The 71,453-nt window shown below is 40.3% G+C and overlaps 3 protein-coding genes across 13 annotated transcripts; 1 reads left to right on the top strand and 2 right to left on the bottom strand.

Moving 5' to 3' along the window:
- Positions 1 to 7,653: 7,653 nt before the first annotated feature.
- Positions 7,654 to 11,150, bottom strand: FGF6 (fibroblast growth factor 6). Its single transcript, XM_008504441.2, has 3 exons — positions 10,811 to 11,150; positions 9,857 to 9,960; positions 7,654 to 7,830 (listed from the first exon to the last, which is right to left on the bottom strand). The coding sequence occupies exons 1-3, from the start codon at positions 11,148 to 11,150 to the stop codon at positions 7,654 to 7,656; spliced, it is 621 nt and encodes a 206-aa protein (XP_008502663.1).
- A 26,191-nt stretch (positions 11,151 to 37,341) lies between these two features.
- On the bottom strand, positions 37,342 to 60,730 carry C1H12orf4 (chromosome 1 C12orf4 homolog). 11 transcript variants are annotated; one of them, XM_030469107.1, is made up of 15 exons: positions 60,448 to 60,730; positions 60,180 to 60,263; positions 59,059 to 59,253; positions 58,647 to 58,792; positions 57,231 to 57,412; positions 55,483 to 55,582; positions 55,267 to 55,388; positions 52,947 to 53,053; positions 52,039 to 52,236; positions 47,816 to 47,923; positions 46,615 to 46,683; positions 44,867 to 45,069; positions 39,884 to 39,941; positions 38,626 to 38,693; positions 37,342 to 37,592 (listed from the first exon to the last, which is right to left on the bottom strand). In XM_030469107.1, exons 3-15 carry the CDS (start codon positions 59,234 to 59,236, stop codon positions 37,500 to 37,502), a joined length of 1,632 nt encoding a protein of 543 aa, XP_030324967.1. In that variant the 5' UTR covers positions 59,237 to 59,253; positions 60,180 to 60,263; positions 60,448 to 60,730; the 3' UTR covers positions 37,342 to 37,499. The 11 variants fall into 11 exon arrangements, with proteins under 11 accessions (XP_030324967.1, XP_030324962.1, XP_030324964.1 ...); XM_030469102.1 differs by lacking the exon at positions 60,180 to 60,263 and having other exon boundaries at positions 59,059 to 59,258; XM_030469104.1 differs by lacking the exon at positions 60,180 to 60,263.
- Positions 60,665 to 69,414, top strand: RAD51AP1 (RAD51 associated protein 1). Its single transcript, XM_030469113.1, has 9 exons — positions 60,665 to 60,747; positions 61,592 to 61,641; positions 63,392 to 63,533; positions 64,214 to 64,323; positions 64,639 to 64,713; positions 65,350 to 65,511; positions 66,698 to 66,853; positions 67,744 to 67,890; positions 68,701 to 69,414. Exons 1-9 carry the CDS (start codon positions 60,728 to 60,730, stop codon positions 68,826 to 68,828), a joined length of 990 nt encoding a protein of 329 aa, XP_030324973.1. The 5' UTR covers positions 60,665 to 60,727; the 3' UTR covers positions 68,829 to 69,414.
- Positions 69,415 to 71,453: the final 2,039 nt, after the last annotated feature.

Below are 71,453 nucleotides of genomic sequence, written 5' to 3'. Positions count from 1 at the left end.
TGGATGGATGGATGGATGGATGGATGGATGGATGGATGGATGGATGGATGGATGGATGGATGGATGGATGGATGGATGGATGGATGGAGGGGTGGATGGATGGATGGATGGATGGATGGATGGATGGATGGATGGGTGGATAGAAGGAGGGGTGGAGGGAGGGAGGGAGGGAGGGAGGGAGGAAGAGATGGAAGGAGGGAGGGAGGGATGGAGGGAGGGAAGGAGGGATAGGGATGGATGGATGGATGGATGGAGGCATGGATGGATGGATGGAGGGATGGAGGGATGGAGGGAGAGATGTAGGGAGGGAGAGATGAAGGGAGGGAGGGAGGGAGGGAGGGAGGGAGGGAGGGAGGAAGGGAGGGAGGGAAGGAGGGGTGGGGATGGATGGAGGGATGGGGATGGATGGATGGAGGCATGGATGGATGGATGGAGGGATGGAGGGATAGAAGTAGGGAGGGAGAGATGAAGGGAGGGAGGGAGGGAGGGAGGGAGGGAGGGAAGAAGGGATGGGGATGGATGGAGGGATGGATGGAGGGATAGAAGGAGGGAGGGATGGACGGACGGAGGGAGGGATGGAGGGAGGGAGAGAAGGAGGGATAAGGATGGATGGATGGATGGATGGACACAGGGATAGAAGGAGGGAGGGAGGGATGAAGGGAGGGATGGAGGGATGAAGGGATGGAGGGATAGAGGGATGGAAGGACGGAGGGAGGGAAGGAGGGGTGGAGGGACGGGTGTATGGATGTGTGGATGAGTGGGTGGATGGATGGATGGATGGGTGGCTGTAGACTGTGTTGTAGTCCCACATCTCCCCGTTTAATAATGAGACCACAGAGGTGGGAGGAAAACAAAAAGGATTTGTTAACATGCTTTACAGTCAGAGTAGTTTGGAAGAGGCTGCTGCTTGTGGCTGGCTTGCCCCAAGTGCTCCACACTGGTAGCTCGTGCCAGAGGTGTCATCAGGAGCAGCAGGAGCAGTGAGCCTTGTCATTTTATGTCCTTTAAGCTCTTCCATATGGCACTGCTTTGAAGACATAGGCTCAGGTTTTATGTTTGCAGAAACCTCAGCAAATCTTCAGGTTGAAAAAATACATAGCAAAAGCAAAGTAGTATTCGTGATCAACTTACCTGCCTAGTGTTAAGAAAATTGCTTGGCAAGAAGACACCAGAATCTCAAAGACCATGTTCTGTGGCTTCTCAGTTAGAATTGTGACTTTCCTGTATAAGTGTGCAACAGACACACATGGAGGGATCTGGAGCCTATAACCAGTCAGAGTCATGAGGTGGTGGCCTCCTGTTCCCCTTATGCCCAGGCCCAGGGTACAGAACCCATGGTCGGTGCCTTCCATCTACCTGCTAAATAACCAAATAGCCACCAGAGGGCAATAATAACACCCAATTATTAAAAAGTGCAGCAGTGCTGCTGCTCCTTTCCAGGAAATGGTCCGGGCTTGCATTGAAGCCACAGCTGTTCTGCCTGTGTCCTTTTCCCTCAAATCTTGTGCATCTTCTGCACCCCTGTAGCTGTCAGAAATCCGTTTTCTTTTTTTTCCTTCTGTACATTGAAACCTTCTGCAGTCTTTTGTGTTGGTAGGGGTGAGTTCCAGCAGGAAAGGTATTTTCTGCTCAGTGACAGACATGACAGATGTGACTTGTGCCAAGGCTCAAGAGGAGGATGCTCTAAGCCCTTAAACTGCCTTCCAGCAAAGCACAAACTCTTCTGGTGACCCCTTTGAGATGTTTTGCTGTGACTGAACACTTTCTATCCAGAGTTTCACTCGGAGCTTCATGAATCATGAGACCACCCCAGGGATTGTTGGAGGGCATGGATGGAGGGGATTCTATCTGATGCAACCTCCCCAGTGTTGAAGTTGGTCCTGCATTAAGCTAGAGGATGGACTCCAGCAGTCCCTTCCAGACTCAATATTTCTGATTCCACAATCAGTATGTTCCCAGAGTAACACCTATTCACCCCTTAACTTTTTTTGAGAAGAAAGGGTTTCCTGCTTTTTCATATATATTTACATTTATTTATGGTTGGTTTGTTTAGGTTTTTGTTTTTTTTTTCATCTTGCCACCATTGCTGAGCAGTTTTTTCTGTCTTCAGGAGGGTGTGGTGCTATCTGCTTTCACCTGAGCATCTCATACTGTAACTTCCAGCCATCTCAGGGCTGGCATCTCTATCAGGAGCTGTTGACAACCCAGGCTCATCGAGGTAATGAAAACAGCACCTGCTGCCTCATAGAGATGGTGGGGTCACCAGAGAAGCCAGAGCCTGAGTCAGTGGACAGATCATGAGTCTCTGCCAATGGCTTCAGGCCAGGGGACACAGAGGGCATCACAGCTTGGGGGAAGGGCGAGAGAAGGGACATGCTGAGATATTCCTCTGCTCTGCTCTGGGAACAGGGAGACTTTCCAGAGCAGAAGTTATATTTTCAGTGACAGGTCAGAGAGAAAGAGGAGGGATAGGATTAGTGCAGTGAGCTAGGAGAGGTCCCTTTTGAAGCCATTTGATTAATTTTTTGTTTAATTTGCATTTTTCCTATGTCTGTTAAGGCTTTTCTTTCCCTGATGAGCATCCCACAGCTATAGAGTCTTGGGAACAGAGCTTGGGGTGAGCAGCAGACAGCTGCTGAGATGGAAGCCTCAGTCAACAGGGTGAGGAGAAGGATAAAGTTGCTGTGCTACAGCTGTGTGTAACAGATACACCATTGAGTATCAGATTACCTGGAAGGAGGCAGATAATGATGTAAACCAAGCCAAGCTCAGCCAAATATTTTTTTCTTCTTTCACAGAGATTTGGGCCCTAGCCACCACTACCTCTTGTCCCCCACATTAATTCTCTAAGGATTTTTCATTCCCTGATCTGAGATCACACTGTGGGAAGAGAGCATGGGAATGGTCTATGCCCCTCAGGGCACCTGGGCACTCCCCCAGGTGTCTTTGGCCAGCATCACCTTTCAAAGGGCAAACTGCAAGAGAGGGAGCAGAAAGCAGGCTGTGTCTGAGGGGGTGTCTTGTGAGCTGACCACACGTAGCCCTTTCCCAGCCTCAGCAGATGACTCCTTACCAGCTCATTTATGTTTCTGTTTGGCTGGGGTTAGGTTGGTTTTACATCAGCTGCCTGTTTGTCCTGTTGTTTCCAGTCACTCTGTGTGGGCTGTGTATCTTCTCCTGTTCCCACTTCCCCCTCCAGCGGCCTCCAGAGCTGTAAATAAGGCACTTCTCTAGCAGCCCAAAAGCATTGCTTAACCCACCCGTGAAGTGTTCTCCTCTTTCAGGTGAAGCGTGGCAGGGATGCAGAGCAACCGCATGCAAGAATTAGGGCGCCCAGTGAGCAAAAGGAGTTACTCTGGGGGGGTGTAAGCAGCCAAAACACAGATGCAGAGCCCGGTGTTTATCCAGTGTGGTGGTGCTGATGCCCTCATACTCCTTCAGAGAAGGGCCACCAGCAATCAGAGCCCTGAAGAACCTGTCTGCTCTGTGTTATCCTGATGCTATGAACTAAGCAGCACGTTCAAACCAAAAGGTGGTGGGCAGATATTTGGCAGCTGGTTTCTAGTTTGGGTCTCCCAGAATGGGGGAGGTCTGAAACCACGTAACACAAGCCCTGCTTAAATGACAGCTTGGGAGTGGAGGGATGGAATGCAAATCTTACTAAATCACTGAAATGGAGCAAGGTTTCCAAAGTATCCAGCATGGAGGCATAGTGAGGCAAAAACCTTCCAAGATGGTTTCAAGAAGCTGCCCTCCCGAATTAGTCCAAAGCAAGAAGAAAAAGCCATTAAAAATTTAAAATAATACTAAAAAAAAATTCTTCTTTATTTATTTTTTTTTTTTAAGGTGAGAGAAATACACAGGCAGGTACACACTGAAGAGCATAACCAACAGGAGAGCAGCACTAGAACCTCCCCAGGTAAAAGACACTGGAATTTAGACAGGTGACTACGACAGCTCAGCTTTAATCAGATTGCAGTTTTATTTTCCTTCTCTTCTATGAAACTCCCAGGTTCTCTACAACAAGTACAAGTCTCTTATGACTTCCTAGGCAAGAAGTCTGAAGTACACAAAAGTAAACCACAAATTTAAGTGTACCAATACATCCCCTCTGTTTCCAGAGGTGAAGAAAAACTGTGTGTGGTAGGGATTGGGTGGTGGTAATACAGTGGCTCTGAAGAAAGGAAGGAACCAAATGTTAAGAGGGATTTGGAGTCCAACACTACCAAAAACGTATAAAAGTTTATTTTATGAATACATTAAACTATTGTGCGCAGCACATACATATAAAAATAGAAGCAATTTCACAAACAATTGGACAGTTTTGTATTTTTTGCAAATTTACACTCTCAATTGTGAGTCTATATTGAGTCAGAATATGAGGTATATTTTAGTGGAAAAAATAAAATAAGTGTGAGAACTTCAGCACCATTTTACTGTGCAAAATAAAATCATGGAATTGAAATAGTTAGTGAGGTATACAAAAATCACTCTGCTTTTCCACTGTGTGTGTCTGCATCTCTGCATGGTTGGGCAAACTTAGATTATTTAAGTACATGATTCAGTTCCAGTCAAAGCTGTTTGCTAATGGAGATGGATCAGGTCTTAAATTATTATGGGATTTGCCTGTGAAGAAGAAACCTTTAAAATAGGTATCAGCTTCACAGGACAATCTCATGTCCAAAGTATGGGCAAGACAGACAATGCTTTCAAACTTGTAGACCATTTCATGAGTCTGTGTTAATGCACACCAAAATGAGAGAGACTTTGAAAGAGACCACCACAAGAACTGTCATTAAAATGCTCCTAATTTGGCTCTGATTTGGAAATCTTCACTTTCATGAGTTTCATTTGTGTATTCATGTATCCCTGGAACTATTCTCTCAAAGAAATTTTTGCTTGAGAATTTGCCAGACTGTGCCCATCTTCTCTCCATAGACTCTGTATCACGTACATTCAGCTTACAGATGGTTTGTTGTTTGGTTTTCTTTTTTCCTCTGTGCCACCTCAACAAATTTATCCTGATTTGTGTAAAATGAGTGGTGGTCTTTCTAGTTCAGGAGTAAAGAAAAAGCTTGCTCTTAAGAACCAGCTCAACCCAGCAGATCATGTCCAAACACTTCTTGTAACCTGGTCTATGGTTTGTTCTCAGTCTTCTCAGTCTCAATATGTGCAAAATGGATCAGGAAGTCTGATTCTCCCTGTTTATGCCAGCTATCCCATTATTTATCTGTACTGGCAGTAATTCTGCTTTAAGAGGGAACAGATTTTATCCTATCCTAAGGACACTGGATTAAGCTCTAATCAGAAACAAACTTGTGCACCAGCATTCAAACTATGCCTTCTCCTATGTTCATGTAATCCTCCATCCTTCTTCAAACTTCATTTCAAAGACAATTAGGAATATAACACAAGGATACAGGTTGCCAGCTGATGTACTTCAGCACAGCTGTAGTCTTCCTATCTGAACCTTCTAGAACTGCAGGCCAATGGTGTTGCCTGATATCCTCCAAACTTCTCTCTGAACCACTCCCTCTGCTCAAAACATCCTGCTTTTTTCTCTTAAAATGCACATTTTTTTTTCAAATTCCGGCACACGTTGTGGATGAACAAAGTGTCCCAGCTTGGCTTCTCTCTACATACTGCAAGACCAGAGAATGCAGAGTATCTCCTTTCCTTTGCCATATCCAAAGTGTCCCATTCATGTACTGTAAGCAGTATTCCATTCTTTTTCTCTGAATTTACACCATGGTCGTTACTTACATTGAAACAAAATAAATTCAAGTAGAAATTACACAAAAGGAGATGGAAAACTGTATCTTGTTCACAAAACAATTGTCTCGACAATTTTTCAGAAAGGATTAACTGTATATTCACCCTTGTAGGTGTGCTCTTTGGGTGAAATCTTCTGCAGCTATAAAAGCATAGTTTTACTAGTCTGGTTTAGTCCAAGTAAGGACCAAGCCCTTACAGTGTTTCTCATGCATGTCAGAAGGCAATTCATCATGAATAGACATCTCCTGCAAATAGAATGGCATGTCAAGGCTGGACAAAGCCACATTTTGGCTGGACGTGGGAGATTATCTTGCACTCAGATGTTCACTTCTGCATCAGCACGGTCCATCTATGCTGAAAATGCTCATGCTCTGACATTGCCTTGAATCTAGTTTCAAATTTAGGAGCACAACATCAATTCAGGAATCCCAAGGCTTCTGCTAACTGACATTTATAGTGACTATTGACTTAGGGCCTCTCAAAATACTCTTTCAAAGGCACAGAGAATGTAGCTTCATTGGTGATCTGTAAAAAGGTTGTCAAAATAGTAAGGCAAGGTTATAGACCATTTGAAAGGCTTCTAGGAGAGCTTTGGAGAGTATTCTATTCAGACTTGCTGTGTTGCCTTTGAAAATGATGCTTTGCAAATGACTGAAATTGGGATTGTGGCACAAATTCCTCTGCTTCAACCCAGAAAGGCACGCCTGTAAAACTTTACTCCTCTGTCCTTCATACCTCAGTGAGGTATGATAGAGAAGAATCAGATATTCTTACAGCAGTAAATAGAAGAAACTTCAAAATAAAGTTTTCTAAAATCTTTCCTTTGCTGGAAGATTTCATGAATTTCAAACATTTGATAAAATGCATCCTGCAGAGCAGTTCTAGTTCTTAGGAGGTGAACAAGGTTTGGCCTGAATGAAATACAGTACCTTTAAATATTTACATTCTTTTACACGTGTAGGCATGTAAAGGCACCTGGACATCTAGAGATTGGGATGCCTGATTGATTAAAAGTGTGCAATTACATGGCTACACACTCATACATCCCATGCCTATATATACAGACACATGTATTTATATTAAAGATGTACACATCTATATTTGAGGCGAGTCTAAACTAAGCTCACAAAATGCCAAGGGGGCGGCACTCAAAATCCTAAGCTCCAAAAAGGTTTTGCTTTTGGGGTGGGATCCATCTGTGATTTAACCTGAGACCCTTCCTAAGGGAAACTGATTCAGTTTTCGTTTTGTCAGCAAGTCCATGTGGGGAGACCCTGGAGAATACATTCAGAGACAGAGGGGCTCTAGGGGAAGGGAAAGAGTTTTCTTCTGTAGAAATGGTTGTGGAATCAGCACCCTAGGGATCAAAATAGATTGAGGACTTTACAAGACAAGACACAGCGTGTAGAAGGGGATGTGCAGGCAGATATTCAGATGGAGTGAACTGCTTGAAGATCTGGTGAAGCAAAGTTATCTGATGATTTGGCCCATGATATGTAAACAGCTCACTGTGAAATATTATTATCTGAGGTAATTAATATCAATTAGTAAATAGCCTATGATCGAGTCAATTATTATCTACAGCCATTCTGTATCTTCCCAATACTTTTTTTCATTGCACTGCAGCTTGAATTTTGTCTCTGTTCAGCACCAAAGGAGGCACACAGCCATGTAAAATTTGTACAGAGTAGAAGAGAAGCAGCATCATATTACATATGCTAAGTGATGAATCTAGTACAAATCCTTTTATCCAAATATACACATACATATATAGATACTTTTTTCAATGAACAATATAAATACTTTACCTGGGAGATTATTCCCATGTGCAAAATGAAACAGTCTTTCCTGGGATTTAATCTTCTGCTTTGCTCGTGTTCATATCCTTGGTAAAAAGTGGGTCACTGTCATAGCAGGAGAAACCTTGTTTCCTCTCTTCACTCTCCCATGTTTACTGAGTGCTATGTAAGCACCAGGGTAAGCATTTGATTCATATGCATTGTAGTTGTTGGGCAGCAAAGTTTCTTTGAATTTGCACTCATCTTGGAAGACAGCCTAAAGAATGGGAAGGGGAGGGGGGGAGGACAAAGGAGGTACAGTAAGTATTTTGTGAAGACACAAGTCGTTTTTCTCACTCCTGCTTTTACAGAAGAACTTGCTGCAGTCTGCAACAGGTGCTGTCAGGGTGACTGCATCCAACAATAAATCTCCCTCCTCAGTGCTAAGTTGGTGTCAGATGAACTCAGATGCCACCTGTCCAGATAATGGACTGTGTGCTTCCTGTGACAGATCAAGTTAATTCATCATAAATCATGGATTTCTTAATTTTATTTGCAAGAATGGTTTCTGTCAGCATCATGCCCTTTCACCCAAATGATGTAGCTTTATTTTACACCTCTCCTCTGCAGGAGGTCCCGTAATTTATAAAGAAATTATATGCTGGCTGTCAAAACCTTCAGTTCTCTTACAAGCAGCTATGTCCAAGGAGGAGTATTTTGTTGAATAAAACATTTGAAAAAGACTTCGGATCAGAAGTAAATCTTTTTTTTTCTTTTTAATAATTACTGATATTATATTTAACTGTCAGTGAAGTTTGCTACAGGAAAGGTTATATTTCTTCCTATTGAATTAAATAAATCAAACGTGAGAGAGGTATCTGGGAGAGAGGGTGCAAGGAAAAGCAGGAGACAAAGAGCACTGACGAAATTAAGAGAGAAAGCAGAATAATTCCCTGATATCTGGCATAAAAAACACCATCACTGCTGTTCCATTTGGACATCTTTGTAATAACACCATTCAAAATTTGTAAGAGTTTTACTTAGGGCAACATCTTGTGCAAGGGAAAATGTACATCTCTTACAGCTTTTAAACATGTCTTTGAAAGTAAGCAGGACTGAACACCATAAAAATAAGCAAAGGGAGCTCTGAAGTCAGACCCTGTGTTTCTTTAGAGAGACCTGGTCAAGCAAAGCAGTTTGCCTTGTGGCTCTTTTTAAGTGCTTGAAGTCAGATGTGAACCCTAAAATGCCACACTCATTATGTGCGTGATAAGGAATCTGTCAGATTAGTAACAGCTATGGGTCCTTCATAACATTTGCTATGTTATTAAGCAACTGAAATGCTTTGTTGAAATTGCAGCTGTTTCGAAGTAAATTGTTTTGTTTTTTCTTAATAACAACAACAAAATAATAAAAAAAATTAATGCAATCAGCACCGTTCACTACTTTGCTATTGCTTATTGCTCAGGGCCAGCCCGTTTCAAACATGCTTCCTATCAAGCACCTTTTCTGCTGAATGTTGAGACTGGAGATGCCTTGCTCTTACCTCAGAAATTGCATTGCAATTAGATGGCATAACTAACACTTTCTAGAGGAGGAGGATATTGGAGTGTGTCTGTATGACTTGCATATCATTGTTCAGAGCAATTATTTTTTTTCTCACCCTTTCAGGACTGATCACACAAAACTGGTCCTTAAAATAATCCTGGGCACATATGCTGACTTTGTAGGGTAAGACTTCCTATTTATTCTTCATGGTGGGGTTGTTTTTGGTAGGGGGAGGCATGTGGTCATAATTTTATTAATGGTAGCTAGTATAGCTGGCTCTAATTGCACCTCTCCTACATAGACCTATACACACACACATACATGCAGTCACACACACACACTCGTGGACATACACACACCTTACATCCCAGGGTTTTCTCTAAAAGGTTTTTTTCCCTAAGTGCAATGCAAAAGGGAACCAACAGGGTTCAGTCTTCCTAGAACATATGTGCAGCCCTTAGTAGAAGCCATTTAATTAAATCCCTAATATTTGCAGAATAGATGCATTTCCATTTCATTTTCCTAGGGTTCTCTCCTAAGAAATCCTTAGAATAACAGACCTGTAACAGCCATGGTGCTTGTCACACGAATCAACTCTGGTGACACCAGGCTTGGCAGGTAGGCTCCCTGGAACCAAAAGGCTGTTTTCTCTGCTTCTAAACAGAGATTTCCAGGAGGTAAAAAACTATAAAACACCACCAAAACCATTGCAGTCTTTGCTCAAGCCTTGAAAAACTATTTGCTTTTGTACTCACCGTTCCATAGAGCTTCCCCTTGCTGTTCATTGCAATGAAGAGAGCACTTTTCACACCGAAGAGGCTGACAACACCTCTCTCGACAGTGGATATTTCAAAGAGACCTAAAATATAAGTTCAATAGAAGTGTTATCACAGAATTTATAGCTAACCAATTTATTTTAAAATCCTGATGAACATGTCGTATTTTCTTTATTATAATTATCTCCTTACTCCAGTATAACAAAAACACACAGAAAAGATCTTGTATTTTCCTACGTGCCATAGAATTTTAAAATAATTCTGGAAGCATAGTCATATGAAGATGTACAATCCTTTTGTTCTACCAGACTCTTTTGATCTGTCAGACTCTCGGGCTCTCTAATAAGTAAATTAATTTTATCTAATCTTTTATAGTTACAGAGTGTTTGTAACTGAGCCTGACAGAAGCATGGCTTGCATTTTAAAGTCCCCCCATGACACCTTAGCTGCTAAAGATTTTAGCAACTGCCCTCTACAGGAAATTCAAATCCAGAGGGATTTTCTTTTAATCTTACAGTTACAGAACAGCGAGCCCCTTCCATGACTGAGTATCCCAAAAGTACCAGCCAGTTAGGATTCAAAAATCATGCACTCTGAGCTCAGCAGCAACCTCCTGAATTCAAAAGGCAAATGACAGGGTGAGGAGTGAGCAAATGCAGCAGCGAGAGAGTTTTCAACCTGGTTTGTCTTTTCCCATCTGAGCAGTCCAGCAGAGTAAAAATAAATTGCATCTAATTTTGTCTAAGCATTTGTGACACGTTTCAGCCTGGCGGCTTCGAATGTTTATTGATCCCATCGACATTCAAAAAGGCAACAGATGTAGAACACATTAATAATATCAAGTAATAACATTTGCATTCTGCGAAGGGTAGTTACGAGAGTTCACAGCAATTAAGTGACATCTATTCTATTTCATTTCTGGATGCAACTCACTGTATTGGTTTTCATTGTGAACTCCGCTTATCCTTCCGTCTGGGAGGATCTGAAGATGAAACCCGATGCCCACGTTGCAGTAAAGCCTCCGCTGCCTCTTGATTCCTAGCAAATAGTCACTCTCCCAGTTCACATCTGCCTTGTCCCCTGACATCCCAGCAATGGACCTGGACAAGAGAGACTGCCAGCCTCTTTCCAGCAATGTGCCATTAGTTCTGCTTACAACTGGATGTGTCCAAGAGATCCCGGCCAGAAAACCCAGGAGAACGAAAGCGGGCAACGTCCGGTGAGCGCCGGCTTCGCAGGACATAGTGATGAGAAGTCTTTGTGCGGTGGCCATCCGGTTCACCTCCTGGGCACGTGGTCAGAATTAATGGCCCTAAAAATACCTCCCTTCTAGTTTTTCTCTCTTCAGCATGGTGGCAGAGGCTTATTTTTGGAAAGCAAATAGAGATGGCTGACATGAAACTGAAGCCCAATAGCAGTTGGGTTGGGAGCAGAGGCAGGCCGGCAGGACTCGAAGTGGTGGGGACCATGTTTTGCAGCTCCTGCACTCCCATGAGCAGCCTCAGTTATATTTGATTGACCCATCTTTATAGCTCAGAGGCTGTCCCTCCCCTTATCATCACTCTGTGACATCAACAGCTTGCCAAAGGTAAGCCTGCCACGGCTGTAACACTAACCTGTCTCCCTACCAGCCTGACTGAGGCTTGATGAATGCTGTCACCCAAGACTGGAGGCAGGAATGGGGTTTCATTGGCTGTTGAAAGCAAAAGAGTCAAATTGGTCAGGCAGGCAGAGACCTCACAGGCAGCTTCCTTATTTAGAGAAGAAGGTGTAAAAACAGTTCTGGACCTCATCAGTGAGCAATGAAAACTTTGCAGTCACTTCCTTGGTGGCACAATCACTGGCTCTGTGTCAGGGCAGCTCAATCTTTGGGGAGAATTGGCTTGAAGTGGCCATTGCTCTTTTATGTACATACCCAGCACCTCTTCCTATAGCTGCCCACATGCTAACAGATTGTCTGTACTCTAGAAGGAGTGCTTCTGGCTGCTTAACATGGAGGTAAGACATGTTAAAAGGAGAGGAAGCCCTGGGGCTCTTTTTCTGCAAGCACATTTCTGCTGCTTGCAGTGGTGTTTCTGCTGAGCATGGAGTGCAGGCTGGAGCATTGATCTTGCTGGGGACATTGATGTGTTATTAAGTGCCAGTGCTTTTCGCTGAGGTGACTTCCAAATGATCTCATTTATTTGGGGAGGGTGTGTGCCTCTTGCAGGGGTGCAATTTGATTTGTGTTTGCAAGACAAGGGCTTAAGTAATGCACTAAAGAAAAGGAAAAAGGAAAATGGCCATACCTCCCCAGTGTTTAACTGTCTCTTTTTCTCAAGCCCAAATTTTTTTTTTTTTCAATAGTAAGGTATGAGCATCCTAAATTTTTTCTCCTTCCATTTGCACTGGTGCAGTTTCAGCTTATTTGGAGCTGGAGAGGTTAGACTTTTATCTTAATTATTTTATTTATCAACACATTAGTGTGAGGAAAATGTCTGAGATGGATACAAGTATTTTTCACCAATATGTCTGTCAGCTTTTCACACCACAGAACGTGTTTTGTCTGTGTCATTTGAGATGCCTGCACATTAATAAGGAGAGTACCTAGAAGGGTAGCTGAACTGAGCACATCAGTATGACATACAGTGTCACATTAACAGGGGTGTAACATGAGGACTTGGATACTGCAAACACTCAAGGAGGAGCACTGGGAACCAAGGGGACACAAAGGCAGCCTTGAGACAGGTGAGTAGTTAGATTCAGTGATGTAGGAAATACTGATTAATCCCTTGAGAGAGGCTCAGATATAAAAAGTTTGGAAAGCACTAAACTAGACCCTGGCTTGTGCCAGGTAACATTCCAAAGCCTCTCTGCCTTTGTTGAAGCAGCATTCAGAGCATCTTCTGCCATTTGCTCACAATGAAAATCTTCAGACCTTCTTCTCTCATGCCTTCTGCTTCAACTCATGATTTTTCAGCTATGCAAAGTGCATGTATAATTTTTAGCAAGGAATAATACTAGTATTTTACACCTCCTCAGCGTAGCTGCAGTCTTAAGAGACTTAAGACTTAAGAGAGGACAGAGTTGGTGGAAAACAAAACCCAAGGTCCCTGTTGTAGTCTGAACACCCCCCCATTGCCAATGCATGTGGCACCTCTAAACACTGCCTAATCTCAGAGCTATCACTGCCTGTAAAATAAGCCTTGTAATATTTTTTTCCTATTGATTTCATTTTCTCCCCTGGAGAATGTTGCAAGTGTAGTTTTGCAGTTTGCTCACAATTGGTGTCCTAGGAGGGAAGCCAGGACACAGGTGCCAATCAGCAGAACAGCACTTGGGGGTTTCATGGGCTGAGGGGAGGAGGGTGCAGAGCCTTTCCATTGCTGGTTCTTGATCACCTTTGCATCTTTGTGTCTCCTTTGTCAGGTTTCTCAGAGGAAGAACATGGGCTAACAGAGCTCTAACTTGCTCTGACACACCTGCAATTGCATATTCCCACCAAGCGATTCTGATGGCCCAAGTCATCCCAGTGTGGGATGCACACTGTCTCTTCCTGGGTATTCTTGGTCCCAGAATGAAGATTCGATAATAGTGCAAAAAATGGGGGAAAATTCTGCCAGGTCTATGGGATGCATTGCTCTGGCTTTTAGTCAGGCTCAGTGTAAGGTGATTACTGAGAGCTGGGGTGCTGTGGTGGGCCAGGGTGGTTAGACCAGAGGACAGCCTCTTACCTGCAGTGTTTTGCTGAGCAGTGGCCAGATTGCTTGCTTACAAAAATCAGGACTTGTCTTTCTTGATCTGGGAACCAAAGCAAATAGCTAAATATTATGATTTGACTGAGACATCTGGTCCTCAAAAGACCAAGGGACTTGGTAACCTGGCTAAGATCAACTCGTGAGATGAAGTCTTGTACTGCTGAGCAGTTCTGCATTGGAGTTGGGATGAGTGGAACCATTCTGCAGCCTGAGCTGTGGTCAGCAGGCTGTTGAGTTTCTGAGTGCTTGCAAAGTGGACTGAAGATGAACTGCTATGTAAATTGTAAAGCTTCTGATTCAATTAGGCAAGGCGTATGTCCCCTAAAAATGGTCCCATTCTGGTTAAATTTGTCTCCTTGGTCTATGAAATAATGGTTTCCAGAAAACCTTTTGATTTTCAGGTAGTGTGTTGTCCTGGCTTCATGTAAACAGTTAGATTTGGAGGGCATCAAAATAGCATTTGTTGTAAAATAAATCCTGTGAATTCCAAAACAGTAAAAATTTTCAAAATATATTTCAGCAATCAACTTCTGCTCACTGAAAATCTTGAGACCCAGGATGACAGTGCTTACTGCCTAACTCAAGTAGCATGTTTTCAATGTCAGTATTTTAGTACAGTATTAAAATAAACTCCTTTGGGAACATGGCAATACAGATCCACTTTCAGATAGTCTAGGAAAAGCTGTGCAGCTGAGCAGTAAGATGATATGGATGCAGAGCACATCTTTCAAAAATGCATTATGACTTAGGGTCCTACATTCCAGTTGCAAATCTCTGAAAAGTCTCTCCTTATTTTAAGGCTTGGCAAGAGCAATCCTTCATTCAAACACAGAAGGGCAGACTAAAATTGTTCACCTTGCCTATGCTGAAGACCCAGCAGGCTGTTGGTAGAACAGAGGAGAAGGGAGATTTTCAGGTGACTGTTGTGGCAGAGCAAGTACCATAGGCTCTGGATAACTTGCATAGAACTCCGATAACCCAAGTGTGACCACAAAGCCCTGCCAACTATCTTTAAGCTAACTGGGTTTTTTGACCAGCATGTAGAGATTTGTAACAGAAATATTGGGACTGTTGTGAAGGAAACATGAACCACAGTGGAAAAGCAGCAGAAAAAAAATAATGGAGCAAGGGTTGCAGAGATGGCCTGTATTGATATCCAAAGACACAACTGATAATAAATAAAAATGATAAATATTCAGGAGTGTGTTGTTGGCATCAAGATTAGGTTGGATTAAGGTCACAATATAGATGACAAATCAGCAAAAAACCTGAGCTCTGGTAGCAGGAAAGTGACAAAAAGGGCTGTAGCACACTGTATTTGTTATTCCTTTTTCTGTTATCTAGCAGAGGCAGATTTGTAGCCCTACATGTACTCAAAAATGAATAAAGAAGCCAATAAAGACAGCAGCCTTGCTTAAGACTCTTGGAGGCTGAAGCATGCAAGCTTCTGAAGCAAAAGTATCACCTCATTACAACTGCTGATTCCTAAAGCATATAAAGGAGCTGCTCAAACCCAGTTTGTTATCACCAGTGAAAAGGAACCCAAGATACATAAATGAAGAATTAGCTGGGGTTCCCCCTAATTCTGTGTCCACATAGGCCACTTGGGCACATGCATCTTGGTTCACTTATATACAAGGGTAAAAGAGTGAGCAACTTAAGCAATTTGCAATTCTTCTATAAAGGCTATCACTGGCTTATCACATATTAATTTCCTACAGGCAGGCAGAAAAAACCAGAACATATTCCTGAAGAAGGTGAGGAGGGGAAAATAGTTTGCTTGGAAAAAATCTTGGTGTACTGCTTATTCATGGTAAATTCATATTCTGAAGAGAGTATGTCAAGCATAGATGTTACATCAAATGTACCCATCTATTTCTCTTGAGACCACAGAATTTAATTCATAGAGACACAGAGTTATTTTGTGGTGTTTGTGCACAGACAGAGTTATGGGCAAATCTTGCTCATAATTACATAACCACAAAGCCCTTGCAGCAGAACTGTTCAGAATGTACCACGATGTAACAGAGCAGACCTGGCATCCTTCATCTGTACCATTTTCTGCACAAGATCTGTCCTAGGCTTATGCCTGTTCAAAACCCAGAGGAAGGAAGCCTTCTGGGAAATGAAATTGAGTTTCAACTTCTATTCTAGGATGTGGGAGAAGAAGGGAGCCTGAATAGCCTACAGAAGGAGTTTGCATTGAGTGAGAAGGGGAACAGCCAGAGATGCTATTGATTGCACTGACTCCCCTATGGATCTCTCTCCAGAGGAGATGGAAGGAGATTTGGAGCTCTCTGGAACTGCAGAAAAATCCTTCAGTGGTGTCAGTGAGAGATGTACTTTAGTGCAGCTGACTTTCTGGTCCTTCTCTATTTGTGGCACAGTAAAATCCTGCCAAGAACAGTTCTGAGGTGGCCATGTCTGCCTCTGAATATCTTATACTGGTTGCAATCACTGTCATAAGACAGAATAGTGACTCCATGGTGAACCTGTGGGTTTCCAAGCTGGTGTTCTGCACACCAGCCCACACTGCCTCTCTCATCACCTCCTCATCTGTTCCCACTCTGCAAGGACAGGCAGTTCGAGGGCAAAATACTGAGCTTAAAAAAAAAAAAAGAAGTGACAGCCAACAGCCCCCACAGAGATCTGTTGAGTCGTACTTATAAGAGTGGAATGGCATGGAACAGATTTAATTTTATTTTAGTTTTTATGGTTTTCTCATTATGGCAGGAGAGGCAGCAGGAACAGGCATGCTAACTGCCCCATTTAGGTAGCATCATTAATAGGAAAGCAAAAATAGCACAAGTATCTTGGTTTTGTTGGTGATCATGATGAGGTTTTGTCCAAGAGGCCACCTGTCCAGATCTCTGGGTGTCTGTGGAAGTCATCCAGATTATTTGCTGTAATCCAATATAGAATGTTAAAGGCAATTTTGCCATTTGCCAGGTAACTGTGTCTTCCTTGTGTTGTGTGCCATTAGCTCAGCTGAGGATTTTCTTGTACATGTCAGTTCTTCATCTCTTGGTCTGGATCTCTCCTCAAATTTCAGGGGAGAATTCTGAATTCTGGGTCTTTTGTGAAGTCATCTGAAATCTTTCTTGGTTTTGCCTAGCATTTTTCCTGCAGAGCAGGCAACACTGAGGGTCTAAAGCTCACAATCCAGCTTTTATGGATTTCTTGCTTTCCATAGAAGGGACTCTGACATCTTCTGTCCTCTTCCTCCACAGTCTTCCCCTTCACCCTGCAATACTGGCACGGGGAAAGAAGGTAGGAAGATGCTGGGTACATAGATCCTGCATCCCTGAATCCTGACCACAGCTACCTGAGGGGTAGAAGTGAAACTCCTCAGATCCCTGCTACTTAGGGAGTATGATTCAATCTTCACATGGAATACAAGAGTTGAACCAAACAATAACAGATGTTTCTAGCACACAACTGGATAGCCCACTGGTCCCCAGGTGAGAGAAAGCAACACTACTTCATGTTCTGGCTACATTCACCGTGTCTGAAGTCTTCAAAAACCTGTAAGGCAGACAGATGTGTAACTCTTGTGTTGCACTTCTCCAGAGGAAGGCTGAGTGAATTATTGCAAAGTGAGGGCAAAAGGGGTCAATATGCAGGGCCTTCCATCATGAGAGGAGAGTAGAGAACAGCCTGGTTCTGGAAAACAAGAGTGCTTTAGGAGACCTGAGGTGGGAAACTGTAGTGAAATGAGGCAACCAGGTGCCACTAATTGCCAGGTAGTGGGCGTGAGCTTGTGTTAAGCCCACCTGTACCTGGTTAGGGTGGGCCCCCACTGCGCATGAGCAGGACCAGGGGGCCAATAAAAGGTGAGTCCTGAAGCACAGGCTCAGCTCAGTCCTGAGCATGCTTGCAGAGAGGTCAGTTGCTCTTGGAGAAACAGCACTGATCCAGGCTAGTCAACCCTGAGGCTATAGGCTCGGAGCACTGTTCTTGAGTGTCTGCTGGAACACCTGGTTGGACCTTGAAGCGCCGTGCCCTAAAAGAGGTTCGTCTTGCAACAGGAAACTGCTTTGTATTAAGGCACCACTGTGAAGATACCTATATTTCCATGGGTCTACATGCAACAAGGCTCTAAGCTTGCAGTACAGTCAGTGGGGATGTAGTTAATACAGTCAAGGAGCCCAGTAACTCACCCAGCTCACCATCCAGTAGGCATCTTCTTCAGAGTGAGCTGAAGCACTCTCAGGACTTCCAGCCCAGAAAATTCTATCATTCTATGACTCCACTACCTTCCTTGACAAGGTCTGTGTTTCACAGGCACTGAGACACATGGAGACACCTAAATGTCCAGTCTTTGACTCTGGAGGCAAATCCAAACCTACCTAGCAATAGAGCAACAGACTGCAGGTCTTGGATCCAGCAGCATCTCCAGTGACAATCTCTGCTTGGAAAGCTCTTGCACCTCTCTCCCAGTGGCACAGACACCTTTCTCAATCAAAGTCTGAAAAGCCATCTCAAATCCATGACCTGAAGGCCTAAAGTCTCTTCAGGCAGGTGTCTCCATATCCTGGCTGCAGTATACTCATGTTTTGGAGAGTGAGGGGTGTTTCAAAGACCATGTTCCTTTGGTTTGTACCAGAGAATTTGCACACTGCCAGCTACATAAGGGTGGATGGAGAGTGGCTGCACAATGTGCCTCATCCTCACCCTGCTTGCAACCAGATCTGCACTTGGGAGAACTTTGAAAAAGACATCAAAATTGAGGCTGAACTAATCCATGAAGGGTTTTGGAAATCCCTGGCTTGTGTCATCAGCTCCATGTGCTTTCCATGTGATTCAGGGCTAGGTTCTGGGGCTACTTGGTCAGCAGGAATTCAGGGACACAAATCTCATCAGCAGCCACCACCCGTAAGCTAAGTCATGCTCTGAATATTTTGTGGAGCCAGAAAACCAGATTCTCCTAATTCTTTATGTTTCTGAAATTAAATTGCAGGAGGCATGGGATTCCAGCACCCTGTTTCTGCCCCTATCATGCTCATGGCAGGTTTTGCAGGCTTAGCCTTAGCCTGCCCATTGCAGAAATTGTTTCAACATTGCTATGCAGTGTGCCCATCACAGTATTGCATGTACAAAAAGAGCAGCCATGTAATAGGTCATACAAGGAGGAAATTTGCACTGTTAATGATGTTACTGAAGAACCCATCATGTCTTCTCCTGCCCTATCCCATTAATCTTCTCTTTGATTCCCTAACTCCCGGAGTAAATACTGAGTCAGAGTCACAGAAAGATTTACATTTTAAGAGACCTGGGGAGTTCATCAGGTTCAGTCTCCTGCTCTAAGCAATGCCAACTCCAACTCTAAAGCAAGGGCAGGCTGCCCAGTTAAATTCTCAATCTCATGAGGCAGTGGCAAGAACAGGACTGCTCCACAACTGAAAGGAAGCCAGATCAGGAAAGTGCCTTCAGCCAGGACATGGTCCCAGGTCCAAGTCCTCATCAGCACCAGAACTGGATGAGCAGGACAGGGGTGTTGATACTACCAGCCCACAAAGGCAAGGTAACAACTCAGGTCCCAGCCCAAACATGGAAATCCAAACAGCAGCCCTTGGGAACCAGTCTGGGATGAGAAACACCTATACTGAAGCTTAAGACACAGCTCTAATATTAAAGGGAGCTCCTGGAGCAATAGGCAGAGGGTGAAGTTTGGAGGGAGGGAATAGGTGGGGCTGTAGGGAGCAAAAAAAAGTGTCCTCAAAGACTGGAGTTCCTTACCCTCTCTGGCTGCCCATGCTGGTGCTGCACCACTCTTAAGGTGCAAATATATTTTCCTTATAGAAATTTGTCCTTAAAATCGTCAAAAAGATTTGATGCTTTCCCTTCAGTCCCTGGGAGCATAAATCAGACAGCTGTCAGCTTGAACTTTTCAATGGCTCCAAGATGTTGTTTTAGCTTAAAGATGGAGCTGCTGTTTTCCTTTCATGTGGTGCTTTATGAGAACCTCTATAAATAAGGCAAGTGGGAGTGGGAGGGTAAGGGAGTTTTGTTTTGTTGTTGCTTAGTATGTGTTCATTTAGTATAAGCTGATTCCCAGGACTGATCAAAAGGTTCCAGAAGCTAAACTGGATATGTAAGAGTAACAGTACATTTTTTCTTTCCTTTTCTGAAAATATGTATATAAAAAAATCTAGTCTCATCACAAAAGGTCTACTGTTATCTGCAGGTTGTATTCTCATAAGGCTATCTATATAGATGACTAAATTTCTGAAATTCATCCAAAGTTTACTGGCTAAATGAAGAAATGGGGCCACTTCAGAAATTATCTGCATTCTGGCCAGGTTTGCAGGCTAAAGCAAATAGGATGAGTTTTCATAAGTAAATGCAGTAATTCAGGTTTTGTTTCCACATCTCCTTTTCTAGACAAGAGAAAGAGACCAGGGGAATTTTAAGCTCCTCAGCAGCAGTGTGAGTAATACAGCAAAGGGGGCTCAAGTTATGCCACAGAGTATCAAGGAGCTCCAAATTTGTATCAGCCTCGTAAGGGACCAGGAATGTTAGATAAGGGACCTGTTTAAGGCAATATACCTGATAAGACCTAGTTCTGCAAAGGAAGATTAAGAGAGAAAGTCTGCCCAGGAAACGGGAAAAAAGGAAGAAGAGTAGCAAAACCACATCATTCTGAGACAGAAAAGTGATGATGTGGTATTCAAAGATGCTAAAAAGCACTGGAAGGACTTTTGCAGGCGTTATGTGTGAAAATTTTTCTTGGAAATGGTGAGGAGCCCATTGCATGCAGAGGCATGTGGGGAAAATATAGAGATGGTTAAAACGTATAGAGCAAACACTAAAAAATACATTAAAAAAAAAAAAGCTAGGAAGTTTATGGCTTGCTTCATCAAGGAGCAAAGGTATGTGGCAAGTGGCTGGGATCAACCAGCACCTAAATTTTGGCAAGTTGCATTTCTGGAGTCTGTGGTCGTTGGCTCCTGTGGAATCTGGGACTGCTCACACACTCAAAATTAGGCACAACCTGCTGCAGATTGCTGAACTGGCCTGACTTACAGCAGCAAATAATAGGGACAAGTAAAAGCAGTATTAAGATTAGAACATTCAGGAGCAGTGGGTGTAAAATAAGCAGAGTTAATAAACCTCTTCTTGGTATCAGTGTTAGAGAAGAGGCAAAGAAGACAAGACCGCTTACATCTTAGTGCAGTAACAGGATTAGTAAAGAGATTATGAATAGAAACTTAGAAAAGCTAAAATATGGAATTAAAAATGTGTAAGTGAACCATAAGAGCTCTGGTCTTTCTATGAGACTTGAACACTTCCTGTGAAAAGCTGTTATAGCTGCACTCTGTTAGTGTCTTCTGTGCTTGAATAAGGGATACATTTGTGTTATACCTGCAGGGTTCAAATTGTATGAATTCTCCATGGGAAGATGAAAGACCAATATCCCTGGTGACATCCAGGAATTTATTCAAAAGGTATTTTTCTGAGACAAATGAAAATGCTTTTCCTTTGCTAAGAGGCTAAAGCTCTAAAATGCTACAAACAGCTTAGCAATATTGCAAGATTGCAAGCTGCTGAGGGCATGTCCTTCAGCATCTCCTTCAACATCTTCAATATCCTTCAGCTCTCTGTGAATTCTCCTTGCTCTCTGCTGGTTTTGGTCCAATTTCTTGACTTCTCTCTTGTGCTGGGATGCCCAAAACTGTGCATAAATCACCAGATATGGCCTCACCAGCGGTAGCTACACAGTAGTAATTGCTTTCCTTGACCCTTGATCTCCTGGCTACACTTTTGCTAATGCTGCTCAGTACATGGTTGGCCTTCCTCATCTCAGCTGCTGGTTTATGTTCAGCTTGCTCTCCAACAGAATTCTCAGCTTCTTCTAAAAGCAAAGCTGCTCTCCCACCAGTCAATGCCCAGCCTGTACTATTGCCAGCAAATATGTCCTTCCCAGGGCCAGGGCTTTACATTTCTTAATGCCAGGCTGCATGAGACTCCAGTCAATCCATTCCGCCAGCTTTTCAGGGTCCAGCTAGATGCCAGCCCCATCCTCACTGGATCAACCTTTCCTACAATTTGTTGTTGCCAACAGCAAACTTGCTGACTAAAGCGAACTAATCTGATGCTAGTGATGGTTTCTTCCTCAAATACCTACTACATTTATGCATCACCTTGTTTCTACTCTCCAAATTATTATTCATTGTAATATCTGCACTGTGTGGTCATCCCACATAGCACCTATGGTAAAAACATAACAGAAAAAAGGGGTCAGGTTCTTTTCAGATAACAACTCATTCTTTAATCTCATATTTTTTAATACCCTCATTTACATCTGTGGATGATTCTAGATATTTTGCTAATAGTCCATGACTGTACAACAGATTGAACTTGACTGAACCTTTCCCAAAAGGCACAACCAAAGACAAGCAGGGGATCAATAAACCCAGTCTTAATCTTGTTGATTATAATGGTGGTTGGGAACAATTTTTTAATGCCTGAAAGTCCCATTTTTAGGAAGGAAGCCACCTCTCTGTGTCAAAATATCCTCCGCTCTCTGTACATCAGTACCAGTGCCTTTTTTCACACTGGAGTCTGGGAGCTGTTGAAGAGCTGTCTGTAAGTAGCTAGAACATCAGTGGTCTCCCTCCCAATATTATGCAGGTTTGCAAGTTTCTCTGTTTCAAGACATGCCTTTCTTGCCTTGAGATGATAATTTCTTATACTTACTCTGATATGAAAGTAGCAAATCTGAGCACAAAATAAGTGCATTGTATGTAAGGCTGCAGCCACCTTGTTAGTTCTTCATTGAGAGCCACAATGTAAGGTATTTGTTGTGATGGGTTTTAACATATGGAAGATCAAGACCAGATTCCTAAAATATTCTGAAAACCAGTTATAGCTTTAACAGTGACTGTGGTTAAATATAAAACAGAAGTAATTTGTTCTATTAAAAAGTCAGAGTCTTATTTTTATCGAGTGATGTTATGAGGGCATGTTCTAAATGAGCCAAAAGCTCTCGAAGCACTGAGAGCTTCAGTTCAGCAATTTTTAATAGGCCAATCAAGTTGCTGTGGATGGTTTGTGCATTTTGTTAGCATAGAATTTTTCCTGTGACACTGACCAAATCAGGCAAGACTCTGGAAGATAAAACATTTGAAGAAGATGTAGGCAAGGAAAACCTAAGAGCTGAACCATAACAGTGAGTTTATTTTTCACCTGCAAAGGTAAGCCTCATTTGTCAGGTTGTGATGGGCACACAGTGGTGGAGTCTCCATCCCTGCAGGTGTTAAAGGAAAGGCTGGATGTGGCACTTAGTGTCATGGTTTAGCCAATGTGGTGGTGTTAGGTCATAGGACCTGATGATCTCAGAGGTCTTTTCCAGCCTCAATAATTCTGTGATTCTGGGAATAGTAATTTTTCATGGGGTGCAGGAGATGGTGTGGGAGGATGAAAAGCACTTCTGAGGATATTCTGAAAAGAAACTCATTACAAAGACCAAAAAAGAAAACCACTGGGGCAGATAAGATTAAATGTTTGGGTACATTGCCTGAAGCTAAGTGCTGAAGGCAGGAGGGAGAAACTTACTTAAGTAGTATTTTATACATAACACTACTGTTCCAGTAGGTTCTTTATTGCATTATTATTTCAAGCCCTCTTCACTTCCTCTGTGCAGCAAATGCTCTCTAGCTTTGGCAACAGCAGTTTTCCTATTGTATGCATGATAAAAAGGGGGTCTAGAAAACACACACCTAGCACATCCCTAACACATCTCTTCTTGACATTCATCTCTTCTTGACATTCGTCTCCATACTACCACACACTCCTCCGCGTGCACGGGCCCAGCTTAAGCTTGCACCGCTAATGATGAGATGCAACTATTCCAAGCACCCTTTAACCAGAATGAGTATTCCATGCAGGATTAAAGAAGAGTTTGTCTGATGCACACGAGACAGGAGGTATGGAGCAGGGTCAAGGCAAGCATGTAGCAGAGCTCTGGAATTCCCTTTTTGATCAAACAAGCAGTGAGCATATGTTCGCAGCTGGAATGCACGCTCAACTTACTTTAGAGGAGTTTCAGCACTGACCTTTTGCTGCATTCCTCCAGCAGCAGTAAAATGGTTCTGCTTAAGTAAACTGACATATACCACGTGCAAAGCCAGCTGTCTTCACCAGCCCACCATTTCTACTACTGTTACAAAAAGCCTGAAGGCATGGGAATGCTGTAATGTAATGCGTAATAACCTCTCATGGAAATCGCATTGTGAAAAGTAATTGTGCTCGTGGCACAATAAAATCCACCTTGAGAAACTGGTTTCAGAACTGGCCACATGTTAATGGGTCCTAGATTGCTGTGCTTTATTACTGTCTGGTTGACACAAACACAGGAAGTTAAAGCCTCTTACACCATCTCCTGCTGAACCCTGTTGCCATCTCCAGCTTGACCCATCCTTACCTCTCTTTGGTTGTTTTGTGCTTGTCCCCATTGTTCTTGTTCTGCTTTGTTTTTCTAAGTGTCTGGCAGGTCTGGGCTGTGTATGACTCCATTGTAAAAATTCAGATGGTTTATGGAGCAAGTGAGTGATCTGCCAGGCAGTTATTACAGGGCAGAATGCTTCTCCACAGAGCTACTTGTGACACCAAGCTCTGCCACCAGTGCAAGCAGAACACAGGGAAAGAGCCCGACTGTGCCCTTACAGTGGGGAATTGCACTGACCAAAGCTTTCCCAGACAGTTTGCAATTCCAAGTACCCCTACTTAAGAGATGTGTTGAAATTCAGACATGTGGGCTTGGCTTTCAGAAAGAGCTAAATATCCCCCATCTGAAAGGCAGCCTGCTTGAGTATCCATCTGAATTTGGATGCTCAAAAATGAAGATATCACTTGGGTTTTGGATAGCCAGGAGAGAGCTTTCCTTTATGTGCATGGCCTGAGCTTACCTGAAGTCACAACTGAATGCATCTTTCTCCATAAAAATGCAGAAAATGATGCAGATCCAACATGTACTATATATAGCCTGCACTGCCACATTCTTGATGCCTTTTTTGATGGGGGGAGGGTGGAATGAGAACCCTGGTGAATGACAAGGTCAGTCAGGAAAAATCCAAAGGTTCTTTTTCCCTTTTTAAAATACTCCCATAGTAATCAGGGTGCTGTCTCCACTGCCCTACTTAATTAAATACCTCAGCCTGGACTGAGTTTTCTGCCCACTGCCATGACATCAACTGAAAGATTTATCCCCTACTGCTGTCGGTTGCTGCTGCCTTTAACACAGACAGATGTAGGGCAGTTTTTACAGGTGAACTGAGCAGCTCTTCTGACCCACCTGGTTTTGTCTACAGAGCCTCAGGGAACATCTGGGGGCAGCATTTGAACCCAGGGAGGTTGCAACCTTCAGCAGAGTGGGGGGCATCCAGGGTGGGCAGCTGCAGGCAGTCACCCCCTGAGCAGGCAGAGCTGCAGATGGAGAATGAGGAGGCTGCAGAACTCCTCCGTTCTTCCAGCCTCACTAGATAAAGCCTCCTTCCCACTCCTAAAGTGTTTGCTTCCACACACATGCTCAGCACTGTCATGTTTCATTTGCTGTGGGCTGAATCCAGACCCTGCTGAAGCTCAGGGAGAGAAGCAGAGGAGCATTAGGAATGGCAGCAGCCAGCAGAGTATGGAACCATCATCTACTGTAGTCAGAAGGGAATGCTAAAGGACACCTGCAAAGAGCACCAGATTCAGGACTGTCTTTCAGGTCTGGATTTGTAACCCCAAAGCCCTTTTTGAGGTTAGGCACCAAAGAAGAAGGAAGGTCAGCCTGCTTTTTTCTGCCATGGCAGGGATGCTCTATAGTTGTATGGTCAGCACATCAGAGTATATCAATCTCTTTGAAGCAGGAAAATCATATTACGGGCCTACTTTACCCTGAAGATGGTCAGGTCCACATATCTCTTAAGTACAGCTTGGCCGTCAAGGGAAAAGATTGCTTTAAGAAGCCAGGCTTGGCTGGAATGAGGGATGAATGAGAAAGAAACCACCACTCTTGGCACATGTCCTAGAAGCAAGAGAACAAGTGGATGGGGCATGTGTCCTCACTGCAAGGCAGGTGTGCTACCAGTAAGTCTGAAAGCCTTATGTGAAGCTTAGTCCACACATTCAAAAAGACATTTAACCTGGTGTTCCTTTGTCACTGGCCAGGCTCAAACCATGACACCTGTGTTGGAAGCACTACTGAATACTGAGGCTGCTGTGGATAGAAGTAGAATGAAGAACAACACCCTTAGCCACAAAGATGATTGCCTGTTGTAATAAAATCTTATTTAAGGGGCACATAAACAGGAGCATAACTTTAGGTTATGCTTGATGTCTGCATGATGTTGACATGTCTGCAGTTAGACAAAAATTTGTTTTCTGAATTAGGGCTTTACACACTTGTGCAGTGTTGTAGTCATAAGTTAAGTTAGTTCTCCACCTGATGTTGCATTTTGAACATATAATGTGTCTGATTTATTTCAGCTGTGATAAAGAAAAGTTGTAAGTTCTTCCACAGCACAGAAAGATGTCAGAGCTTTTGGCAGCTGGAGGATACCAGAGTGCAAGGCACTGTTGAATCCAGCCCAAATCCAGTGCTGCTACAGCTCGATACTGCCAGGTCTATAGCATGTACTCGCAGTAGCCATACGTATGCACAGTATAGACATACAGACATATCTGTCTGGCCAGTCTTAAAGATCAACACCAGCAAGTGAAACAGCACTCAACCAAATGCAAACAGTGCCAATGGCCTCATCCTGTTACCTTCCATGACTGATAGGGATGAAAGGCAGAAGGGGAAAATACATGTACATGTATGTATATATACATAGACATATGCACACACACATACATATATGATATATGTATCCTTCCAGTAGCTGATGTACTTTCAAACACTCAGTCTGCCCAGTAATTTACCTCCCAGCTTCAATCTCCCCTGGCACTGGGACATGAGCCTGAGTCCTGCAGACCTGCAGACCCACATGTGCCCTGAGGATCCCCCCTATAACTGGACTGACATGTTAAGTGCCTCCAGTATCTGGACCAGGACCTGTGGCTTCCCTGTCACCTTACACACAGACAGACACCAACAAGCCTCCCCAGTAGCTTTCCCACCAGCTGACTCACAGGTGCCACAGTCCCTCCAGTATTCTGTATTACTTCTGTATTACTGTATTCTGTGTTATTTCTGTATTACTGTGTCCAGTTCTGGGCCCCTCAGTTCAGGAAGGATATCGAGGTCCTGGAGCAGGTCCAAAGGAGGGCAACCAGGCTGGTGAAGGGACTCGAGCACAGACCCTATGAGGAGAGGCTGAGGGAGCTGGGGCTGTTCAGCCTGGAGAAGAGGAGGCTCAGGGGAGACCTCATCACTCTCTATAACTCCCTGAAAGGAGGTTGTAGCCAGGGAGGGGTTGGTCTCTTTTCCCAGGCAACTCTCAGCAAGAGGGCATGGTCTCAAGTTGTGCTGGGGGAGGTTTAGGTTGGATATCAGAAAGAATTTCTTTATGGAGAGGGTGATCAGACATTGGAATGGGCTGCCCAGGGAAGTAGTGGATTCTCCATCCCTGGAGATATTTAAAAAGAGACTGGATGTGGCACTCAGTGCCATGGTCTGGTAACTGCAGCAGTAGTGGGTCAAGGGTTGGACTTGATGATCTCTGAGGTCCCTTCCAACCCAGCCAATTCTATGATTCTATGATTCTATACTGACCACCAACCTGTTGGCATGCAGCTGTCCCTTTTTCACCTCTTATCGCTCTGTATTTTCATGCTTGTCCCTCCCCAGTCCACCTTGATCCCTCCCTCCTCAGCTCTGGTACTTCCCATAAATGTCCCATGATATTACTTGTATGATCCCAAAATTCTTTTTCCCCAGGATGCCCCATTGAGTCCCACACCCCACAGGCAGTAAACCCCTCTCAGTCTGCACAGTGATGGGCAGAGAGCTTTGCCATCACTCATCTGGTGTGTCTCACACCCAGACAATGGGGCTGACCATCCTCAGCAGTAAATACCTACTTACTGTAAAATAAACACAAGGAGAAGATCTAGAAAATGGTGTTGTCTGCTTCCAGCAAACTACTTCCCACTGTAAGCAAAAAGAAGACATAAATTTATCTGAAGTGTGGCATATACACATCAAGAATCCACATGATTGAAAGCCCCTTCCTTTGAACTCTCCTCATGTGAATACCCTTAATGAGCTCTGCATGCCCCAAAGATTTTTTTTTTTTTTAATTAACACCATCCCTTTAATTACAGTATTGGCATGAGATTATGCTATCATAGAAATGTTGGTTAGAAGGATCCTCTAGTCATCTAGTCTAACCTCCCACTTGAAGTGGGACTCTTGCCAACTCCAGAAAAGATCAAATCGTGGCTGACCTTCATGCAATATTTCCAGCCGTAGAGAGATACCCATCTAACTTAACATATGATGATTAGTATAGGGCTAAGAATAATTCTCTGACTAGGGTGATCTTTTGAATACACTGGATGGTATCCAATTTATTTCAAAGACCTTTTGCAATGGAATTTTCTTTTTCTGTTTGTCTGACCATCTTTCTATTTTTTTTTTAACTGCAAGTTAAATATTCAGAGCTTTCCCTTTTTCTGCAAAGGATCAGATCTTGTGAAATCAATAGTGTTGCTGATGTGAATGAAATATGTAAGGGTCTGTTCATTTGTTTCCTTTTCTGTGAGATTTACACAAACTACACTGATACACTGCTAACAAGGGGGCTTTGAGCAGTACATGTTTGTATGGTGAGAAGCTGTATATATTGTACTGGAAAACCATCTGCCCACTGGTGGTTTAAATCTATTATGACACTTATCCAGCACTTATGTACTGTATATTTCAATTTTCAAAGATGAGTTTTAACTTGTGGTTTTCAAATTAAGTAGCTGAAAAGGAATATTTTGGCTAAAGGTGCCATGAGGCATTGGTGACACTGATGAAGTGAGTCTTGTTCTTCTGATGCCCAGTCTGGATTTGGAGCTTTAGATCTGATTGCAAGATGATCTTATGTTTAGAAGAGTTGCAAAGATTTGGTGTTTCACATATTTTGCACCCATTCATCTTTGTATTTAACCATTACATTCTGCTGGAGATGCACAGGGAAGTGAAAGTTTGGACCCACTGCAGCCAATACCAAAACTCCTGCAAAGTCCAATAGGTCCAGTATTTACCATTACTGTAATGTAAAAAAAGCCCTGAATTTGGTTTAGGCATGCAAACCAGTGGATAAGACTGACTATAAAGTCAGCCTGTACAATGGCATCTAGGAAAAATTCATTATATGAAACTTCAGTGCTTTAGCTTTTCAAATTCTGTAGTTTCAGTGTAAACAGCCTTGATGGTCCTTATGCAAAGAAATTTAAACAGGTGGGCAGAGATCTACCATAAAATGTCTTGAAAGACTCAACTCTGGCTTCATCCTTCACTTGCATCACATTAAGTAAAAGTAACTTGGAAATATTCTCCTAGTGTTGGTTTAAGTCATCCTCTTAAATACAATGTTTTCTTTTAATCTGCATTATTCAGTTGTCCAGCAGAGAATTTTGTCTTCACTATGTTTTTCTGGTTTTTTTGAGGGGGAGAAAACCTGTTAAATTCCTCTAGATAGCATTTTATGCATGTGAGAATTAAGACAGGTTCATGAAGGGAACTGTAGTTAATCTGATAGCTCAGAGATAACAGTCATGGCAGAAAAATGAAGTTATTCCAGTTCAAATCCTGCTGTTTTCAGGTGGAGAGAGTGTGGCTGATATATATTGGTCTGGCTGGAAGACCCATGTAATGGTCTTTTTTCTGGAATGGGACTTTAATCACAAGTAATCAGCTTCAGCTGACCTATGGGTGCTGGATCATGATGATCTGGACATCCATCATTGCTGATGCTTTTGGCTACAGAGGCACAGAAGCCCAAGGTCATGAGGAAATTTGGCCAGACAGAAATTCATTTAAAAGTTCAAGGATCAAATCTCCTAAGACTTGATCTGGAGATCTCCAGTGTTCTCAAGCTTTTCATTTTTACTAATTCCAGAAGCCTTTCAGTTAGGACCTGGGAATTCTGGAGTATACAATGAGCTCTGAACTTGGTGTCCTGCAAATGGTGAATGAAACATTAAAAACAACCAAGCAGCAAACACAAAAGCAACAAGCAAGCTTCCTTTCTGCTCAGGGTGCCTGTGGTGGGCACACCTAAGGCTGAAGAAAAAGCTATGGGAAGGAGGAGTGGCCTCTGCATTTCACAGGGAGGAAGGATGCTCCCATCTCTGCATGACAGAAGATCCCATCCACTGTGCAGCTGATTTTTAATGCCCATTACCTTTTCTATAACCTGATAATGTTCTCAGTCAGAGAAGGTTTTTTCCAATGGTGTTTTATCTCTTCATAATATATCCTACTATTATCTGGCTCACAGTTTGTAGTTTCAGTGCTAACAACAAAAAACTTTCCAAGTCTGCTGCCTGTGCTCTATGCAACTGCCAACTACATTTCATTCAATCACTTGAGCCTTTCCATTTTAATACTAACTTAGTAGAATAAATTACCCGATTCAATGACAGGCATTTTAGAAGGACTGGATAATTTGAAAGACATGGAGTTTGACTTTCCTGAGTGCTGGGTACTTCAGAGTGAGGTGGTTGATTCCCATTAAGGCTATGGTGATCAGGACATCAGGCTTTGCCTTCTGTACTGCCACAATCACTCGTGTGCCGTATCCCATGGGTTGAACATCCAGATATTTTATGCCACTTGAGTTGAGTGCTGCATCCATCACCCAGCAAAGCACATTGTCTCCTCTGCTGGGACTCCTGGAAACTGCCAGCTAGCAGCTTATTCAGAAACACAACAAACAGAAAATGTGTTTTATGGGGAAACTTTCTTCCTTGAGGATGCCTGAGAGCATCCATTATTAAAGAGAGAACTAATGAAGCTGTGGCCCCATCTGCACAGCAAATCCCATCTACTGCAACAGCAGAAACTGGCACCAGTAAAAGCATCTGCACTGAGGAAAGCACAAACCCCTTCACTGTTAGGCAGCACTTCCCTGAATTATTTTGGAGGCTTAGAAATCAAGCGAACCTCAGAAAGATGCAGCAATTGCCAATGATGTATTTTTATCTGCAGTTCAGATTTCTTAACAGGAAGGCTCCATAAACAGAGCTGAGCAGGAGTAGCTATCAACTCCAGAGTGGTGTGTACCATTTTACATGTAGCAACATCAGCTTGCAAGACTTGCCCGTAATTTATGGACTGCTTGAAAGAAAGAAAGAACCACTTCCATGGGCAGGGAGAAATGCCCAAAATGGCTAAAAACATATCCAAGATAACAACTGGTGGTCAGGCAGCGGTTTCCAAACAACTACTCAACAGAAGGACTCACATCCTCTTGTGTAGCTGATCAAGCTTGGGGCCAAGCTCCTGTCTCTGACCCACTGCAATTTCCATGGTGAGGGAGGAAAGACTCATTTCTCAAAAAAGGAGGCTTGGCCTGGCTGGTGCTGGTAGGATTTCCGCTGTGGAAATGGGCAGGGCAGAAAACTGATAACGTGGATGCTGCACACATGAGGAGTGGCGGAAGGAAGAAGGCCCCTGTTTGCGGAGCAATGCTATTTCTGCTGGGATTTAAAAGTGTTCTTTGGAACAAAGTTGAAGCAGTCACTATAAATGACTTGCATGAGTGAGTAATGAGCGTTTTGGAGGATTGTAATTTATGCCAGGCAGGAGCTGTTATGGTTCAGTTCAAGGCACTTAAAATAAAATTTCTGGGAGACAACCAAACCAGCTTCAACTCTAGCAATTTCCCAGTTCAAGACTCCTAAATTTATATGTACAGGGGGGCCAAGGTTCTTGAACACCTGATAAAACCACTCTGTCTCAAAGATGCTCTGATGATATTTGGCAGTGTTATAAGTGAAGCAGTGCCCATTAGAAAGAAACTGACAATGTCACATAGCATATGACCCTCTACACCTCTAATCCAAACCTGAATTAATTTAACCAAAGGATTTCTTCCCCCAAGGTTTTGTCTTTCACTGAAACTATGTCTTGCAGGAATGGAGAGTTCTTCTCCATAGCATGCTCCTTTTGTGCACATTTAAAGCCAATCAGCATATTAAGCCAACTGGGAACAAACCATGTCTGTCTCAATCCAGATTGCTGTGCATGTGCTTCCCAAAGATGGAACAGCAGGAGAGAAATCTGTTTCAGATGAGCAATCAGAAAGACAGACACAAAGCTCTGTCTTGCCATCTCTCAGGCAGCTTATGAATACTTTATAATAAAGGCACAGCTGTATCCTCCTCTCATTTTGTGAACTACACAGTGGTATCTCCCCATTCTCAGAGAAAGTTTTGTACAGAATGAGATTGAGTTCTAGGTTTTTAGAAATTTGCTTCTCTAATCCTTACATTTTTTTTTTCCTGAGTATTATTCCTGTTATTTAAAACCCTTCATGGAACATACAGTACAAACACCCTTTTTGATCCTTGTACCCTTTCAATAATTAGATGGTTTTAATTTCTCCCTTCATTTGTCACTTAGCCAGAGTTACTGTGTATCTCTTCAAACCTAGCACCCTTGGGAGGGCACATGAGGCCAAATTCTGCTCTCAGTTACATCTGTGTAATTTTGGAGTAAGTCAGTGAACTTTAGCAGACTTTGAATTTACACCAGCAAAACGCAGAGCAAAAGGTGACTCCTAAATAAAGGTGACTGCTAAATAAACACTAGGAAGGCAATCAGAACTAACATCACTTTCTCTGGGCCCTGGGTTGCACAAGGTTGGTGGCTTTTCTGCAAGTGTCTTCTGCATTCCCTGTGACCAGAGCAAAGATTTAGGAGGCATTGTGAACTGCAAGAGCCACCTGAAAGATGCCAGCACCTACCAGGGATCTTCTGAGAAGTGCAGATACTTCATCATGAAGTGCAGATACATCACCACGTGTTAGTCTGTGCTGAGTTCTTTTATGATTTAACAGTGTTAGCTTCTGGGTTTTTTCAGTGTTATATAAATTATTTCATACTAGATACTTCGTATTTATGTGTCTGTGTTATAAAAGTGGCACAAGAAACTTGCTTTGTCCTGTGACTTTTTGTTCCTGATGGGTGTTGAAAATTATCCCAGCTAGAGAAAAATTCTCTGCCTTTTCTCACTCCCACATATGCCTGGTTGAAAGACTCATTCCATGTCACTTCTGAAAGCAGAGAAACTGATCAGTGAGACAAGAGACATCATGTCCTTCAGTCCATTCTACCACATTCTAATAAGAATATAGTAAATGTTCCATGGCTTGAAAAATTACATCAGCCATTTCCCAGCCATATCCTTTGGTCATGTCTAAATGGTCTGGCTGTTCCAGTTGACTTCCTTGCACTGTCATCCTTCTGCCACAGCCACACTACAGACTGTTCATGCCGTGTTCTTCCTGGTTGAAAGGCATTATTATATTCAGCCAAAAGGAGCAGACTTTTCACTGACAAGAAGTTTCTCTGGCCTGTTTCACATGGCATTCTCCCCCTTGGTTTATTTTCCTTATGCCTTGTCCACCAATACCCTTTTCAGACAGGATTAGTGGGTGCCCTCTATTTCTCATCCACTCAACCCAGCTATTTCAGAGATGATGCCTCTTGCTGGATGAACCACCATGACCTCTGCAGATCATCTACTTCTCCAGCCTTCCCATGGGCCTAATGACAGGGACCAGTTTCCAGGAGACCTGGAAGCTCCATGTAGTGATTCTCTTCTCCTCCACAGGCAGCAGCCACCTTCATTGTGCTTATCCTATGAGAAGCAGACACCAAAATAAACAATTTTTTCTTTATCCAGGATACACAGCTATGTCTGAGCTGATGGGTTGGTCACTCTTGCTGTATTCTTCACTCCTGCTGTATTCTTCACTCCTGCCATACCCAGCCTTATCTGTAACAATATTGTTGGTAGGCCCTCCTGAGTAATGGACTTTGGACATGACTCTCTGTATGGGGCAGTTCATATATAATATAATATATAATGAGGCAGAACATGTGAGACATACTTCACACCTTAGGTTGACGAATTTCAATGGCTTTTACGTTTTGAACTGTTTATTATAAAGGGTGAACATAGTTTTTCTTTGGACTCTGAGTGCTACTCATTGAGATGCATGTCTGCTTTGTTCAACTGCCTTCTAACCATTGGGCTAAGATTGCAACTAAATGCTATTATAGTGTAAAGCCCTTGAACTTACACAACCAGCAAGAAGGTTGTTTGTACTTGTGCATAATAATATGTTCTTATAATTCTGTGGTCCCGTGGGACCACAATACTGTGGTTACTGCTGACTTCTACCACATCCAGCATATGGTATGAAGCAACAGATTTATTTTTATGCAGCCCTGATGGTCTGTCCTGATACCTCCAGGAGGCAAAGATACAAGTAGACAGACATCTCTACACTTCTGACCTGGTATTCCCTGAATACCAGGGAAGAGCACTGGATTTCTGAATACAGTACAGGCAAGAAATGAGTGCAAATGTGGCATGCAAAACTAATGCTCAAAATATTGTACAAGCAGAAATTAAAACTTTCTTCTAATGATGAGAAAATGAGGTACAGATCAAATGAATGGAATAATTTTTAAGCTCATAGAGGTAACAGAAATGTAACCTTAGTCATAATTTCCTCCTTTAAATTGTATCTCCCCTGCATAATCACCCCCCTGTGACTTCACTTCTCTCATCCAATGGGAAAAGTTAGAAAATAACATCTTTCAGCTGTGCTTCACTAACAGATCTGCTATCCACAGTAAACTACTGCAGGGGAAAAGACCTCAGATAGAATCCTTACCTCTCCAAGCAGTGCCATCTACTAAAAGTGAAATTTTTGAAATTACAAATGGGTAAAAGCAGTCTGGTCAGGATGAGGTCTGTAGATCTGTTTCTCGACTGTCTGCATTCTTCTGTTTGTCATCAGCCACCACGTAGGCAAATGGATGCAAATGATACAGCTTGAGACAACAGGCTGAAGGTCAGTCAGCTGTGTCCTCTCTAGAATTCCTTTTTTCTTGCAATAATCTCAGTTCAGATTCTTTACAGGGCAGCTGCAGTTTACAGTGGTCACCATGAGCAGGTTTAGAAAAGCTAAATTACAGCAGTCATTTCTCTTACAGGCAAGGAGAAGTTATTCAACACAAGCTACACATAGAAATTTACACGGTATTTTCAAGACATTAAATGCTGTCATCCTTCCAAGGAATGCTGCACTGTATATACAAATAGACAGCCTCATGCCTATTGAGTCATTTTCCTCTTAATCTCAAATAGCTTCTCATGACCCAAACAGGATTTCTCACGTGGCTTTACTCCATAAATTGCAGTGTGTATGCTACTGTCCTGTACAGTTGCCAGGGTACAGATCAAACAGAAAGTACACTTTAGGTCATCCCATATCTATATTCTGTTTTTTGAGGATAAAAGCTACAAATCTGCTGTTAATACTGCTTCCTTGGGAACAGATATGAAAACCAGGAGTAAGAGATGTTGTATCAAGAGTCTTTTCAACAAAGATTCTGCTTGGTAAGATAATTCAGCATTTACCAGGACCAGGCTTCAGTACAATTTTAAGCAAAACTAAGTTTTCCCATGCCATTCCTACCACTTTGATTTTCCACAACCTCAAAGCTAGGGCTTCCTTGTTCTTTTCCATATCAAAGACCAGTTGGTTATTTTATTGAAAAATTCATAAGTAATCTGCTGAGGCCTGAACACACAGATTCAAAAAATGAAAAGCAACATCCTTAATTATTTTCTTAGAAATTACAGGCAGTCTTATGTAAGTGGTACTAAATTAAATGGTGTCCATGTGTTTTGGCAAAATAACAGGGGAATTCAGGCATAACTCTTATTAACATAGAGTCTAAAAGTATAAGGAAGATGATTTGCTTCCAGATTTTTCATATACCTCTGGTTACTCATGGTAGATGTACTGACTGAAGAAAAAAATAAAATAAATGACTGAAGAAAAAATAAAATAAATTAAGTACTGAGCATGTAACACAGACCTTTTTCACAACATAGGTAAGTCACACAACTTATAAAAAGGAAGACTTCTGATACTGCACCTCTCACAAACACAACCAGTGCTTAGAGCACTTGCTTTTCTGGGACCAGAGTTTGATTTCAGCTTAAGGACAGCAATGTAAAATGAGCTCTAACAGGATTAATCCATCTCCTTCTAGATGAATTTACATCCTCCTTTTCTACAACACCAAATTAGGTGACATTACTTGCATGATTCTTCTTTAGAAGTTGCTGGCAGAGGAAAAGAAAGCATTTGACAGATCAGTAATAGATGTTTGCTGGGTCACTTACATGGCTCCTGGACAGCACGCAGGACTCGATAAAAATACTAAGCTAAGAGTTTGTTAATTACATGGAAACTTTATAAATGTCCTGAACTGACTGATACTCCTTTGACTCCCTGTGAGAATTCAAAACTGTGCTGTTTCCTCAGAGCAGAGCTTTGCAATCTTCACATTTATCTAACCAAATCACAGTAATAATTAAAGTCATTAAAAAACCCAATCACAATGAAAATAAGATTTGTTTCTGAGTTGGCTTCCAGGATCTCCAGTCTTCAAGTGCAGAATTTCAGCAATACCTAGAAAGGATGTCAGCTGCAAAGGCAGCTCTAACAGGATCCCTCTGCTTCCTACGTAACAGAGCTGTGGATCTCAGAAAGCTGCCTGGCACCTTCACCACGCCAGCTGCTTTGCTGGGAGCCCAACTCCTTGGGCTGACCTGAGTATCCCAGCTGCAGGCAGAACTTTCCCTGTGCCACTGGGAAAAGGCACTGAGGGATTCCTTCCTTCCACAGCTGAGTTCACAAAGCTTGGCTGTCCAGGAAAGGGAAAATCCAGTTGCCAGCTTCCCCTCTGCACCCCATTATCAGGAGGCAGGGGAGTGGGGACTTTTTTTTTTTTTTTTTTTTTTTTTTTTTTTTTTTTTTTTACTTTTTCTCCCTTTTTTAATTAAAATTTGTTCCAAGAAATGTCACAGCTGTATCCTGTGGTGCCACTCCAGTGTTTCTGATTAGATTGTTTAGTCACAAAGCAATAATAAAAAAGGAGAAAAACAAAAAACATACCTGTACAACAGAGTACAGAACACTGTTGTGTTCTTATTAAGTTGTTCAAGTGACAGACTTGTCAATGGGAAACATTGAAACAAAGGAAAAAGTCAACACTTTAAAAAAAAATAAGGAAGAAATAATAATTAAAAATTCCAATTACTGTCACAGGGATTTATTTTTTTTTTTTTGCAAACAATTCTGTGATTAACAAAATGCAGCAGAACAAATGCTTGTTTTGTGGTTTTCATTCTGTAATTAGTAAAATAAGGCATTAATACATTATATTTTGTGGTCACTGTGACCCTGGAAAGACAACTGTGTCTAGTTATGTCAAAGTTATTCTAAGGAGGGACCTGACAGTGCTCATATTTTTTTAAAAAGCAAATTCAGAAAATATTTTAAAAACTCAGCAACCTGGAGGCCACCCAGAAGACCCTCTTCCTACTGTAAGCTCTTATTCCTGCTGTTTAAATACGAGAATCATGTATGACTCTGCAGATTACATAAATTACATTGAATTCCTCACCTTCATCTGAAAAACATTCAACTTTAGTAATAATGTGTTGAAACTGAAAGCAAGAAGCAAAAATCAACAGCTAACACCCAAGCACAGGTAGCATTTTTCTTTTATTAGGATGACACAGTTCTTGATTTGCAACAGATACCACTTCATGCTCATCATCTCTCAGAAAAGACATTCATTCCATTCCAGAATCTCTGTAATTTTCCCCTTTGTCTGCAGAATACATCTTACTGCTGCACTAAGTTCAGTGCTTAGATGTCAGAGTCAATGTAGAGGATACTCTGAAGATTTGTGGCAGCATATTACTCAGCTGGTAAAACATTTCCTCGGAAATTGTCTAGAAAAAAAAAATTATTAAAAAAAAAAATACACCAGTAAGCTTTGGCTTCTTGCTATAGTCTGGACGAATTAAGTCTTAGCTTTATTTCTTGACATTTAAGAGAACTGCTGTTTTTCAGAAGACCACAAAGGTTGTTTTCAAACTAAGCCTTGTAATTCTATTTAATTGAATTGAAACAAAAAGACTGAACCAAAAATACTATTTGTATATTTATGTTACATTATCTGCTTACACTACACCTCTTGTTCCAGAAATGGATTATTTCTGTCTAGCATAAGCAGGACAGAGTTGTTTGGTTTTTTTACAGGGCTCTTGCTCTGAATTCCAGGATTCGATTCAGCTTCACTGCTTAGTTTACTCTTGGGTTTCTCCTTGCTCAGCCATTTACTACTTTGTCAAGAAACAAACACATTATTTCCTTCCTAATACACCTATGATATTTATATTATATCCAGTACCACATTTTAGAACAAATAAATTTTAATGCTAGTCACCTCTGAACAATTTCCTGCTTCTGAAGATCAGTTAGAATTCTAAATTTAATAATTTCAGAATTTTAATTACCATTAACTTCCAACACCTACAGGCATGAATTAATGAGCATGAATGAACTCGGTGCACACTGCCCCATGATATGACTACTAAAGGCCTAAATTTCTGTAATGCAAGGTTATCCCATCTCTTCAGAGTAAAAAATAGCAAAACAAAAGTATCCTTTTTAAAGGTGACGGGTTCAGGTTTGTAACCATGACCCTCTCAGTCTGAAATGTTTACATCCTAGGAAGATACTGCAGAATACAAAAAAAATATAACCCCCCCCTTATTCCTGTTCTGAAGGCAGGAGACCAAACCCACAGTGATTTTAATTTAATTTATTTTAATTTCATTTATTTTTTTGATTTAATTTATTTTAATTTAAGCTCACACAAAAAGAGCAGGGCACATCCAAGGAATCAAAACTAGGTCTGCTGAATTTTAACTTCTTGTTCCAACAGTCTCCCACGTTGGAAGGGAACTTGCTTTAACCTACCTGTGGCACCAAGAACTGTACAGTCCGAGAAATTCCTCCATCCCATGAGGCCATTTCCATCATGAAACCTAAAAAAGAGTATTCAACAGTATTCATACCCGTGCAGTCTTCCCCATCAATTACACCATTACCAAGCAGTGAGGGAGTTTTAACATACAATTAGGATTTTAACTGCCTTCACTAGGGATGTTATTAACCACATTTAAATCAGATTTGGCCAATCTCCTGGATGAAATCTGCTTTAACTGGAAAAATGAGCAGTTATGGAGATAATCAATACCCTTGAAAAGCAGAAAACCCAGTCCTACTGCCCAGCAGAGTGCAGGAGAGCAGGAGCAAGAGGTTTCTCCAAATACACATTACAAGTCCTTTCAATGGTTTCCTTTCACTGAGGGACAGATGTTCCCTTCATCTCTGATGTAATCACACATGTGAATGAGTGCAAGCCCTTTGCCAGAAGTACACTGACAATCTGGCAGCAAGAGAAACCACCTGGACTTACATGGAAAAATCTCTGCACTCCTTTATTGCTCAAGTTACAATATGCTGGTATTTACATAAATATGAGCCACAAGGGAAGCAGGAACATCCCAGTGGCAAACAAAGATACTCAGAAAAAAACCTGTTTAATAAAAGCAGCTATGTTTTTCATTGAGAATTGATAAAGGTCACAATAAGAAGAGGTTCTTTGAGTCAGTGGTAGTAAGAGCATTAACACTACTAACATTTTAAATACTCTAACTAACATTTTAAATACTCTAACTGGTTCAAGCATTTTAGTGCAGCACACAAGAATGCAGCAAATAACATGACTTGAAAAGACAGAAAACCAAGTTGTGTCATGAGGACTCTGCAGCAGAGATGAATTGGCATACAAACTAATCTTGGAAAATGCAGGTAGTCCTCACTGTTTGAGGCAATTAAAATAAAAAAGACACTGGAAATTATACTGTAGAGACCCACCAGATCTTACTCTCATTCAGAGATGGCCCAAAGCAACTGTTAGCACCTTAACTTCTACTATGTACATTTAAGTTAGAAAGACACTTTCCAAGTATTTTTAGACTCCATTCTAAGTGTCCGAGACTATTTCCTGGTAGGCCAGATAAGAATTCTGAAGAGACAATATAAATGTATGTTTTAACAGACAAAAAAGATGGAAAAACAACTATATATGGGAATATATACAGCCTGAGCTGAGGCTGGATGTCACCAAATTCAACACAAAACCCCCCATCTGAAGCATCCATTACCATACCTTTGACACACTTGAACACAAGCTCTGCCCTCTTCAAGCACCATGGAATGGTCATTTCCTAAAAATTAGTAAATGAAACACCTCAGTGCCAAATGGATCAAACCAACAGGAGCAGCAGGCAAGTTACTAAAAATAATGCATTCCTGCCATAGAACCATATTTTCCCAAGAGGTATTCAACAGCACAATGTGCCTTGAAGAGGGATTCAGTTTTCTAGGTAATATGTACCTTACAGGTGACCATGAAAGCACTGCAACTGCAACTTACTGGTAGAAAAGCCCAGTGTCAGAACAAGATATTAATTTTTAAGCTGAGATGTTGAATAAAAATACTGTTGAAAATTCTCTTAGTGTGATTGGAAATGGGTCTATTTCATTACTGCATGGAGCTCCAGAAACATGTATGATATCTAGTGGATACCTATCAGCTCTGTGCTTCATCTAGCCAAAGACAGACTCCTGGCCACACTGTTACAGCAATAACTGAAGATTCATATTCAGGATGATTCAGATTAAGGTTTATTGGCATATCCACCACCTTCAGTAAAAACCTTCTAATACTGGGACTAGAAGAAGCCCTTCTCGCCTAAATATATATTTTAAGAGTCAAAACAAATTCCATCTTCATCTGATGGAGGAGTTTTAGGTGTCAACAGGTAACAAATTCTTACCTAAATACCAAGATGGGATATGAAAATCACACTGCTTTAAGACACAGCTACAAGCTCAGGTCTGAGTAACTTAAGTAAGTTTAAATGGCTTAGAACATTAAACACTCTTTGGCTGTAGGCTATGAAGTGAGTTTTATCAAGATGAACATTCCTAGTCAGAGACAAAATGACTGTCATTGTAAAGACTTCTCAGAAAGTAGTGCCTATTCTGATGTATCCCTCAACATCAAAACAAGCACTTTCTAGTCTGATTACAGGAATATAGACACGGAAACAAATTTATCATTTTATGTACCTTCTCAAATTTATGTTTACTGCTTTACACAATCTTTTATTCTGTAAAGCCAGCCTTTATTTTCCAATGCCAAACACTGTGCAATCTGTCATTTTCAAAGAGCTTAATTTCTGGATTCCACCTTAAAACCAGAATAAGCTAGAAATGACTTTTCAGAAAACTTTGTTTCATGATGTAAGTCACTGCATCAATAGATGTCTACACAACACCTTCTTCAGAACAACACTGGAACACTATTTTTTTTTCCCCTCATTTCTAAGCTCCCTAGAAGAAATACTTGTTCTTTGTTATGATCTATCTGACTACGCATGCTTTTTACCACAAGTAATTTAGGTGTTAATTGTAAGTTTTGATCACTGTTTTGGCTTAGGTAAAAAACCAAGCATCTAAAAAGAAAGGTCCTGTTTCTCCAAAGGCAGCTCCGGAGTACCTTGTGTAATAAATCAAGGGAACTCAGCCTTAAAAGGATTGATTGAAACAGCAGGATATGACACCATTCCTTGGACTATTTCAGAGGAACCTAGATGTTAAAGCTTGTGGGCACCCAGGGAAATAACAGGTTGAATCCAGAATGTCACTGCGTGCAAGCCACAAGAACTGGAAATGACACACCAGTGATGCTGTTCTAATCCATCTTCACAAACCTAGAGTGCTCACAGTTTTACAGTGTTAGCAGGTTTTTTCCTCTATATGCAAATTCAGTAGCAGTTGTGGGAATTACGAAGGATAAGTACCAATTACAAATACAGTGCAGTCACATATACAGGCAAACAGCCCCTCTCCTATAGTGAATGTTGGTTAATAGCATTCAAGCATGTAAGAAAACACCTGGGACTTCAGGTTTTGTTCACTATCAGACACCACACTTCACTCCTTTTGAAGATACAGCATTTTACTATAAAATTAAGGTTTATTTATTTAATAAGCAGAAGAAAAACTCCAACTCCACTGACTAGAAAAATGTGCTGCAAACCATTTTATTCGAAGAAATTTGTGACATATTCACTACACAGGCTGCTGTTTTTAGAAAGCTAAGGGCCTTTACGTTTGCAGAACAATGTCATGTCTGGTAATGAAAACACTGAAGTCCATAAAAGTCTTGTGGGGAAAAGATTTCGAACCAAATATCAATATTTCATTGCTTAATATTTGTAAGTTAAGAATTAACAAGATGGTTACTCAAAGTGTATCTGTACAAACCCTAAACACAGTGAAAGCTGCTGTACATTTAAAGGCAGGAAACCAGGATGAGAAATATTTGAGGATAACACAGCCACCAATAAACTCCCTATATACATAAAAAATTGTTATAAAGATTATACTCTCTTCATTTTTCATTCATTTTTTCAAAATATTTTTGTCTTAATGTATGGTAATAGAGCCAAGTAACCAAGATCCTTGATGAGTCACATTTTTCCCAGTGTTGATGTGTTGACAGCAGCAATGGTTCCCATGCTCAAAAATACCAAGGAAGTGTGCCAGCTCTAGAATTATTAGTCATGCCATTTGCACCTCCAGATTGCTACAGATAGCAGCACCTCCCTTGTCCTGAATTTGAACTTGTTTGCTTCTGCATTTCTCAAGTACTAAACCCAATTTCTTTCCTTTGTTTGATCTAATGACCAGAACACAAAAACCTGGGTTTCTGTTCTTGTTACAAGAAAAACTAAGGAAAACTGAATCCCTGATATTTGTCATAGGAAAAAATAATTAGCTCGAGGGTCCAGTAATAATGAAGTGCAATGACTTCATTGAGACCCACACACTGATGACTTCTGTGAAGATGTAAACACAACTCTTCCATCCATAAAAGAAAACCTTTGGGAAAAGCACAGGGAAAACTCATGATGAATGACTGTCGCAGTGAAGCAAGCAATCATCTTTGCAGCTGTGCTCCTGGTTAACCACTTTACAAAAATGTTTTTTATGTAGGTGGTAAATGCAGATTCAAAACTGGGGCTGCTGAAGGCACCAAGTTCAGGTTAGCTTTCAGAAATCTGTTATTATTCACTTTTCCCTCAACAAGATACATATGTGTGTGTTTCAAATGAGGTCAGGCACCTGCAAAGCAACAGGCAATGCTGCCAATACCATCCACACAATGCAGTTTTGGCTAAACATACACTTATCACACAGGTCCCTTTCTTACTCTGCAAAGACTTAAAACTTAACATAAAAGGCAAATTGTTTTACCAGGACCTTTGGAAAATACAGCATTAGACAAGAAGATAATTATTCAGTTTCACACATCCAAGCAACAACACGCTCTCAAAGCATGCTGAACGCCTGATCTTGTGCTTTGTTTGTATTTTAAAATAGATATGCAAATCAAAAGCAAAGTTAACAAGTTTTAAATTTTAAAAAGAAAGAAAAATCATATAGTCAGATGGCAACTTGATTTAGAAAAAAGAACAATACTTTTATGAAACGTAGTAACTGGTCTCGTGAATAACCCAGGCTGCTGCTGAGCAAGTTGATTGCTTGCATCTGTGCCCCCAAAAAAGGTCTTTAAAAACTTCAGAAATAATAGAATCTGTTCCTAAAAGTCTACTTTTATGTATGGAAGTATATATTTTAGAAGTTTGATTATTGGACATTTTTAACTTTTGCATTGCTGACACTTTCATGATAATCTGCAAAAAAGGGGCCAATTCTACACCGTGTTCCAAAGAAAATGTTAAAAAGTCACTGTTAAAGGTAATCCACTGGTAAGCCTTTACCTTGCTGAGTCAGGCACTTTCAAACAAGGAAAGGCAATACTTGAATTCATAAATTAAAAATCAAAGGGTTATTAAAAAAAAAAACATCCCACAGCAGGCTATAAATATCCATACAAGGGTATCAGTAATGGCAGCATTGTCTTCTTTTTTCTAATTTCTGTTTAGTTTATAGACTTTTCACCTAAGGAGGTGAGGCATATGGCTCTACTGCCTGTTCTGCTTCTCTCCCTGCTTCCCCATTGCCTTTTATTTCTCTCCCAGTATTCAGTGAACCAGATGTGACAGAGGGAAGAGGTTGTCAGTGGTACCAAATTACCAGGCACTGTGAAAAGTTACAGTCGAGTAAGAGACAAGTTCTACACGAGTGTCCCACTGCAGAAAAGCACAGTAATTAAGCACACTTGGTAACTACAAAAAAGCTCAGCAATATGATTCTACTTGCCCAGCTGGTATTTGGGGAACTCAGAAAGGAAATAATAGACAAATTAAGGATGCAAGTAATTAGGCAGCAAAAGAGACAGTTCAGAGCAATGGCAAAATCTGGCTGCTGCTGCTGCTGCTGCATATGGTTAGAAAGTGTTTAGGGGTAGAGAACTTTAAGCCAAGTGTTCATAAAACTTACATTCTAAGGTTTTCTAACTAGGAAAAAGTAAAACTGGGGTTCTGGTATCACTATCACATCAGAAACTCTGAAGGTATAATTTCTAAGCAAGAGACAGTGATAGAAGATTCCCAGGCATGTAGTCCCAGCTTTCACTAACAATTGAGCAGCTGTGTAATAAGGTGGATCAAAGAAGTGAGGTGTCCAAAATTTGAGGTGGGTACAAAAAGCCAAAGTGATTCAGCTGGCTGAAATGTTTTTAACTGCTTCAGTTCCTTAATTTGGGTGACTGCATCTACATGAGAAGCCAACACAATGATGTGGCAGGAGCATGTGACTTGGATAAACTGTCCCACTTGGCTTCAACCAGCATAGAATCATTGGTAAAGACCTTCAAGATCATCAAGTCTAACCATCAGTTCTACACCACCTCAGCCACTAAATTATCTCCCAAAGTGCCACATCTACTTGTTTTTTGAATACCCCCAGGGATGGCGACTCCACCACCTCCCTGGGCAACCTGTTCAAATGCTTCACCATTATTTTGGTGAAGAAATTTTTCTTAATATCTAGCCTGAACCTCCCCTGGCACAACTTGAACCCATTACCTCTTGTCATGAAACATAGCCATTGCAAAAAAATCACTCTTGTTGCATCCTAGAAGACAAAACCAAACCAAGCATTTGTATTTACTTACTTCTGACATATCGTGCACCAGCAGGAGAGGAATGCTAATGGTAGTAATGTCATGTGTGCAGCAAACTTTGAGAATGTTTCTGAGCCCCATGATTGCAGGATCCCGAGCTGTTATGTTACCAGATCTTACATTATCATCCACACAAAGGTGAAAGGCAACATGAATTTCAGAGAGATTTGAATGCCGTGTGATGTAGAATTCTCCTAAAAAATAATATAAACCAAGAGGGCAAGATATCACAGTTGTGGTTGGTACTGAAATACAGTTCTTAAGCAATGTAAGGATGGGGTCATGGTCAGTTGAGACAAAAGGCACATACTAACATACAACACAGATCAGAATACAAGCATAAGGACATTTAAAAAAAAAAAAGAAAACAGGTTAGAAACCAACAGACCTAAAATCTTTTGGAATATCATTGGGTTACATTCATCCTACACTCACTTCCCTGATTTGATGGGTTTCACTGGCATCACAGACACCTGGTGCAATAAGACATGAGTGCCAGTGCAGGCGGATGTGATCTATATAAAGCACGAAACAGAAAAACAAACCCAGAGGAGGTGCAATACTCAAAATATATAATGTAAGCCCTGAACTGCAGACAGATGTGGGAGGCGGAAACACCAAAAATGGATGGGTTAAAATAAAGGATGCAAGAAGTCTGTGGAAAGAGATAGTGGGTTACATAACAACTGAGATACGTACTGGCAAACAAAGGGTTATTAGTGATCATTAGAATTTACAATACTTCATTGTAATGGGAAGATCAGTTACAGAGTTGTTTTTAAAAAGTTAATATTATATCTCGTTGCAGGTATTTTTAGACGTGGTATTAATTTATCAAAGGCAGAGAAAGAGCAACAGACAGTGAAATGCAGATTGCCCCATCTTACACTTCTGCTGGAGATCAATAATCTGTACTAGGGTAACAGAAGAGCAGGCCTGCAATACCCCTGCTGTTTCCATCAACACATCAACATCTTTCTTCAGATCTACTTTCAGTGGTCATTTAAGATACCACCTTTGTACTGGGACAGCTGAAGAACAGGTATGTACTCTTTTCTGGAGGTAGTAATCCCCAGCAATGACTATCTGAGAGTAATAACACACAAGCCAAACCCAGCAAGATTCACCTGAATTGAACTGCTAAGGACCCGAGTGGATTTATAATCCATTTATAATAACAAGATCTAAGACTTATCATGAAAGAAGTTTTAAAGTCTTATTCAACCATAGGATATAAAGCCCCCAACTGTGTATTTATCTTTAAATTTCACAGAAGCTTCCTTACTAAAAATTCACAACATATAGAGAAGATACTTCCTATTTGAGAGGAATGGATTTGAACATTCTAAAAGTTAAAAAACACATTTCAAAATTATTTACTAAAAAAAAAAAATAGTTGCAAGGATTTAAAATTCAGCATTTCCCAAGATGCTCAGAGATCCTTTTTCACCCTCAAATTCTAGAAAGAAATTTTAGGCATAGAGAAGCTAAGTGATTTGGCCCAAATCACATGATGCAGTGGCAAAGCTGGGAATAGAAACCAGATGTTCTGACACCCATTTCTCTGCCTTAGCCACAAGAACATCCTTCTCTGATTGAGGTCAACTCGGGTTTACTTTACAATTCATGTTCTGACTTCAGAGCTAAAAATGTGCATTTGTGTGTGCATTTGTGCATTTGCTTCAAGATTTGAAGCAAATTTACTTCAAGGAATACAGGAGAAATACAACAAAACTCACCTGGTAAAATATTTGACTGGTTTCGTTCAATATTCTTTAGTTTATCTTCATTTCCACTACTTTTGTTTTCTGTATAGAAATACATAGCAAAAATATTAGATTACACCTTGGCATAAATGTTTGATTGACTGAGACAAATCTGGCTTGAATTTTCACCAGTTATTGTAAAGTCCCCAAAAGACAGGGAGATGGACAGAACATGTGTTTTTACTGTCTTCAGTAGACACTGAACTGAATTCTATCCCAAAATCCTTAGCTTTCTTATTTAATCTTCCTACAATACCTCTTCATTTAGACAAAAGACAACACAATATTCTAAAAGTTAATAATGAACTTAATAATGAAGCCCCACAACTACAAAGTACTTTGTTATTTTTAAATAAAGTAACATTCAAAACAGATTTGTTCCTAGTATTACAAGAGAATTTTTGAGATGTACATAAATCAGCAGCATAAAACCAGCTTTCAGCACTTTCCTCAAGACTACAGCAATAGACAAGTTTCTATGAAAACTTGTTTCTCTATGTGCTTTCATGAATCTACTCACATTACTGATGTATTTAAGCCACATAAGTGGCTCTCTGCAAGTAAAAGAAGGTTTCATGATGCACATGCACTGTGTTAACATCATCTGGTCAGAAAATTTCACAGACATTTGTAAATATATCTGCAAAGTAAGCCATTCACAAGGATTTGGCCAGTACTAAGAAGTATACACATTCAGTCTATTTATTATTCAGTTTTTAGTGTTCACTTCCACAGAAAGGAAAAAGTCAAAGCTCCTTTTCCACGATTTTTAAAGATTTACATTAAACAAATAAAAAAGTCAAGTCTGATGAAGTCTGTGTTGCTACAGAGAATTTAAACTGCAGAGGAATGCACAATGGCCCCACACACTTCCCATGCTGCCACAGTGTGATCAGAACTGAAAGACCTCTATTTTTAATTTTTTTGGGGGGGGGGGCAAGAAGTGACTGCTAGAGCAGCAAAAACATCACATGAAGGTTCTGCCTGTGAAGAGAGAATTTCATGCAGACTTCTCACAGTTTAGTGATAAACTAGAACATTCCAATTTATAGATCAGGTAACTGAAGCAAAGTGGAATTAACTTGCCTGGAACCATAAACATTCAGCTGACCATTATTCTGTTTCAAGGAAAGTAATTTTGGTTGTCACTGACCATGATGTCTTTTCAACTTACTGCTACGCTGTGCTCTGGCTTTCAGTACAACCTTCTGGACAATTTCAAGCTGTTCCTGAATTCCAGGAAAATGGAAATCCGTGCATTCCTGGCACACAGTTGCAAAATCTAATGAAAAAGAAATAACAAAATACATGTCATAAGACTGTACTTAGTAACATTACATAATTCTGCTCTACTGTTCAAGGAAGGCCAGTTACAAAGGCAACCTGCCTCAAAACCAGACAAAGCCCTGCTGTAATCCTCTTTAAATTCTACAAAATTATGGCAGACATAAAATATTTTTGAAAGAAATTAATTGCTGGGGGAAAAAAAAAAAAAAAAACAGCTTTGAGTGCTGTTGCTCTTTAAATAAAACCACCCAGAAAAAAACAACAAAAAACCAGCAATACTGGTACCAGCAATACCGGTACCAGCAATACCAGCATTTAATGTGCATTAAATGTAATTGTACTTTTAAAATTATGTCTTGTTACTAACTCTCCTCTAATCTGTGATACTTTATTAAAACATACGTAATAGATATTTTCAACAGCATTCTGGTTTGTTTTGAAAAATGAGAGCTATTAATGAAATTCATCAACAGTGTATCTGGAAGGCTGCAATTCTTTCCTTTTAGTTCTCAAAACACAGATCTGAAAGCTAAAAAAAAAACTGCCATCAGTTGAAAGAGCTGAAAGCTCCTTTTCCTGACAAGCAAGCACTGGAAATACTATACAAACAATTAGATTCATAACATACTGCCTTTGTGACTGGTATTCTGAGCTCCTCAGCTTAATGTCCAGCCAGCTCTGGACATTGGGAGCCAAACCAAGGTATTAGCAAGGAGCTGGACTACACTTAGTGATTACGACTTGCTTCCCATTTTGAGATACCTGCTCTAATCCTCCTAAAGTTCTTAATGTACTCTGCCTATCTGGAGGGCACTATGTATTCTTGTGAGCAGGTTGTGACAGAGAAAAATCTTAACATGTTACAGCATTTTACATGAATACTTCATCATAAAATCTATTTTCAAAAGGCTTTATTGAATACCCAAAACCAAGGGAGGAAAAAGCTCATAGTTTGACAGACTGTCTTCCAGGTGTAACAAAATAAAATAAGGTCACAAGACATGTTATTTGAAACCAGCAGATGAAAAATCTCTTGTATGTGAATTAAACCCAAAAATTTTAGTTAATCATTTGACTGAATGTGATAGACCTACTCAAAACTTGAGTCACAGTAACCTTACTAAGTCTTAATGTAACAGAGCTAACCAGTGCATAAAGTATATAACAAAACTATTCATCTAGCTTAGAAAAATAGTCTGAATGAAATGAGCATGCTGAAAGTTCACCCTAAAGTTCAGCTTTCTGATCAAGACTGTTCCTAGAGATGTATCCAAATCTGATTTCAAAGGTTTATTTTGTTAGTTGCTGCAAGAAATATACAAAACATTGTAATGATGGTTTTCAGATACCTTGCATACATCCTGAATTTTGAGACAAACTGAACCATTTTTTGGATAACATATTTACCAAAATGCAACATCAAAATTGTGTGGGAAAACTAAAAAAAATACACTAAATGAAGAACATTCTTAAGCTTCATCAGGATGGAGCTAAACAAACAAGGTCAACCAAAGGCAACAAACAAAGGTTTGTATTTTTTCCTAGTTCTAAAACTGAAGCAGGAAATTGTGCCTGCACTTTTGCAACCCAGAAATTGAGACTGCACAGAGCACTAAGTCTTTATTTAAGCATTATTTAAAGGTCTTCTATTATTGCAATTTTATTAATCTTCCAACTCCCTAGCATATTTATTTATTGGAGAGCCTTTAAGAAAGAACTGCCTCTGGCCAAGTGCTCTTTTAACAAACATCTTTAACAGTTTAAGAGCAAAATCTCCTCTTAAAGGTGTTTATTACTGCTCTTCTGCCAGAAGCTACCACTCTCACCACAGAGTGGATTTAAAGAAATGTGCTAAAACCTCAGTTGCCACCTAGAGTGGTTTGGGGCCTCAGTACAACCAGATGTTCATCCACAGTTTAAAACTTTGTATCTGACAAGGTCAGAGGAGAAAAGATGAGACACATTCACTCCCAGAGTATTTTCAAACAGAATGGTGGTGCAGACAGCTAAGGAACATGCTCACAGCTCAGTTTGCCAAAGTCATAGATCACAGAATTGTTTTGATTGGAAAAGACCTTTAAAAGAACATCAAGTCCAACTGTTAACCTAGTACACTGCCAAGTCCCCCACTAAACCATGTGCCTAAGCACCACATCTATGTATCTTCTAAATAACTCCAGGAATGGTGACTTGACCGCTGCCCTTGGCAGTCTATTCTAGTGCCTGACAGCCCTTGCAGTAAAGAAATTTTTCCTAATATCCAACCCAACTTCCCCAGGCATAACTCGAGGCTATTTCTACAAAGCCTCTACCAAGTGGCAGAGGAACCAACAAGAAAAGGTGTTATGCTGAACACTGTTCTCACCAATGAGAACAGGCTGGTGGACATCATGAAGCTTAAATGCAGCCTTGGTTGCTGGGACCACAAAATGGAGGCATTCAGGATGCTTAGGGCAATGGAGAGGGTACATACATGGAAAGCTCAATATCCTGGACTCCAGGAGAGCAGACTTTGACATCTTGAGGGATCTGTGTGGTAGGATACCACGGGACAAAGCCCTGGAGGGGAGAGCAGCCCAAGGAAGCTTGTCAGTATTCAAGGATTGCTTCCTCCAAGCCCAGGGAATAATGCATTTCAACAAAGAGGAAGGAGACCAGGAGACCTACAAGGATGACCAAGGAGCTCCTTTGGATGTAAAAAGGAAGTCTGAGGGTGGAAGCAAGGACAGGTGGCCTGGGAGAAAGTTGTCTGAGCAGCCAGGAATCACTTTAGGAAAGATACAGCCCAGAGAGAATTAAATCTGGCCAGGGACATTGAGAAAAGTTTTGACAGTTGCATTAAGTGATAAAAGGAAGACTGGGAAAAATGTGGGCCCTCTCCAGGAAGGAAACAGGAGACCTGGTCACATGGGATATGGAGAAGCTTGAGGTGTTCAATGACATTATTGCCTCAGTCTCCACTGGTGAGGGATCTAGACACAACACTCAAGGTACAGAGGGCAAAGGCAGGGGCTGGGAGAAGGAAGATCTGTAGAAGAGCAGGTTTGAGACCACCTAAAGAAATGGAAAGTGCACAAATCCATGGGACCTGACAAGATCCCTCTGCAGCTTCTGAGCGAACGGGTGGATGAAGCTGCAAAGCCTCTTTCCACCATATCTGAAAAGTTGTGGCAACCTGGTGAAGTCCCCACTGACTGGAAAAGGGGAAACACTACCCCCATTTTTAAAAAGAGAAAAAAGGAAAACCCAGAGAACTACAGTTCTCCTCTAGTTGATACTAGTTTAGGTATTTAAGCAGTAAAAATAAAGTACCTGAGAATTAGTACAAATATGAAATACTCTCAGAATTAAGCAACTTGAAAACCATAAACAGCACAAATACCACTGCAACTTTTACTGGTATACTTCTCTTTCCTTCTTGCTACAAGCCTGACTCCACACTCTTTTCAGAAAATATCAACCACCAAAGTTTTTTTTTTTTTTTTAGGGCACACTAGAATAATGAGAAGTAACAGCAGTTCTACTCAAAAAGAAATTTTAAATGTAAATATTTTGATTTTAAACTTCAAGAGGAAGGTGGGAAATTCAGTAATTCAGTGTTCCGATACAAATCACCTTCATCAGTGTCCAGTTAAACAGACATGCACTTAAAATGGCTACTTATCAAGTTTTCCAGAAGCAGAAAAGTGCTCCAGGTATCTCAATTACATGGTAGTTTTATATATTTATTTATTAAAATCACATTTTCATCCTGTAAAGAGGTCTCAGTATGATAAGGTGACACTGGAGAGTTAGAATCCCCTGCTGATAAGAAGTCAGCTTAAAGCAGGGAAATCACCAGTGAGGTGTTCACATTAGTATGCTCCTTACTCAAACACAAAACCTACAAAACAAGGAGAGAGAGATAACAGGACATAACTCAGAACATAACTCTGTCCCTCATCCTTACCCACATTTTCTCACATTGGTTACCCTTTTCCAATACCATGTCCAAACCATTAGGGACTCCAGTAAATCTCAATTTTACAGGAGTATTTTTTCTGAAAGAAGACAGCAAGTTTCTGGGTGGTATTTGTTCTCACTGACCATACACCCCACTAGAGAACTCACCTCTTTTGATGCCACTGTATGAACTGATACGGTTATCTACCAACAACACCATGCCACAGAGAGAAGTTGAATATAGGGACATTGCAGTTTGAAGCCTGTGAAGTTTTACTCCACTTCGATGGTTGCGCTTATGTTTACAGAAATCCAGCATATCAGCTCTCAACAATCTTAAGTTATGCATGGTCTTCAACTGAGCTCCTGTACAAAATATAAATTGTTTTAATACCTACAGTAAAAGAGGAAAGTCAGGATTATTGGTAAAAAGCAAGAGTGCTCCCCTATGTTTTGTGAAAAAGATCTATAAAGGAAATATAATAAATAATCCTCAAAGGAAGTTCTTAATCATGTATCAACTTTTACATAGATACCAGCAACTTACAAAATAAGAGTAAAGTCACAATATTTTTGCATACTGTCACAAAGCAAGGCTTATCTATACATGAAATTATGCCCATCACACCCAATTGTAAGGCTTTGGATGAAGGACCAATGCAGTCAAAACAGAGCATATAAGAAGTCTCTATTGCATAAATAAAAACTAGAAGTTTTAAGCACCTATTTTCCTATTACTTTTTCATGGCAAATATTACCAAAGATAAGAAAAGTTAAAAATATAGTTTTTAACTGCTAAATGTTAGCATGCATTTCTACACTAGTGGGCTTGCTAGAGCACATAAAAACTTGCTTCCAGTATGGTTTCCATTTTTCAGGTAGCTAGATACTGTTTGATACAGTTCATACCACACTGTACTTCTCTTACATCTGAGAAGAACAAATACAAAACAGTTACAAATTGCACATATTTTATACATTGACAGTTAAATACTATAAATAATACCCTGCTTGGATACATCATTTATTAGCATCTGTTATTATGTTTGGTTTTGGTGTCAGTTTAATCTGCTTACCCAAGTGAATGGTGAAACTTTCTTCTAACAGCCTTTGCTCCTCATAAATTCTTCCATTTCCTTCTACAGATTCTCTTAGTTGGCTGGGCTGAACCTTAATTTCATCACTAAAATAATGAGAAACACACTGAAAAGGTTATCCTAATTTCTGCTCAAGACCAGAAATGTTTTGTGAAAGCTACCTGAGGTTTTCTTTACAAGTTCATGGAAACCAAAAGACTAAGGCTATTTGAGTGCACCACGTTCACCTGAGGTTTTGCTATAAACATGCTCTAGGTGCATTCCAGCAGGAAGAGTAGACTCTGCTATTATTTTACATTACCTAGCTCATTTTTAAAGATTGAGAAACAAAGATAAATCACAATATCTAGTCATAACACAAGAACATAGGAATAAAAAGAAAAAAAAAAAAAACCAAAACCCAACTGATTTCTTCTCAGTCTATTCAGAATACCCAAGATCTTATGAGTTTACTAGACAAAAGAGGAGGTTAAAAAAAAAAGGCAAATCAAATGTTCTACAGTGTTTAAACCAGCATAAAAAACTTCAGAGATCAATTTTAATTTCTTTCCTAAACTCGACTGTCACTGTAGGTGAAAACATGTTCTGCTACATGAAAGAGCATGAACATCTCTCCCACTCACTTCTGCATTAACTCAAAATTTATTTGTTTTCAACGTGCCTAATCTTCAAAGGTGTTTTATATAGGATAGTTTTATAAACTCACAGACAATTCCACTAATTGCAAATGCCCAGTGATTAGGCAAATCTGTTAAGAAATACATACACACACATATAAGCAACTAGAGGCATAAAGACACATACACAAATGCGTGTGTACCTTTCCTGTCTCTGTGTGCAACGTTTTTTTTTCCCTCTCTTTAAGCTTAAGTTGCCCCAGTATTGACTTCCTATGCACTATTTTCAAACCTATTAGGAACCTGTAGTTTTAAGGACAAAACAAGCAAAGGGATCACACTTTCTGCTACTGCATGCAGGTGCAATGATTAAAACACTATCGCTTCACATCTGTTACAGCCATCCAAGATTATGAAGCCAGAACTTCCTCACCCTCCCTCAGAGGTATATTCTCCAGACCTCTAGCGGTCTGTTTCTTCCAGCTTTCAGCTCTAAGCACCTTCACCTTAGTCTTACTTTACAGCAGTACAAGGCCATAACTCAAGGAGATTCATTTGTAATGTCACAATCTTTAAAGCCTCATGGAAATAATTAACCAAGCTAAAATGAAAATTACATGGGAAAATATTTTAGGACTGGGCTTAGAGAGCTTGAGCAGACTGTCAACTACAGCAGTTTTACCTGGCCACTAGGTTAGAAAGACATAAGCTTTCCCGTGAGCTATGAAGCCCTAGGACATGCTGCAACTAACCTGGGAACTGCAAAAGATTTCCAGAACATGAATTCACAGACATCAAAATCCCAAGGAAAATAGTGAGAAATCTAAACATATAGAATCATCTTTGAGTAACATTCACTTCCTCTCTCTCTCTCTTCTCTCATGTTCCATACACTTGGTTTTCTTATCCTAAAAGAAACACTGAACTCTTCAAGTACTTAATGCATTGTGATCCGTGCCTCTTACCACTGGCATCTACTTAGCTCAATGATCTTGTGTTTCTCATAAATTTGTTACTGCATCCACCTAAATACACTGAACACTTCTACTGACACAAGGCATGAGAAAGCAATAGGTTTTATACTTTCTATTTTCTCATTACTACCAAAGTTGATGGTTACTAGTGACAAAGAATAAGGATCTTCTCAAGTTAAAAATTCAGATTTCCCTGCCATTTCTCAATCAGAAAGCTTCTCATTCAACTATCACCGCAAGTCTTCACAATAAAAAAATTCCCTTTTTTAGGTGTCCAGTGATGTTAACATAAGCCGAAAAAGCTTCTAAATTAAATTAATTTTAAAATCTTAATTTAAACCTTGTGATTTAGTTCAGCCACCCGAGATTGAGCAATAACAGGTCTGTGATACCCTTAGGTCAGCGTCCAACTTGTTTTTTTAGGTTGGATATTAGAAAGAATTTCTTTACAGAGAGGGTGATCAGACATTGGAATGGGCTGCCCAGGGAGGTGGTGGATTCTCCATCCCTGGAAATATTTAAAAAGAGACTGGATGTGGCACTCAGTGCCATGGTCTGGTAACACTACACAATGAAGAAACTCCTAAAAAATATATATTTAATTATGATGGTTTGCTTATGTTCGATTTGCTATCCTATTTAAATGGCTAATCTGAAATAAAGTCCTTTGAGCTATTAGAGATGGAAGATTAACAGAGGTATTAATACCTGATTGAACTGTTGTTGGGATTCTTCAGGTCCTGATGAAGCTTTATCACCCATTCCTGATATTCCTGCTTCTGGATAGCAGTAGACTGTTTTAATTCATTGGTCCATTTGTTCTCCAAAACCTAACAAGACAACCATGGTAACTTGAGTGTTTTGGGTTTTCTTTCTGAGACAATTATTTGTGCAACATATTCTAGTTCACTGAACTACATTTACCTGCTGGGATTCAAAATGCTGAGCTGCTAATGAATTTACATCTTGGTCTGTTAGTGATTTCCCTAGTTCCTGCATCACCTTATCCATTTCTGCTCCTTGTCTGAAAGAGAATCAAATGTAGATTTACAACAAGCAACACTTTCAAAAAACTGTCAGAAGAACACCAGTTGTTCATACAGGTACTGATATAATGATCAGTTGTATAATTCAGGTGGTGCTCATCACAAGTAGAGATACAGCTGAACACATGGCTGAAAGACACTCACGCAGTACTTTGTCCATCTACTGATTTCAGAATAGGAATTCATACGTTTAAAGCCCACCCTCACAGATGTTGAAAACAAGGTATGGAAGTAGCTCCAGATACTCTAATATCCTTATCATTAGAAGAGTTATTTGAAAAGGAGCTATTCCCATCTCTTGCTTTCATCCTGCCCCGACCACAGATGATGCAGACAGGTAACACCAGGAAACAGGCTAAGCACACTAAGAGTCAGGTGAACTTCCAGTTGAAACTGGAACAAGGGGATGTGGAGCTGAAGGGCTGTCCTGCACTACCATCACTTCATCCAATACCTCATTCCTCCTTACTCATCTTAACCCCTGGCTTGACTTACTCATTCAGATTCAGCCCTTTCAGATATTAATTTACTCTAGCACAGATTTAGCAATGAATATCCACAAAACAAACTTGAGCTGAGGGTCAGTGATTCCAAGTCAGCTCCTGTGCAAGCAGAATACCACCTGTGCTAATCTGGGATAGCCCTAGCTGCCACCAATATGTGGAGTTTCTTGATTACAAGAACCAGACAGGATAAATTCCTCTGGAGTAGATATCACACTAGAGCTCTACATTGCTGCTCTTAGGATTAAGTGCTTTTTCTTCTAGATGCATACTCGAGAAAAGCCAACAAACAGAAAAAACGTTTTGCTACAATATTGTTTGCAACATTTATCCTCAAATTTGGAGATAAATCAGATTCTGTCCAGAAGGAACTTTACATAAACAGGTATGAAATGTATAAAGCAAGCTTAAACAACCACAAGAATATTAAGAACTACTTAGAATATTCTGACACCTCACAAGCTTCCCTAGTATTTAATATCTATACTATATCTGTATTTGTGTGCATTCTTTTTCCTTGACCCATTTAGTCACAAAAAGTAATATACACCTCCACATTGTATGTGTGCCCTCTTGTGGACAAAGAGGCCACCAGCAGCTACTTAAGCTTAAAAGGAAATTCAGGATCCCATACGGACTTTCCTTAATTTCAAATTCATCAATATCAAATGTAAAGTTGGTTCAAATCTATTGCTCATCTTCTCAACTTGTAGAACTTCCAATTTTTTACTTATATTGCATTATAGCAAAGGCAAAACATGGTGCATACATATACTTTATTTCTCTAGATACCCCAAGCACTTTAGGTTGCTATACCACTTAGACTGAGGACAGAACAATGGAAATCAAAACTTGTATTAACTTGATGGCCTTATCTTTTATTGTTTTCAGGGACTTTGAGGGCCTTATGTTTTATTATTTTTACTGACTGAGAGGAACACAAGAAAGCTGACCCTAACAATTTAGGCTAAGAATTATATGACTTCAAAGAAGTAAACTTAAAACTAAAATAGGGCTTACATACACAAATAAAAGTCAACACACATTGTCTTATGAGCTACATACATCCAGTGACATGCATCCACGTTCAATAAAATAGGAAAAAAAAAAAAAGACAGAATACCTTTCACGTAGTTTTTTTAATTCCACGTCTCTTTCACTTATTAATTCCGAGATACTAACAAAGTAATTGTGTTCCAGGTTTAACAGCATTTCAGAAGCTGGAGAATGTATCAGGTCATGATAAACATCAGCAAAATCTTCATCCCAGCTGGTTTCCTCAGGCTTTGCATATTCTAACATTGTCTAAAAATTATAAGAGATTTTAAAGCACAGGTGCCTTTTAGGACATTTAAGGATCCCTCACAATGGTGAGGAAAAACCAACTAGGCATGCGCACTGTTTCACAGGTTTCAACGTACATGACCTTTCTTTCCTAATTTGAGCTTCCTGTATTCTACTTTAGCTTTAATATTTTCTCCCTTCCCACATTCTCTTCTATCATAGTAACAGCAGAAACATTAAGGTTTTGCCTACAGTGAGAAATTACCAGTTTTCAGCCATCAACAACTTGGGAAAAACAAGAGTATCTACAATAATATTTGCAAATGATGAATTTTAGATACAGCCCAAAACAACAGCTGTGCAAATAAAAATGTTTTGCTAGAAAGGATGACTAAGTTCTGATGTCACTAGAATCTGATCAAAAACACTGATTTAAGAAGTCATTTTTATTGAAAAAAAAAAAAAAGCCCCAAAGACATCAGTTTTGCAAGAGAAGGCTCTGAACATTTCCAATGTTTAAACATGTTACAACTCAACCAACACAGATTTTTCCTTCTTACAGGATAAGCTAAATTTACTGAAGCTCATTAGGGCAGATTATTGGCTTCCAATGCTCTTTATAGCACATCTATCTTTTGCAATTTTTAAAAACATTCTTCCATATTCTGGGAGAATTAAATTCAATTCCTATGAACTCTGCCTCAAATGCTGAAGTTTTTGTCACTGTTTTGTCCCCTCTTTGCTAGGACTCCTTCAGTTCTTTTACATTCCTCTATTTTGAAGATACCATGAAAAATTGGAAGTGTTACTGGATCCCACATCACAGTAAATGATGTAAAATAGTCCCATGAACTCAGAAAATGAGCTGAGAAGTCTCTTCTAATGATGTACTTACTCTTTGAAGTCTTTATTGCTATTTTGAAGATTTAGGATAGGAGTACCACTTTACTTTAATCGCTTGCTTTGATTTTAATGCACTATAAACTTCAGGTCAATTTTTGTAAGTATCACTAGCTATTTACCTCTCAATTTTTTATCTTCTGATTCTATCAAATTCAGAAAAACACCTGCCTGGGAACTTGTAGGATGAAGGTTTAATGATTTCTTCCAAAAAAATACAAAGAAAAAAATGTAAATAAGTGATTAGCAAATTTCAACGTATTTTTTAATCTTTGCAGTTGTGATTCTGTCCCTACAGGCACACACACACTCACAAAACAAGCCCTGAATCTTAACTTTTCAGCCTTAATCTTACCTCTTTATAAGCTTTAGCCCAAGTATCTGCCAGCTGGTTTATGTCAACTTTTCCTGATTTCACTGCTTCCAAAGCCATTTCAGCTTCTCTGTCATAATCTTTTATAGTTTCCTCTTCTATGAACTTATTAAGAGATTGCTTCAGGTCTATTATAAAAAGAAGAGAAGGGGCCACCAACAAACCATGTCAGAAGTATCAATAACCACTTAAACATAAATATTTTTTCTTAAAACCTTTGATTTGGACACCTTACTTCCTATTACTGACAGTAATTTTCTTAATGTTTTGCTGTTTTAAAAACCATTTTTTAAAGACTGTTCTAATAAACACCTTCCTTTTGGTTTCTTAAAGCTGATCGTAAGACAATTATGGACATGCACATATGACATTACTTTAAGAAACTAGATCTTACCATCTTCTATAAAGCATGGCAGATTGTGCAGCAGCATTAGACGTCCATGCAAATGATTAACATTCTCTTGCACAGGGAAACTAAGAGGCACAGTAAGCACTAAATGTTGATTTCCAGCACGGAATGTGTACACAAAGTCTCTCTCCCTAGTGCAGGTCTTTCCTTTCTGAGGCTTCATCTTCTGAAGTTGAGTTCCTGTACTTACAATGAAAATAACAAACATACTTGTAAAATTTTAAGTAGAAAATGCTAACTAAAACCATGACTCTATCAATAATTAACAGCTTCTGGAAAAAACAAAAACAAAACAAAACCAAGCAAACAAAAAAATCTGAAGCATAAATATCAGTTTCCAAAATAATGAATGCTCTCAAACTGTAACTGAGTGTATCTGTATATGAACTTGGGTAATTACTCTTACAAATTATGGCATAAGCCTCTTGACTTAAAAGGCAGAAGGAATCCTCATAAACAGTGAACTTTAGCTGACACTCTACCTGCTGCTATGAATGTCTCAAAATCAGAAATCCCTCACAGCACATTAGGATTTTATTTCCTTCTTTCTGCATGTGGCAGGCTTGGGGAAGGAAGTGGAAGGTGGCAATAATTCTTAGAGATTTTTTTTTTTCATTTTGCAATCTGCTTTGTAATAGATCATTATTTTTAAATTATACCATTGAAAATAAGCCAGAAGAAAAGCAAGAGAACTGTACAAAGGATAAAAATGCAAGATGGAATTTATTAACTTTTCCCCTCTGCTCGTTTACATTCATTTTTTGAGCACTACCTGCAAAGCTGGACACATTACTCCAGCTTAACTCTCCCAGCGCTAAAACACAACAGCGTCCCAGGAGAAGATGAGCAGAAAACGGAAGAAAACAAGTGTATTTTCCACAGCAACTTCATGGGACCAGTTTATAGGTTTGGTGAGGGATTTTTTTTATTGTTTGGCTGGCTGGACTTTGGTGGGGTTTTTTTTTTTTGTGAACAAACCTATAGGTTGGAAAAGAATGAAACGAGATGAGCTGCACATCTCAGAACTCCACCTTGGCCCTGAGGCCAGCGCAGGGAGCAGCCGCCCTGCCCCTGCCCCAGCAGAGAGGGACAAACCCCCTCCCTACCAAGGCCGGCGCTGATGCCCTCAGCTCCGCCACAGGTCAGGACAGCACGGCCCAGGCCCAGAGAAGCAGCAGCATTCGCTCCCGATAATCAAAAAAGAAATAAAAAAACAAAAACCCAACCCAGAAGCCAAGGGAGCGGCGGGAGGGAAGGTCCCGCAGGATCCCGTTCCCCATCACCCGCCCAGGAAGGCTCCAGAGCCCTGAGGTAACCACAGCCCCGCAGCTGCGCGGCGCCGCTTCCCCCGCGTCCTCCTCCCTCTTCGCTCACCTGGGTGCCGGGAGGACGTGGGCTCGGACGAGGAGAAGGAGGAGGAAGAGGAGGAAGGAGAGGAGGGGGGAGGTGGCAGCGGTAATTGCTGCCTCGCCTTGAGGACCTCTGGGGAGCAGCAGATTCGCCACTCACCCGCGTTGTGGCGAATGTGCCGCGCTTGGGGCTCGATGCGGGAGGAGGAGGGCGGGGGGAGGGAGGAAGAGGCGGGAGAAGCAGCGGCGCCGCCGCCGGCCCGTGGTGTGCGGGGCCCGCGCGCCGCTGGGAGGAAGAGGCGGGGATGGCGCGGGCGCTGAGGAGGTGCGGGCGTGCGGGGATGGCGCGCGGGAGGGAGGGGCGGGCGCGAGGCGTCAGGAGCTCGCGCGGTGCGGCGGTGCGTGACGTTGCCTGGAAAGCCGTTGGCCGCCGAGGGACGGAGCGGGCGGCTCCTGGCAGAGCTGCTCCGTACCCACTGTGTGTGGTGACGCGGGGCTTGAGGACGGAGCAGCGGCGTTTCCCTTCCTGGCCGAGGGAAGAGCGGGAATTCTCCCCGGGGCAGGCAGCGGGAGCGACTGTGTCGTGCGCGGAGCCCGTGGCACGCCTCGAGGGGATCCCTGAGTGAGGGGCGAGCTTAGGGGTGCTGGCAGTGTCCCCGCTGGTTTGGGTGACACCGGCGGCGGTGCCGCGTAGGAAGCAGACGAGGAGATGAACGCAGAACACATTCCAAGTCCCTAAAGTGATGCGGGAGAGGGTGCAGTCTCTATCCCTAGGGACATGCAGAGCCCGCCTGGACGTGTTCCTGTGTAATCTGTTGTAGGGTATCCATCTCTAGCAGGGGGGTGGGATTACAGGGTCTCCAGGGGTCTCTTCACAACCCCTACCATTCTGGGGTTCTATAATCTCATTGGCACGGTAGCAGTTCTGAGACGGTGTATACGCAGTGTTCCTACAACGAGAAGAGCAAAAAGCTCTTTTTAAAGATTTTTAAAAATCTAAGAGCTGTTCTTAATAACAACAGTGTATAGAGTGGCACTGAGTTGACGTTTGGACACATTTCAATATTTGTTGCTTTTTGTCTTGTATAACATGGCACCTAAAAGTAAAGCGTTAGCAAGCTAAGATTCTCACTCTAATAGGACTAATAGTGTATGTTTTTTTGCCACAGGAACAAGAAAATTGTTGATTATTCACAGTTTGGGGATTTGGAAGATGATGGTAAGCGGTGTGTTCTTGTACATAACAGAAATGACAGATGCTAATGGAACCACCCCAAATCAGAGTGGTTTTAAGGAATTAATTCATTGAAAAGTCTCACTGTTTTCACTGGAGTTGCCACACTGTAAAATTTCCTAATTCAAGAAGAATGTGATGGTTGCAAGTCTAAATTTAACAACAGAATACCCTGTGTCTTGTTGCAGGAAAATCTTATTTCCCTGCCTCAGTTTTCAGTTGTAATTGGTTGCTCTGTGTCCTTCTGATGATCAGAATCACAGGATATCCATTCTCTGCCCATCCTCTATTTGTGCTTGGGAGATTTCCCTCACCCAGGCGCAGGACCATGCACTCAGCCTAGCTGAACTTCATGAGCCTGGCAAGGACTGACCTCTCAGGCCTGTCAAGTTCCCTCTGCACTCCAAAAGTCCACCAAAGCTTGGTGTGGGTGCACAGAAAGAAAGATGATAAACTGCACTGGTCTCAGTACTGACCTATGAGGAATGCCACTTGGACATCAAGCCATTGACTGCAGCTCCTTGAGTTCAACCATCCAGCCAACTCCTTTTCCACTGACTGGTCCATCCATCATGTCCCAGTGTCTCCAGTTTAGAAACAAGGATGTTGTGCACTGTTAAATGCAGTTAAATGCAGGGTTGGACTTGATGATCTCAGGGGTCCTTTCCAACCCAGCCAATTCTATGATTCTATGAAATGTGGTGTGCAAGTCCAGGTAGATGACATCAGTTGCTCTTCCCTTCTCTACTGTTACTGTGACCCCATCCTAAAAGGCTACCAAATTTCTCAGGCATGAGTTTCCCATAGAGAAGCTGTATTGGCTCCAGTCACCTCCTCAAGAGAAAAAGTAGATTGCAGACTTACTTATTTTCATTACAGTCTTCCTTTATTTCTGAGCCTCAATGAATGTTAAACATTTTTCCTACAGAATTTGGTTGCTTTCATGTTTGCTTTGCTTGGGTTTTTCCCCTGTACTGTTTGCAGAATTCAGGGAACAGTTTGAATTGATGGAAAAGGGAGGCCAAAAGTAAATAACATTGAAGATCTCGTGAATCATATGGATTTATGCAAATATCTAGTTCAGATGTGGTCTGTGACTTTTCTAGCTTGTAGGGGAGAACTTGTAATCTTAAGGAAATATTAAGGATCTTATCTAAGGTTCTCCATCATTTGGAGAATAATGAAGATTTTTTTTTTCCTTATTTTACACTTGTGATGTGCAGTGTCTTCTGTTGGAAGAAAGGCAGTTTTCATTCCTTCTAATTTTATCTGAAAATTAGAGAAATGCATTGGATTTGGTAAAAGGCAACATAAAAGTAGTAGGAAAAAGGGGAGCAGCCAACATTTTTTAAGAAGGGGAACAATTCCTAAAATGCCAAGAACTCAAAAACTCTTTAAAGTTGGTGAATACTGTTATCATTGATTGCTGTTCACTGTATCAAAAGGTGAAATTCTAGTTATTGAATATCTGGTAACACATGAAACATTGAAGCTTTGTTGCCATCTTGGTTATAAAATTGAGTTAATTCCTTCTTTCATAAAAGTGTATGCAAAAGAGGTCTTGTTAAATTTTAAAATAATATAAGAAAACTATAACTGTGTTCTTTAAAGTTCATTTCAAAAAAGGTTATCTTAGTGGTATATTCAGTGTGTGATGAAATGAAGTTGACTTATTTTGGCCATCTTGGAAGAACAGAGGAAACTGCACTAAATGGTGTTGCTGTTTCCCAAACAGATGAAGACTTTGCATTGATAGCTGCACCTTCAAGCAAAAAATCCAGAACACAGCTGAAGGACCCAAAGAAGGATAAAAAAGACAAGCAAAAAAAGCCACATAAAGAATTGACTCCATCACAAAAGCAGACACCTAGTAAAAGGTAAGAATTTTTGAAATGTGGTCCATTCTTTATAAGATTGGGTTTCAGTAATAGTATTTGGTAAATTGTATTTGCACATAGTGCTTACACATAGTCAGGAAAACTTGACAGAGTTTGGTAATGAGCTACATCCATCTTGGTACAAAACTCCAGCCTGTGGCCTGCATGGGTGTTTAAACATGTTTGTGTGTCTTATCTTATCTTGGTACTCTACAGTGCCAAATAACAATTTTAATTTACTTGAGGACTCTTAAAACTGAGAGATAAAAAAAGCAGGTTTCACTCCTTAAAAAGAACTTTAAAGCTTTATAGAAACTACAAAATCAATGTCATTGAGGAAACAAAATTCATTTTTTTGATGGAAACATTGTGTATGAATATTGTAACGTGGCATTTCAAACACATGTAATCACCTTTTCTGTGATAGTGCCATTTATTAGTTCATATATTTGTTTTGCAATCTTTACACTTTTAAGTATACTCTGGTTTAAATATTAGTGTGTGCTTTCTCTAAATCTTTTCAGGCAGAAATATTCATAATGTGATATGACTTAAGTATGTATTGAAATATTAATCCCTTTAAAAATACTGGATTTTTAAAAAGTTCAGTGAGTCAGAAATAGATTTGTAACACTCATGTAACTGTTTTATAGCATGTTTGTGTTTTGTTTTTTTTCCAGGCTATCCTTGGATGACAAACTTTATCAAAGAGATCTGGAAGTTGCCTTAGCCTTATCTGTCAAAGAAAAACCTGCAAATATCCTTGAGGTGCAAAGTTCAGAAGAGAAAGGTTATTTTACAGTTCAATGCAACAGTCTTTTTTTATATGTAGTGAGTTGGAACATGGCTTAATTTATTTTGCAGTGAAATAGATTAAAAATTGTGGATTTTTTCAAGATGTTGTGATAAGGAAATGGGTATTCCTAGGTAGTGCCAGTCTTCCTATGTTCGTGGGGGTTTTTGTGAGAAAAATAACTCTTCTATAAGATCTTCCAAACAGTGAGAATGTTATCTACTTTAGTTTCTCAATATCTTGATTTCTTTTAATGTGGGTTTTGTATACTAATACTTTATATTATTGTTTGTTTTCTGCATCCTAAAACAGGTAAGACTAATGAATCAGAAGATGTACATGGGAGACCCCTTTTTTCAAACTGCAGTGTAGACAGTGAAGTTCTAGGTAAGTTTTTGTCATACTCTTGTTTTTTTTCAGAAATATCTCAAGATACACTGAGGTAGCTTAGATCTTGCTTGTTTCCATTGGCTTCTCTTATTAACTTACATAGAAAATAAAGACTGAAGGATGAAGGATGCATTCATTTTTTTCATCAAAAATTTGGTCCCAGACTTAAAATGGGAAAACAAGTGGATTGCTGAATGAGATTGTTACAGATCAGTAAAAGTTAATTGGAAAAAGAGACAGATGCGATGTTTTTAGATGCTGAGTTTATTTACTTCTTCAAGAAGCTACACACCCTCTACTCCTTAATGGGTCCTAAGTGTCAAATAAATACGACCAAAATGGTTGTTGTGCCATTGGAAATCTCATTTTGCCAGTTTTATTCTGGTCTTCTGTCTTTCTTTAGCTTGATTATGTATAAATATTGATAATTTCATAACCAGAAAGTACAGTTTGGACAATTAAAAGACTAAAATGAGATTCACATGAAAATAAGCGCTGCTGATACCCTTCTGTATAGTGTACTTCAGAATCACAAAAATTAATTCTGGGGACTCAAATAATCTGTTTCTTTTTTGTATCAGATAATAGATTTACTGTGAATTTCAGTTAATGAGGCGACCTTCTCTTTCCTAGGTCTCAACCACGTTATGGATGGTGATGTACCCAAGGGTGACTGTAGGCAAAGAACAGCAGAATCTAAAGCTCCATCACATCCAAAGAAGTTACTGACTGTTGACAGTGATGATGGAGAGCATGACTCTGAGACTACTGACTCTGAGACAGAGGCTGTACATAGTAGGTCCTTCTCCATAAAAATCCTCTCTGTAGATGTGCTTTGAGTGTGATGCCTTATTTAATATATATTTTCAGTGAAATGCACACTGTTTCTACTGTTCTGCTGTGCCTTAGAGAAGCTTTATCTTTTAATCGTGGCATCTCAAGTGCACTTGGACACTAAATCTAAACATTGCAGTTTGTTCATACACATTCTTCAAACTGGAAAAAATGGTGCTGTTTCCCTGCATTTGCTGCAGTACATCAGAACTTCTACCTTCTTGCTGCAGTAAAGTTTTGTCTTTTTAAAGAGCCTCTGATAATTTTTCTTGCTGTTTTCTGGGGGCTGCATGAAAACTGTTACTCTAAAGAAGTGTCAAGTGTTAGTGCTTTCAGTATTGGTTTTGATTAAGCTTATTTAAAAAAATAGGTAGCCTGCCTTCTTTAGTTCCTCCAGTTCTCAACTCTTAAGAGAACCATGCAGCATCCAGCTGGAGCTCAACCCAGCTTCATGCCCTGCAGTATTGAATTCCTGCAGAATATGAGAGCCATCTCCCTTTCAGAGAATCACAGAATTGTCATGGTTTGAAAGACCTCTTAAGATCACCATGTCCAACTGTCAACATCTCCCCCCAAAAGAAATAAAATATATATATATATATCACCATGTCTGCTATAGCCTAGTTGCTAATGTGTATATATCTATTCTTATTCCCTACTGCAAGTTTTATTGAAAAATACTTCTAGAATTATCAGTGAAATAAAATATGGGGTATAATCCAGATACTCCTGTTGATAGAGACCTATTTTTCAGATTTACCAATGGGGTTTTTTAATAATATATTCACAAAATCTTTCTAACAGCTGAGCTTCAGTGCAGTGTTTTCCACTTTAAATAGCCATGGCTAAGAATATGTGAAAATCAGAAGCCCTGCCAAATAATCTTGACTTTTTTTATCTTGCACAAATGAAATACTGGTAATTCTGCTGTTAAAATAAGTACTGTATTCCATTTATACCAGGGTGTTCCATACAGAGTGTTTTATGGAGGCTATTTCTTTCTCAGATCAACATATAAATATGTGCAAGTTTTGCAGTATACTGAAGCTATTCTGTCTCTTTTTGTCTGGAATGAGATTAGAAGGCTCTGAAGTAATAGTAAATTATATTTCCTGTAAAGAAATTACATCCTTTTTCCCTGCTGTAGGTGAGGAGTCAGAAGAAGATTCAAATTACAGTGAAGGTGATGATGAAGACTTTGCTATGAAAAAGAAGAAAGCCAAAGTAAAGAACAAGAAAACCAAACAAAAGATGCCATCTGAAAGAGAAAAGAAGACTCCCAAACCCAAGATTAATACTACAGGTAAGTCTGTACTATGAATTTGAAATTGGATTTTTATAATAAAAGTTACTTCTATTTTCACTGAAGGAACAGATAAATTTGGCTGACAAACTGTGCAGGGGTATGATGAAAATTATTATATGCAGAGTTGCAGAGTAAAGGGAGGAGAGTAGAAAAAAAAACCTGAAAGAGAAGATTCTTTATAATAAACTAACATTCCTTACTATAAAAGCAGACAAAAATTAATAGCAAGAGTTAATTTCATTTTATGTAAGTATTTCTAGCTCTTAATAAAAGGTTAGATAACAGTGAGTAATCTGAGGTGTTGTTTTTTTTTAATAAAAACTCAGAGCCTCCTTATGCACTTGCATTTACTAATTTTAAATTCAAGGATAGCTAAATAATGCTAAGTCTACTAATTACTTGGCAAAAAATGTTAGATATGCATGCCCTTCAGAGTTAATTGTTCACTGTGTTGCTAACACAACTTGCTTTAAATAGCTTCAGAAAATTCTTATGGTGTCAATCTTGTGTCTGACTTGGTATTGAATTTTAATTTCAGGCCTGAGTTCATAATACATAGTATAATTTTAAATTAGTTTTATTTATGAGAAGGAATGGTAGCTTTTAGTAGCTGATAGAAGCATCTTCCCTCTTAAAAATTTCATCTCTGGCAGGTCTTCAGAAAGAAATTTTTACATTGCTTATTTTCAAATCAGGACTGGAATTCCAGAGTGTATCAGGACTGACTGGAAATGTATGCTGTTAAAGATGTGACAGTCTAGAAACATACTCCTTGCTTCACTCAGTGCAGGGAGCTTGTGCTGTACCATGATCTATCATTTTATGCAGCATGATGATTTCTCTGCTCAAGAGTATCTTTCTAAGGTTGCTGTTGTTTTCCAATTAAGCATCACCTGTAGCTTCTCCTTCACGGATAACAGAGCAAAAATCTGAACCAATACCAAAAGTGATGTCCAGTTCTTCAGAACCAGTTGGGAGGCCTTTACATACGTCGAGTCCTGTAACAGACAAGAAGCCTAAATGGATACCACCAGGTACCTTTAAGATTTTAACAATCTGTCCTAAAAGCAAACAAACAAACAAAGAGAATTTCAGAAAAATTACCACCCTCTTATTACGGATGGTATTCTTTTGATCTTGGATTTAAAAATAAAAAAAAAAAGCTACCTCCACGTCTCTTCTCCCCTTACAGAATTAGCCTTTAGCTCCTTTATGTAGGGGGATTAGTAAACTATTTTTCTAGGTGTGGATCAAATCTTAATTAAGAGATTGTCTTGTGGCTGTTTCTCTCTTAATAAGAGTATTCTTGATCTCTGGTATGTGCTAGATTATTACCCATCCTAAACAAATAATATTAGAAAAATGTTGGGAATGTCTTAATTGCTTTAGTAAAACAAATACTTGGAGGGTTTGTTTTCTTATAGAGTTTGAACATACTGCTGCTGACTCCTTTCTCTTTCTTTGTTCTTCTTTCACATTTACTCTTCTTTAATGTATATGTTTCTTCCTGTTGGACTCCTTTCTCTCAAGCTTTCTTTTTCCTTTTGGAATTTTGTTCAATTATGTGATTCTCTGCGGAGCACCTGAAAATGCACTGTACACTGGGAAGAGTTTTTATGTGCTTATCCAGTGTTGCTCATGGTTACTTAAAACTGCACTGTAACTGCTGCATTTGCTTCCAAATAGATTCCCAGTGAGTATCCTGGTTTTCCTGTGCTTGTGTAGTATGTTGTTCAGAACATTTTGCAATGTTTTTAGAAAACTACAAAAAGACAATAGTCACAAAACTATGCTTTTCTCTCTAAAATTCTTACACCTGCTTTTTGTTGTAAAATTATTTTCAGCTGCATCAGGAAGCAGTAATAACTCTATGAAATATGCTTCAGTTAAGTCACCTACTCAGTGTCTTCGACTTGGCCTCTCCAGACTAGCAAGAGTCAAACCATTGCATCCCAGTGCTACCAGCAGTTAAGTGGTCGGTGCCAGGGTGCCACGTGAAGGAAAAGACTTTGCAAGTGTTTTGCCTGAAAATGGAAGGTGGACAGAAAAAGTTTCCTGGCATTGTTCATTTGGAGAACTGTTTTCATCTACATGGCTAATACTATACTGAGTTTTTATTCTGAAAAATGCTGGACATCCTTAAGTGCTACTGAATAATAATAATAATATTATTTAGTCAAGGTGACATCTAATTCATTAGCTCTTTGATGTGTTATATTCAGAAGTGTGGGTGTCTGATAATTTTAATTCTCTGATGTCTAAACTCTTGGCATTAAAATGGTCTAGAGAGCACTATGTCAGTTATAGAATTTGTATCTCAAATGGATTCTTAACACAAGTGAAAGTTAGAGTGTAAAAAGTGCTTCTTGTAGGGGTGGAGTTACCACTTTCCACACCCTTAGGATGTTTGTCACCACTCTTTCAAAAGCTGTTAATATTTTCCTACCTTAAATATGGATTTTAACTAATTTTTATGTATTACAGATATAACAAATATAAATAGTTTTTAGGATGTATTTAAAAAAAAACAATAAAATGCTTTGTATAGTCTAATTAACCATATTAATTGACTTCATAAATTTTGAAAATATCTTCTGAATTTTGTCTACAGCCTTACAAATATTTTTGCACATGCATACTCTTGTTGGAAGTCAAGAGCATTACCCAGGCTCAGATGGTGAGGATTTTGCTTTGAGCTCCTTGTGGTCTTCATTGAAGACCATAATACCATGCATAGGTAGTGGATTTTGTAAAGCATTGAAATGATGATTGCTGAATAATGGGACTGAACTTTCAAACATGTTAGTCCACAATGTAAATAATTTCATGGCTAAGCATGTTGAGTATGTCTGATGACACAGCAGATGGATTTGTCCCTGTAGTAATGAAGGCATCTGGTCATGACTGAGTGAATTGCACTAGCAAAGGAATATTTAGCCCTCTTCAGAGTAATTACACAGACAAAAGCATAGTGCTGCCTAAAGTCAAACAATGGTATGACAAATTACTTTGTATAGGACTGACATTATTGAAATAAGATAGTAATAAATGCATATTTATTTTTAAAATATGCCTATTGCCATATGGAAGGAATGAGAAGAAATCTGTGGAAAAAAATCTCTTTCTCAGAAACAAGGGTGTTGTGACACATAACCTCACATCATCCACATTTTGAATGCCTGACCCCTGGCATGAAATCACATGAGCCCTGAGTGATGTGTGCTTCAGTGAGCTGGGCTAACTGGGTTTAGGAGGAGAGGCACATGTCTGCTGTGTCTGGTGCTTGTCTGACTCATTCATGAGTTGTCTTGGCTTGCTAAAGTGGTACACAAAAAAAAGAGGAGTTTGCAGCAGGTTGCTGCTGATGGGCTTGAAACTGCTTCCAGAGTTAAACAGAGAGAAAGGTCAGTATCCAAGAATAATGCTTCTGATAATTAATATGTAATATATATGTTACATTATTCCTCTCCTTGAATTCCCTGAATTCCATTTCTCTGTGCTTCCTTATCCCCTTCTTGAGGTGTCCACTGGGTAAGAGCTGCAGCGAAGCAGGAAGCACAGGGAGCCGTAAGTCCCAGACTGGTTTGTTGCAGCATCCCAGTCCATTGCTCCCATTCACATGTCAGTCCTTTTCTTTCCACTGGAAGTGCTCATGCAAATGAACAGGTGTATGGCCCTCACTGCATCACAGTAACCGAGTCTCTTTCTACTGAAATTAAATAGTCATGAATTATTTTGCTTTTACAGGTTTTTTTCAGGGACAAATACACCTGTCTTTGAGTCCCTCCTTAGGTTTGTATGGGCTTACAGTTCATGAGGATTTTCCAGTATTTCTCTACTTTTTTTGAAAGGAAGGTTGCAAACGTTCTTGATCGTATGTTTCAAAGCTACTCTACTTGACCTGAATGAAACAGGTCTTGCTGGAGGGTGCAGATTATTTTTACAGAAGATGACTTCTTTTGTGTCCTAGGTTATTAATGGACATGGTCAAAAGCAGCCAAATCTTTTTAATCTTTTCTTCTGTTAGTAACAGAGTGGTTGCCTGTGTTATTTCAGCTGCTTTCAACCTTGGGAATTTTTTTTCTGAAAATAACATCTACAGTTTCCTCGTTGCTCTCAGTTTCTGTGCATCGTTTCTTCAACAGTTGAACATTGGTATGACATGACATGCATTTTTATTTCAATCTGTGAATCAATTTGCATGTCAGAGTTCACAGTTTTCATACAATTGCTGTTTTAGAACTGTGTCTGTATTAGTAAAGTAGAACAATATTGTTAAAAAATAGATCACTATTTACAGATGCAAACTTTGCTGCCAATGCTTATAAAGTCACTGCTGGTAAGTACTCTGTCCAATCTGGAGATTGCCTTTTGCTTCAGAAGTACAGAGGGGTTTTCCAGGATTGATTGTGATCCAGATATTCCTAGAGATGGAATCACCTGCACACACAGCTGTTGAAAGCTGACTTTGTGCAGCTTCAGCTGTACCCATGGTGACACAGGTTTGTCATACAGGATGGGGCTGCATCATGGAAACACTCAGCAGATTTCTACCAGCCTGAAGATGCTGTGCTCCAAGACTGATATGTAGGCTTGA

This window comes from Calypte anna, chromosome 1 (assembly GCF_003957555.1).
Source record: "Calypte anna isolate BGI_N300 chromosome 1, bCalAnn1_v1.p, whole genome shotgun sequence".
Lineage (NCBI taxonomy): Eukaryota > Metazoa > Chordata > Aves > Apodiformes > Trochilidae > Calypte > Calypte anna.
This window is presented reverse-complemented; position numbering and strand designations above follow the sequence as displayed.

What these genes read in the sequence shown, in the direction of transcription:
- FGF6 (XM_008504441.2), bottom strand. Translation starts at nt 11,150, where the DNA reads ATGGCCACCGCACAAAGACTTCTCATCACTATGTCCTGCGAAGCCGGC. An exon ending in TCACAATGAAAACCAATACA is followed by an intron (nt 9,961 to 10,810) that starts GTGAGTTGCATC and finishes CTTATATTTTAG; the next exon opens with GTCTCTTTGAAATATCCACT. An exon ending in AGGGGAAGCTCTATGGAACG is followed by an intron (nt 7,831 to 9,856) that starts GTGAGTACAAAA and finishes CCCATTCTTTAG; the next exon opens with GCTGTCTTCCAAGATGAGTG.
- C1H12orf4 (XM_030469107.1), bottom strand. Translation starts at nt 59,236, where the DNA reads ATGAAGCCTCAGAAAGGAAAGACCTGCACTAGGGAGAGAGACTTTGTG. An exon ending in AAGTTTCACCATTCACTTGG is followed by an intron (nt 52,237 to 52,946) that starts GTAAGCAGATTA and finishes TATTTTGTACAG; the next exon opens with GAGCTCAGTTGAAGACCATG. An exon ending in TACAGTTCTTGGTGCCACAG is followed by an intron (nt 37,593 to 38,625) that starts GTAGGTTAAAGC and finishes TTTTTTTTCTAG; the next exon opens with ACAATTTCCGAGGAAATGTT.
- RAD51AP1 (XM_030469113.1), top strand. Translation starts at nt 60,728, where the DNA reads ATGGCGCGGGCGCTGAGGAG. An exon ending in GCAAAGTTCAGAAGAGAAAG is followed by an intron (nt 64,324 to 64,638) that starts GTTATTTTACAG and finishes ATCCTAAAACAG; the next exon opens with GTAAGACTAATGAATCAGAA. An exon ending in ACCCAAGATTAATACTACAG is followed by an intron (nt 66,854 to 67,743) that starts GTAAGTCTGTAC and finishes TTTCCAATTAAG; the next exon opens with CATCACCTGTAGCTTCTCCT.